The sequence below is a fragment of the Astyanax mexicanus genome, chromosome 1 (genome assembly GCF_023375975.1).
Source record: "Astyanax mexicanus isolate ESR-SI-001 chromosome 1, AstMex3_surface, whole genome shotgun sequence".
Taxonomy (NCBI): domain Eukaryota; kingdom Metazoa; phylum Chordata; class Actinopteri; order Characiformes; family Acestrorhamphidae; genus Astyanax; species Astyanax mexicanus.
The window spans coordinates 48,229,703-48,301,791 of record NC_064408.1 but is presented as its reverse complement, the minus strand read 5'-3'; positions in this window follow the sequence as shown (position 1 = coordinate 48,301,791).

Genomic DNA, 72,089 nt, shown 5'->3' with positions numbered 1-72,089 from the left:
TGTGCCTACATTAGGGACATGCTCTTTAAAGGAGTTTAAAATATGAAGTTCTTCTTTACTGTTTCTTATTCAGAGTGTGATGATTTGCAGCTGCTGCCACTGCTTCACTCACCCGTCTCCTCTGTCACCTAGCGGAACAGCAGCAGGAAGTGAGCAGCATCTGCTCCGGTGCCCCCGCAGGCCCCAGAGTTGCTCCAGGCTGTGAGTGATAATGATGAGGACTACTTGAGGGGGAACCAGGGTTCTAGTGGAACCAGGGCCACAGCTGGAAGGGCCAGCAGGGGGAATTGGAGGGCTTCGCTACGGTCGGTCCAGCGCAGGTGTTCGGGGGCATCAGGTCCAGCATGGTCTTGTGCATTCAGAGTGACATCGGTAACTTCACTGTCCTCTCATTACAGGAGATAATGGCTTTCTGAGTTGGCAGGTGAAAAACGTATGGCGGTAAATGACATTGGCAAAAACAGATCTGAGGGGAGTGGGAAGAAAAGTTGCACTGGAAATGTGAGAGACGTAATTTGAAGTGAAGATGATGTTCGAGAAATGTGAACAGGCAGGAAACTCGGACTCACTCTGGTAGTGTTTTATTTACTTATTTATTAGTTCATACATGAGCTAAAGAAGCACCAAAACACATTTGTGGAGTTATTTACATAAATAAATAAAGGAGCTAGGTCCTTGGTTCTATACGCTCTCAGCATAGCTACATACATACCTGTGCACTCAGCATAAGAGGCTCTTAAAGGGACGGTGTACACATTACTGAATACTGGCTGTTACATATTACCCCCAGGCCATTTAAATGATCATCCCCCCATTGTGAGCATGTGTGCAATACCAAACACTTCCAGCAAATTAGGTTCTAATTCACAAATCTTACAAACTTACAACCAAGTTGAGAAGCTTACAATTCAAAGTTAAAAAGTATATAAAAAAAAGTTTCTCTATCCAATCTGTCCTGTCATGCATTATTTATTCCAGCACCCACATTGTTTTTATCTCCTCTCAAAAATACAAGTATTAATAGTAATATTTTAACTGGCACCACTAATATAAATATAATTGCAAACTGTCCCTAATATGACGATTTTTAATGCCCTCCAAAGAGAGACATATTTTACTTTTTCATGAAAACACAATTTAAAATAAACAATATATGATAGATCCACTTTACCAGTAAATATAATATCAAGTTTTTTTTATATAAATTTCTCTATATTGCTGCAAAGGTGGAGACAAGTTGTACAAGTGTACAAACAACTGAAAGAGGTCAAAGTTAGCTTGTACATGTGCTGAGAAATCTTATTTCTTGAAGTGTTTTTATCAGATTTCTTAATTGGTATTCTATGTCTTATTTAGTACTAAGAAAGCATATTTTTTTTTACATGACCACTTGAAAAATCAGATAACTGCATGTAATAGCACTTGATGGTAGTGCCACACACCCAAGACCAAAGTAAATTTTTAATACAATAAGTTGTCATATTGATGATGTAAGCCATTTTCCTGACAGTGATGTCATCTGTTTAGGGTATTGTTCTTTGTCCCGGATGTGTTAAGATCTTAGAGAAGACAATAAAATATAGTGCAATTCAAAAGTTTTTTTTTTTTTTTTTTGTTAATTTATTTTTAAAGAATTGTAATTTATTGTCTAGAGTGAAGATTCTTGTTAAAGACATCAAAACAATTATGGGACACATATGGAATTATGTAGTAAATAAAAAAAAAGGTTTTGGGCTCCACAATCCCTAGACCTAAACCTGATTAACTGAGATGGTGATTTGAGGTGGTTTGGGATGAGTTCGAGCTTCACAGTGTGAAGAAAAAGCAGCAAATATTGTTCAGGACTTCCAAAACTCCTTCAAGAAGCTGAGAAAACAATTTCTACTGTTACGACTACGGAAGCAAATTTGTTGGGTGAACTATTTAATGCTTTAACATTTTTTTACATGTATATTTTATAGAAGTTATAGAAACAGTCTCTTCTAGTAGTAGAGTCTTTGGCGTAGGCCCCGTCATTGGCCCAGGACTTGATACATCTGGGCTCTGCAGATCCTGTCGTACATTGAAGACAGGGTGGAGCCAACACCCCGGGCAACCAAAGGGGACCAACCTGGAGGCGGTGGGGAAGGAGGAGTGTAAGAACGAATTGTTATTTAAAGGCAGGAGGGAACAGCTGATTGGATAGCTAATTAGGTGACCTTTCATTGGAGTCTTTAGTAGAACTTTCATTTAGTAGAGTCACTTTCATTCCAGGTGACTCTCCCTCATGAAGACACTGAGATTAAAATACCAAGAGTGTGCAGATCTGTCCTCAAAGATAAATGTGCTACGTTTTGTTTAACACTTTTTGTTTGCAAAATACTTCCACATGTGTTCCTGTATAGCTTCAATGCCATCAATAGAACATTTACAATGTAAAAAAAATAAATCTTAAAAGAAAAGAAACATTAAATGAGAAGATGTCTGTCCTAAGATGTCTATTGACACCTACTGCACAATACAATTTCTCAGAGACAATTATGTCTCATTCCTGCACACTTCTTCAGTTCCAAGAGAACTTCTGTTTTCAAGTTTCAGCTTTTACTTTTCAAGGTTGGACTCACCAGCACATTAGCTTTTGTTAACTGACGCTAGCTTTGGTTTAATGAAAAAAGAATCACAGAGCAGTTCTCGCAAGGGCTCCTTTAGTGTTTCTTCTAAGAAGCGTGATGATATGTACGGTATCTGCTGCCAGTGCACCAACACACCCTAGCTTTTCTCCATCACCTGGCATACAGCAGCTGGCACTGAAGCAGGAAAGAGACATTGAAAAGTGCAGATAAAAGAGGTTGAAAGGGATGCGCTAAGAAGACAATCACTCAAAAGAAAGTTTTGGTGAATGCCATCATTTGAACTGCAATTTCAAAGCATGTTTCAACATCATCTAAAGCTTGCTTGTCATCTTCTTAGTTTGAAACTTCTCTCTGACACAAAAAAAGAGTGTGCAGTATGTTTTGGAAGTCGGATGACCCTCCTGAGAAGACCGAGCTTCAAAGGCCTCAAGGTGACCTCTCTTGACCCCTGCGCAACCCATCTGATGATGATGTTATGGAAACTGCAGTGATTTACACAGTGTTGGAGACCCAGGTGATCATGTGTGTGTGTGTGTGTGTTCTTGGAGAATGAAAGTGATACCATCTTAGGTCTCTCAGTACTCTTTCAGATGCCTTTAGTTTGTTTTTGGACTTCAAACACAAGTTAATGGACATGTTCTCCAGAGACACTAGACTGGCATGTCCAAACTGGTCATTTTACATGGAAAACGTTTAAGAAACTGGGCTTAAAGCCAATGGCTAGAGCACTGATGGGGATGTTTACATGTCAAAGAGGCAAGAGGCCTCAGAATGTTAGAAAAACAAGGTTTTTAAAGAAAAATTCCAATGATTTTTGAAAGTACTGGATGGTTCATTGACTGAAATTGGGGAAAACACATTCATAACAACTGTATGAATGCAGACTTTTTTTGACTTTTTGATTTTAGATATCTTTACAGAGGTGGTGATCATAAACATGGTATGGATCCTTGTCAGCAATATAAATACCTTTTCAAGACAAATATATTATTTAATTTTTAGCATAAGAACAAGACATCTCATTACAGAACTATATGCATAGCAGAAATTGCCATGGAGATAATACACTTTCCATCGAAAGAAATAGTTGGAACCAGGAGGAATCAACCAACAGATATGTGTTGTCCTGCCAGACTCTTATGGAGTGACTCAGAATGGCACCAAGTTGGTGGAGATGACCAACAAGTCCATAATATTGTGCTAAAAAGGTTCTTCAAACAGTGGTCCTAGTATTTGTGAAAATACACTGCTGTGTATTGTCCACATACTGCTGCCATCTTGAGAACTTACCATAAAAAAAGCTGCAGGAACTATGTGAGTATAATCAAGCTGCATGGGATTGATTTTTGGAGGACACCATTAGGAACCTCTACAACTCTATGCTGGGCTGTCTTGCATGTTGCTTTACAGATGTGTTAGACATTACTTCTGTAGGTATGGCTCAATAAATATGGCCGAAAGTTTTTCATATCAGTCTAAAATTGGAATCATTTATTTTTTTTCTGTTCACCTTCTATCTACCATCCAAATAACATTACAATCCAACACTTAATTCTTGGTACAGCTATTTTTGCAACCGTTTACTTGACAATGAGTGTAAATAAATAAAAAAATATCAAGATATTTTGCTTTACCGTTACTTTTAGTTACTTACTGCAACTGGCTCAAATAATAATAATTTCCATGATTTACCTTTTAGAGGCTTTAAACTCTTCAGACTTTTTTGACTTCATACAGTACTAGTCAATAGTTTGGACACACCTTCAATTCAGTGTTTTTTTATTACTTGTGGTGGTTCTTCAAAGTAGCCACCTCTTGCTTAGTTGACAGCTTTGCACATCTTGGCATTTTCTAAGAGTTAATTACTTGAGTTCCCATATTATGTCAAGAATAACTTAACTAAGTTAAGAAAACAAAATACTTTGGGAAATGAAGGTCAGTCAATCTAAACAAGTTTGAGAACTTTGACAGTCTCCTTAAGTGCAGCTACAGAGAGCATCAAAAACATTATGATAAAACTGGCTCTCATCAGTAGTGCCCCAGGAAAGAAAGACCAAGAGTTTCCTCTGTTGCACAGGATAAGTTACCAGCTTCAGAAACTACAAGTTAACAGAACATCAGATAAGAGCACCTAAATACTTCAGAGTATTTTGGTTTGTTTAACACTTTTAAAATGTACTAAATGATTCCTTTTGAGTTTATTCATAGTCTGTATGACTTTAGTATTCATTTACAATTTAGGGGAAAAAAGAAAGCAAAACACTCAATGAGAAGATGTGTCCAAACTTTTGACTGGTACTGTACATTTAAAAACAATGGGACATTTCACAGTCAAACTACTCTGGAGGACTTTAATGGCATCTTATTTATTATTGTTAATTAAGGTTATCATGTAACCTTTCAGCAAAAAATTAATAACGTTGTTGAAGAAACTGCACCTTAAAAAAATCCATTGGCAAAAAAATTGACAAAATATATGCAAATTAGGACAAATATATGTATATTAAGCAAACAAATCTGCCAATGGGGTAAGCTAAATTTTCTTAGTAAGATTTCTTATAAAAAGCAATGACAAAGTCTCAAAATGAGTGAAGTAACACCTGAATCAAGCAAAAAACTCACTGTTTTTGGACACAAGAATCAGAATAACTTAATTTCTGCTTGATTGTGCTTATTTTGAGTTCAAATGACTTAAAATAAGGTACAAATTCTAAGTAAGAATGATTAATATAATTATCCCTAATCCATAATCTAACACTTACAATGCTTAGTAAGACAAAAAGTCTTATCAGAGAAGAAAATAAGATTTATTGCCTTACATTTAGAAAATTCCACATGCTAAAATTTAGTTTTTTTGCAGTGTGATTTTTTTTTAAGTATTTCACTTATCTTGATTAATAATTTGGATGAATAAGGCAGTAAATGCTTAATTAAAAATTTGCTATGAAGTAAAGTGGATTGGGGCTATATCCATGAATTAAGACAATTTGAACCAGCCTCTGCAGAGAGCGTCGTTGGAAAAGTCATGTTCTGCATTATGGTATCATATGAATAATTAATTTGCAAATAGAGGTGTGTTATGAGCAGGCAGACACTGGTATGAAAGCGCTTGATCCGATTGTAAACAATCAAATATTTATCGCAACATTCTGGTTTGGATTCATCAGAACAAGAGTATTTGAAGGACAGGAAGGGATGGCTGGGGGATGAAGGACGTCCTGCAGAAACGCACACTACTCATGAAAAATTGATTTGAAAAAAACAATATAAACATTTGGTCTATTAAAGAGAATTCCTGTGAAGTCAGCTGCAGGTATGGATTTTGAAGTAGCGAGTCCAAGGCCCCGAGGGATGGCACGAATGTAAAAGAAGAAACAGATGGAGAGAGGAGAAAGAAAAAAAGGGGAGAAGAAGAGATTGAGAGACTGAGTTGGCTCTTTAATACGTTGAACCAGATTTAAAAAAAAATACAAAAATAATGTAAAAAACTGTAACTCTGTAACTTTTAAAGCAATGAAATTAATTAAGGTACATAAATAAAGTCACCCTGCTGTTGTTCAGTGCACCACTGGCATTTTCACACATGATCACAAGAGCAACAGCCACTCGACATCAACCTGGTAATGAGCTCATGCATATTGATGAGCCATGCTCAGCGCTCAACTGTTTGATTGTTAAAATTGACTGAAAGTGTCTGACTTTCACTGGTACAATACTGCGGCAAATTAACTACTTCAATGTGCTTTGATAAGACAGGAAACATGGAACACACACATTTAGCTAAGCAGGCTGCGTGCTCTGAGTTGATGGCTGTAGTCAAAATAGACCAGTAGAATTATCACTCTTCAACTGGCTTAGCCAAGTAAGTAAAAAAAAAAAAAAAACTTTCAAATAAATAAAATGTAAAATACTTAAAATTAGATTCTATACTAATGAGCTAATACAATCCTTTTCAAGAAAAAAAAAAAAAAAAAAAAAAATATATATATATATATATATATATATATATATATATATATATATATATATATATATATACGTATATATATATATATATATATATATATATATATTTTTTTTTTTACCATTTACTCCCTGATTCACACATATAGCAATAATCATATTGCTAAGATTTAGAGGAGTAAGACCAAGTAAACACGTAAAAAAAATAAGGAACAGTATATTAAAATCAATCCTGACTGGCAATGAGGATAGTTAGTAAAACGCTTTTTTTACGAATGGGTGCACTTAACTGCACCTTAACTGGAGCAAAAATGTATTAAATATTTTATTTATTTATCTGAAAAAAAAAAAAAACAACTTTTTCTCACAGTCCACCCCAAAAGTCCCCCCAAAAACATTGAATAATGTTACAGTCTGGAACCGGTATGGTCAGTATTTTGGCTGGTCTATTTGTTCTTCAGACCAACAGAACTGAGAGATCTTTTCACAGTGGAAGATTGTACTGAAACATTGTGTGGATTTTTTTTTTTTTTTTATCTTTCAGATGAAAGCTTTAGTGCTCTTTATCTGATGAGGCAGTTTTGATGGTCCACCAGGTCTTTGCATGGTTGTTAGGGCTTTCACTCCTTTACTCTTTATCTTTGAATCTCTTTTAATGTTCAGTTTTGGAAAGTTCTCTGAAGACTGTGACGACTTGCATGCAATAGCTGTTTTGACTATGAAGGAAAATTATGTCATTTGTGAGGCTTTTATAAATACCAGTCAAAGGTGTGGTCTTTTTTGTATTTTTTTCAATGTATTTTCTACATTGTAGATTAATAATAAATACATGCCAACAACTAAGGGACACATATTGAATCATGTAGTGCACAAAAAGTGTTTGGGCTCCACATTAATCCCCTGACCTAAACCTGATCAGCTGAGATGATGAGGTGATTTGAGGTGGTTTGTATTGTTCAGCACCTCCAGGAACTCCTTCAAGACATTCAGAAAACTATTCCAGGTGATTCTCCCTCATGAAGTCACTGAGATTAAAATACCAAGAGTGTGCAGATCTGTCCTCAAAGAGAAATGTGCTACTTAGAAGTATCTATAGTATAAAACATATTCTGGTTTGTTTAATAAATAATTCTGCATATGTTTAATATAAAATGAATGAGATTTGTCCAAACTTTTGACTGGTACTGTATATGAATTACAATATGCCTTATATAGCTATATGAATAAAAAAAAACATATAAAATACATAGTCAATGGGCCATTTAAAACTTTGGTCCACACGTAGCCACATGTACCTCTTATAGCAAAAAAAAAAACAGCACTGACCAAACATCTTGACTTACCACGCAGTGTGTGTGTGTGTGTTTATAAAAGGGTATGCAGACGTGACTGTGAGCACACCGCGCAAAAGAATGTAAACAATGTCAAGTACTTCAAAGGCTCCGTCACTAATCTGCCCTGATGTGAAACTCATACCGTCTTTTCACATAGCAACTAATGTCTGGATTATATATTTAAACAATAAAGCCAAAAAGCAGTAAGTTAAACCAAATGCACCAACATTACTCCTTTTGGACTAATATCATCCAGGTGCTGCAATTAAAACATATTCTGCTTTTTTTTCCTTCACTTTTTCCTCAGCACTAATTTGTATCAGCGTTTTTGGCTCAACAAGTCCGGTGGCCGTGCCAAGATCATTAGGGCCTGAGAAGGGCACAGAAGACAATGCCGTGTTTTTCTTGGCCTGAAGACAACGTTGATCCGGGCTGATTTAACCAACTTAGGTTCAATAAGGCATTAACAAGGTTCAATACGTCCATCGTAGCACACAAAAGCCTGGAGAAATGTGCCTTTCTGATGATAAGAAAATGTTTGGCGCTGATTAGGTTCACAGGTTCTTTGTAAAACATGGAAACCTTAGTCAACCTGCACTCAACCTGCACAGATACTCTATAATAAAGTATTGCTTCCAGTTCCCAATTATTCCTCCCATGTTAAAATGACAATACTGGGACAGAACTCACTTGTTTTCTGCATTCTTGGAAAAATACAGGAAATGAAGTGGATTTTCTAGAATGAACATTATTGATAAGAAGTGAAGCCAATGTCTGCCATTGTTTGGAATCAGTGCTCAAAGGTTTGCAATCAGTGTTTATGATAAAATAATACCAATGTACTAACACTGTCCTGGTTAGACAAGATGAAAAACAAAATCACAGATTTTGAGGCTTAATTTGGACAGAAGAATCAAAATAACTTTTTGTTCTTATTTTGAGTTCAGATTACAACAAGAAAAACAATTAAATAAAATCTAAGCAAGATTGATTGAGATCAGTTTTTTCAGAAAATAAACAAATTAATCTTACATTTACAATGTTTAGTTAGACAGAAATTCTTATCCGAAAAAAAAAAATCTTTCCTTGAAATAAGATCTCATTTGCTAAGATTTTGTTGTTTGCAGTGTATTTAACCTTCTAAATATTCTAAATATTTCTAAATATTTCCTTGGTGTGCATTTTTTATTTTACTAAACTGGAATTACTAAATGTTTCTTTGTACAGAAAGCCTTTTTATCAAAAAAAAAAAAAAGTGCTCATAGGGAGACAGTAGTTTATTTTAACAATCAAAAAAATTATTCTTGCCATTTGGGAAAGGACGAAATTACTATAAAAAAAAGCTTTCTTCAGTACGTGAATAAACAAGTTTTTAGAATTGTCTACATGGCAAATACATTGGGAGCAAATTTGGGATTGTATCCCCAATATCAGTACAAATCAGTAATTTGCATTACCAAGTTATCAATAAAGCTTATGTCACCCCACTTACTGTATTTAAAATGAAGCATATATCATATATCAGAAATGTATTAAACAATGTTATTTGAAACTGAACCAGTTGCAAGACTGGAATTTTTTTATTTTTTTATTTTTGTGGTGTCAAATTTAAATAACAGGACTTTAGTTTAAAAAAAAAAAGTTTTATTTTCTATTGTCTATTGTCTACGTCTGTTTTTAAAGTAAGGATCAAGCCAGCTGCTTCTTTTAACAGGATTAAATTTGCAGAATATGAATCCATTGCTCAACAGCAATGATCAATACAACCAACTCTGGACTGATTAGAGACAGATATTTCAAACTCTCAACACTGGACTTATAAAAATGATGTGTTGTTGGTTAGCTCTGGGCATGTGGCTGTAATATGGAAATGTGCAGATAGGCTGTAAGATTGTGGAAGTATGGCTTTTGACCGTAAGTAGTTTGCTATATCTGTTTAATCTGTATATTTATGGAAATTGTATTTATAAATAATTTACAAATATATATATATATATATTTTTCCTTGTAGTCACTGGTTTAGTTTGTTAAGTGTGTTAAATAAATGAGCAATTGGTTTAGAATAGTAATATTTCTGGATTGATAAACTAGCAGAGCTAAAACTTCACTTTGGGCTTTTCAAACTAAATGTAATGGTAATTTATGCTTGCAATAATGCTAATGTATACACTCTAAGAAAAGTAAGTACAGATTTGTACCTAAAAGAGTACAAAGCTTGTCGCTGGGGTTGTACCTTATATTGAGGTACAAAAAAGTACCTTTCAGTAAAAGTTCTTTTTCGTACCCATGGTTTTTGTGCCAGTAAAGATTATAAAGATCATAAACATTATCATCAACTAAATATGGCTCAAAAACTTGATGATCCAAAATTGTCTGGCTTTCAAATAAAAAATGTGCAATTTAAATATATATTGTTTATTAGTACAGGGATACAGAATACTGAATATACCTTTTGGCAGGTTGAATGGTGCAAATTTGTACTTATTGCTTTTAGAAATGACTTTGTACTTCAGAGGAACAAATCTGACCCTGTAAAGACCAATATTGTACCTTTGAGGGTACAATTATTAAGAGTGTACCTTTGAGTACTCATATCGTACTTCTATTATGACCAAACTAATTGTGTTTTGATTTTTTTGATACAGTATTATAATAGCAGTTAGCAGTTTTCCAGCAGAAAAACACATTTCAAATATGTTGGTGGGTCTTCAGTTTAGCTCCTGAAGGTCTAACCAATGGAAACGCTTATACATTTGTATTTTCCCAAATTAAAAAGAGGAAAAGTGATTGTTATTGGACAGTTTCCAATTGTGAATCTCCAGATTTTATTACATTTATTAAATAAATATTAAAATATTTTTTAAATCTGTTTTATTTTCACTCCAATTTAAACATGAATAAGATAAATACTTTGAGAGTATTTAAATAACTTAAATAACGTTAAATAATGTTTTTTTTTTATTTTTTTTTTTATTTCCTGAAATCATTAGGGCAGTTCTGAAAGTCTAGGTGGTTGAAGATTTCCCACTGAGTAAATTCCATTTATATTTTTCTTTTTTTTTCTAGAACTTCTAAGTTAGAATGTGTACAGATTACACACACACACACACACACACACACACACACACACGCACAATGCAAGGAATAGCTACTCAATTAAAACATTGACAAGGCATGAAATTGGTGCATTAATTTTAGCTTTGATCACCATTAAAAAAAAAATAAATAAAACCTGAAATGAAACAGCTGCACATTTTAAATCAATATTGTCAATGATTCAGAAAACACTACTGATTATATGGGTTAGATTGGGTCCTGCTTCAAGGTTATACCGTGCACCGTGCAGAATAAATGTGCACTCGCCGTGACGTATTATAAATATTACATTTCTGTGTGTTAGTGTTAAATAGAGAGGCTTCCTCTTGATGCATCCTCCTCTCTATTTGAAGAGCATCTTTTCACTTCCAGTCCTCTCAGGGTCAGAGAGGTGCTCAAACAGGCCTTCAGAAACCCTTAGACAGGAAATGGGAAGCCCTTTGGGAGTTAATTAACCTATTGCCTAGCCTGTGATTTCAGCATGCACTGTTTGGATCTCAAATACAGTCAGTTTCAGCCGTGCAGAAACGCCAGTCTGACTCAGGCTTACCAATGCCTCGAAATAAACAGCAGTTAGCCACGGCGGAGCGGCCGGCCCAGGCCCAGTGTGCTTTGGCTGAGATTTATTTAGAGGCTGGAGTGTATGTTCCAGTTCACGTGTCACAGAGGTCATCCAAACCCAAGTGTCCTGTGCAATAAGCAGTGAGTGGTAGGGAAAAAAGGGTCAGTGACTCTGTGCTGAATGCACTGAAGTAGGTCGAGCCAAGTAATACAATGGTTGGGAGTAAAGTAAGCATATTTTATTTATGAGACGGTTTATAATAGAGGTATGTGCATTGAATGTAATGGGTAATGTTTGCAGCAATGGCAATTTGTTATGATGGAAGAAAAATGGAATCCTTCATGTAATCTCAGTATGAAACATAAGGGTTCACATATAAATATACTATATAAATATATATACAGATTTAGAACACCCCTATTTTTAGTTGTCCAGTAGCAGTGGTGCATGTTCCAGACAAGCTGCTTTTTAATTTTCTCATCTAAGCAATGATCTGTTCCAATACTGCTGTACTACAGATAAAAGGTTTTTTTTTTATTCATTTCCAAATCTCAGTTTATTTCCGTTGCTACTTACCAGCTGTAAGCTGTTAACCAATACATTGCTTGTTAAAAAGTATCCCCTATTTTTTTTTAACACTATATGATTTTTTGTTTATTATGTGTTTTTTTTTGTTTTTTTTACAAAATTAAAATTACAATTTCAGTTTCTGTTTCTGTTTACTAATCTAAACCCTGAACCTGAAGAGCAGGAAAAAAATAGTGTTATAAAATTTTTGACCAGAATTGTATACATATGGCTTTTTAAAAGCAAAAAAAAAAAAAAAAAAAAAAAAAACAATCAGTGTATGACATTTTATTTATAATGAAATATCTTTGTTTTTTTTACTTTAAACACAGACGGTCCTTTATAAAATATGCTCAAGTACCGGCTGAATTTCAATGAAGTCACAACATTAATGCAAAATATGAAAAATGAAGAAGGAAAAAAGAAAGGCAAACTTTACAGAAGAGAAGAGAGAGAGAGAGAGAGAGAGAGAGAGAGAGAGAGAGAAAAGATTTATATTAAATGTGTATGTCAATATGAATAAAAAGTAATCTACCTTCTCAACTTCTGAGCAGTTAAACCTTTTTAGACATTTCATTTAAATACTATATACAGATATTTATTGTATAATTTTTAGTGTACCTGTGCACTAAAAAAATGCAAAATGAAAAAAAAAATACAAACAATAGAAATAGTCAATGTGTTAGACTGACCATTTTCTATGAGCTGTTATTTCTAGTTCTCATACAGTACTGAGTTCATCAAATACTGACACCATATAAAAAACAGATGATTTAATTTATTCACTAATTAACATTTTTTTTTATTTGCATGACAGCAATACTTTGCATTTTTTAATTAAATGCATGCATTTATTTTTATATTTATACACCTTATGTCCACAATTTTATTATTGGTATGTATGTATTTCTATGTAGTTTTTGCAGGCATTTATGCACATTTTTGCACACATACACACACAGACCACAAGAGCACACACACACACACACACACACACACACACACACACACACACACACGCACATGCTCTGATTTGTAATGTCTGGCTCCTTAGTAAACTCACTCTGCTATTCCCATCAGTAAGTGAGTATCGTGTGCTTGTGGTGAAGTTAAGCAGCTGGCCTTCACAGATAAACAAATAATCCCTTCAAGTAAAACAATAGGAAACTGAGGTCATGTAACACAGGAGTGGATAAATAAACAGCTTTAGGAGCGTCTACCTGCTCCTGTCGGCTCGCTGAAGAATAGCTCTCAGATGATTCCAAGGGAGGCTTCCACCCACGCACCTTCCATCTCCTGGCTCTCGCTGCGCTTTCCAAAGCAGCCAGAGTTTGTGAAATGTAATTATTGGAGACATTGGTTTCATCTAATACAGAGCTTGCCATAATAGAAAGGAAATGGCAGGCACCACAGGATGAATAAATGGATATTGGAAAAATAATAATAGGAGGGGAAAAATCTGACTCCAATTATGACGCATGGGAATCCACAGAGATATTGCATTGCAGAATAATTATGTTCTCTCCATGCTTCTAATACAATATTCCGAATACCTGTTTTTTATTATTCATGCCACTTGTCGTTACAATTCCTCAAGCACAACTAATTCTAATTTAACCTCAACATGTATATCTCACTTTTCCTAAATTGACTACTATTACATAGAGTCAGACTGCATGCGATTTAAATTGGAGACATATGCGGTGACTAGGAACAAACATGGTTAATCGTTTTTATTTAAAGAGCTGTACTATATTATATCCATCTATATTTTTTGGTATAAAAAGTAATATGTACATGTTATTAAAAGAAAGAAACAATTTATTCTAGCCTACAATTCAAATAAAAGGATGCTTAGCTGTGAAACAGGAGGTTTTTCCTCTGTGCATGTTCCTCCACGTGCCTGTCTGTGTTCACTTGTAGCTCCGCCCCACTTCCGTTTTCCTCGACGTGCTCCTGTCGGTGTGTTTACCTCATTTCATTTGTAGCCCCGCCTCCTCTTTACCTGTCCTTAGGCGTTTTTCGTTTCCTGTTTTGGTCCGTGTGTATTTATAGTCTGTGTGTTTCTGTCCTCCTTGGTCGGTTCTTCTGTCAGGTTGAAGCACGGAAAAAAGCACGGACAGCGGACGCAAATACGAATAAGTTTATTACAAAGTAGAAAACCAATAACCAAACAGAAATAAAACTATATAAACAAAACATAGAAACAATGAATACAATGAGACAAGAAACTCAGGGAAACCTACAACCAAACAAACATAAAAACATACAGGAACCAACAAAGGAAAATGGAAACACACAGACTTTAAATACACACAAACCAAAACAGAAAACAGAAAACACCTGAGGACAGGTGATAAGGGGGCGGACCTACAAATGAACACAGACAGGGGCACGTGGAGGAACATCTACAGAGAGAAAAGGTAAGCAAACACAGAGAAACACGAGTACAGAAGGGAGATGACATTCATCAGTGGTCCTCTACCTGCAAGGGGCTGCAATATGTTCTCTAGGCTGTTAGCATTAAACATATGGCTTCAGAAAACCTGTAGGTCAAACGGACTGAACTTCATTGACAATTTCAAACTGTTTTTTGGGAAGAGAGAGTTTTTCAGGAGAGATGGACTGCACACCAACAAGAGGGGAGTCAAATTCCTGTCAGAGAACTTCATTTTTTCCCTGTGCAACTTCTCTGTTCCCACTGGTGAAGACACGTCAGCTTTAACACCCAAGGACACTGTCTGCACTACAGAGACACAACATCCTCTCCCCACAGAGACTGCGGAGTTATCGGATGGGAGCCATGTTCTGCTGTATCAGCTGCCGGAAACACCGCAACTGCATGAACACTCCACACCATCCTCCATCTCCACCTCATCATTATCATCCTCCATCTCCACCCCATCATCACCCCACCTGAACTTCCCAGCAACCATGGAGAAGCTGGTATCTGCAGGGACAAGGCTGACGCTTTCTCTGTCAGCGAGTCCTCAGGTACAGCGGAAAATCTGCCTCACGGACCCAGCAACCCCCATTCTCACCACCACTACACTCCCCAATCAAGGAGTTAGTAAACGGGACCAAAATGAAGCCCAGTGAACATGAACATGAGAAGGAATTAAACAAACTCCCCCCACAACCCAAAAAGAAGAGACAAGCTCCTAAACCACCGGACAGACAGCTCCGCTCTCGACTTCTTCACCAGCAGGAGCCCCTCCCACCTCCCTCCACCATAAGGGAAGAGGCCGCTACAAGTAATCCAGCAAACTGATATGTTTGAATGTTGAACTTGCGCAGTGTGGTAAAAAGATCATTAAAGTCCCTTTTTAACACCTCAGACTCCTCTTTCCTTGTATCATTCTTTCCAACATGAACAATGATCCGTTTCACTGTTCTGTATTCAGCCAGTAGTGCTGGAAGCTTCTCATTCAGTTCAGAAACGGTGATGTTTGGCTCACATCGAACGATAAGTTTCTGATTATTGTTCATGCCATGAACAGAGTCATCCCCCAAAACAAGGGTGTCTGCTGTGGCCCCAGCCTGGAGCCCTGTGGCTCTCCTGGGGTGTTTTGAATGGCTGAATCTTCTGGTTCTTTCTGTATCATACTGGCTGGTATTAGGAAAGTCATTAAGGTCTTGCAGTGGCTCAAATCTGTTTTGCAAACTAAGTGACTGGAACTGATTTCCTCTGGCTCTGTGCTCTGATCTCCGAGCAATAGCTTTAGCATTAGCATTAGCCAGATGTGCTATGTTAGCAGGAGTGGAGGATACTACAGAGCTGTATGTGGCATGCCGTTTGGGTTTAGCTCCAATGCGAACCCATTGCTGGTTTTGCCCATATCTTTCAGCTGTACTCACATTAGGAATGTCCACATGATCTGCTGGTTCAGTTCTGTTCATCTCCACTGCTCGCTGCTCCGTTGAAATCCCTGCCCGTTGTCCGCTGGTAGCACTCCCACACTCCGATGGTCCTCGAACAGCGCAGAAATGCCAGTCCTTAAACTCTGATAACAATGACCGGAAATTTCTTTCCAAAACAGTCATTCTTTGTAGAAGATTGTAGCAGTTCTGGCAGCACAGGTGCTCTGAACCCACACAAGGAGGCATCTTGTAGATTTCTTCTTTAGTACTCTACAGGAACTTTTTTGATTCCTGTGCCTATGGCTCTACTATAAAATGTCCAAAAGAAACTAGAAAGAAAATAAAATAAGAAACAAAATATGGCAGTGCTAGTGCTAATCTAAATAATGAGCTCAGACACTGTAGCTCGAAAATGTCTAAAAATAAAGAAAAGTATGAAAGATAGCAGAGATAGCAGAGCTAAGCAGAGAAGCGTCTGAACGGCACAGAAGCAGGAAACAGAGATATAACAGAGTCACCCACAGGCCATTTGTACCAAAAATAATTGCAATAAACAATAGCATTAAATATATTATATTACTAAATATATTACTATTTATTCATTATAATTTAAGAGTGAAAGCTTTATCAGGTGGAAAGCAGGAAAGAGATGTGGAGAGTGAACAACACACTGTTGTTGAGTTATTTATAAAACAATAAATAAACAAACAAAAGAACAAAAAAAAAACCTACAACACAGAGTACATAGGAATAGCAAAAACAACGGAACACATAACCTGACTGACGATAGGATGTACAACCACGGACCAGGAACACATGAACAGAGGGACTGTTTATACACACAGAAGGGGACAAGAAACAGGAAACACCTGGGAGCGGGTAACAAGTAGGCGGAGCTACAAACAAACAGGTTAGCAGACTGAAAACAGGGGCAGAGTTCCAGGATAAACACAGAGCACATGCAGAGGGGTAAATAAACATACATGAAGGCAGATAAGACACAGAGACAGACCAGAGAGACACTAAACAGGACATGATAATAATATAATAAGACAATTACAAACTTTTTATAGTACTTTTAACTTATAAGAGTATTCAGATATTGTATTTGGAATCTTAAAAAAAAAACAATACCCAGTACTCAAAAGCCTGGACACACCTCTTCTCATACAATGTTTTTTCTTTATTTGTATGATTTTTATTTACAACCCTATTGAAAATCTATTAAATGTAATCAAGAGAGAGATGGATGGTCAGCCATTAAAAAAAGCTGAACTGCTTGAATGTTGAATGTAGGAGCAGCATATGGTCTCCCAAAAGTAGTGTGAAAGACTGGTGGAAAGCATGCCAAAAGAAAAACATGAAAGCTGTCATTAAAAATCAGTTTTATTCCTCTAAATATTTATTTCTGAATTCTAAAATATTGATTCTAGATTTTTTTTTTCTATTTTTTCTATTTTATTTACTGTTATTTTAAAATGAATAAATGTAGGTATTATTTTCCTTATTATAGCAATCCCTGTATTTGTAAATGCTTGGCTACATTAAAAATGAGGGGTTGCCCTTAATGTACTTCCGATTTAAAATAAAGTTGGTTTGATTGATTGGTTGATTGATAAAACATTTGTTTTGTGGTTTCTAAATATCAATTTGTTTTCATTGCATTTTTTGAAGTCTGAAAGCCCTGCATCTTGTTTGGTAGTTTGACCATTTCTCTTTTTTTATCAAATAAATGCTCTAAATGGCAGCATTTTCATTTGGAATTTGGGAGAAATGTTATCAACATTTATGGGAAAAAAACATTTTCTTTGTACTAAAACACAACTGATCATTTTGAGCTATATAGTTATGTGTGTCTCTGTTTGTGCTTTGATAATCAAGCTGTAATTTTACACATTTCAACACAGCATTGAATGTGCTGCACTCTGAAGGTCACGAAGAGGTCACAGTATACCTACAAAATTACACCTTTAGTCCTGCTCAATGTGTAATATCTTCACAAGCTTCTTAACCTCGTTGAGAGAAATCGAACAACAATAAACCTGTTTGTCATGCAAGCTTAGGATTGGAGCATTCTGGATTATGAAATGGGAGAATGAAGGGCTTTAGCAGATCCTGAAGGAAAGGCTGCAGGTCTGCGCTTCCCGATTTCATCTCAATCATACGACTGCAGCCTCTGCTGCTGCAGCCTGCTTTCATTACACTGCTAGAGGCCTGTAAAACAGGAGTGTTTTTAGGATTTTAAGTTCAGCCAGCAGTGTCACTTCACATATGTGACCAGGCTGTATGGAACAGTAGCTTTAGTTGCAAGAGATTTACAGTGTAGATTCTACATAATGGCAGTATTCCTGCTGGTTTGACTACATTGGATCTGAAATAAAAATGAGGGCTAATGGAGAATGACTGCCTTAATTTGAGAGTAGTTACATAAAGCACATGGAAACAAACAAAATAGCGTTTATCTGAGGGCTTTGGTTTTGTGAACCACTGCCATATAGAAACTATAGCCTGGAACCACAGAAGTGAAAAGCAAAGTGCATAGTCCTTTCTAGTATATACATGTTTTTTTCCTGATTTTTTACAATGTAAATTTAATATTGAAGATATTAAAGCTATACAGGGACACATGTGGAACTGTTTAGTAAATAAAAAAAGTGTTAGTCAAGCCAGAATATATTTTATAGATTTTTTTGAGGACAGATCTGCATCTTGAAGGAGTTTCTGGAGGTGCTGAACAATTGTTGCTGATTTTTCTTCATGCAGTGAAGCTCCAGCTCATCTCAAATCACCTCAAATCACCATCTCAGTTGGGTTTAGATCAGGAGATCGAGGAGTACAATTACTTTTCTTTTTAGTTGTTACATAATTCTTTATATGTTCCTTAATAGTTTTCATCTCTTAAATATTAATGCAGAAATGTAGAAAATAAATTACATAAAAAATGAAGAAAATCACTGAACGAAAACGTGTGTCCAAACTAATATATACAGCTCTGGGAAAAAAAAAAAAATAAGAGACCACTTAAAAGTTTAAAGTTTCTTTGATTTTACCAAATTGAAAACCTCTGAAATATAATCAAGAGGAAGATGGATGATCACAAGCCATCTAACCAAGCTGAACTGCTTAAATTTTTGCACCAGGAGTGGTGCAAAAGTTTTCCAAAGTTATCCAGCAGTGTGTAAGACTAGTGGAGGAGAACATGCCAAGATGCACGGAAACTGTGTTTAAAAACCAGGGTTATTCCACCAAATAATGATTTCTGAACTCTTAAAACATTATGAATATATACATGTTTTCTTGGCATTATTTGAGGTCTGAAAGCTCAGCATTTCTCGTGCATTTCTCGTTTTCTGCAAATAAATGTTCTAAATGACAATATTTTTATTTGGAATTTGGGAGAAATGTTGGCTGTAGTTTATAGAATAAAAAAAATCATTTTACTTAAACATACCTATAAATATCTCTTAATTTTTTTCTAGAGCTTTATGTGATGGACTGGCATGATACACTGCTACTGGCTGTTCAGCAGCCTGATGCCCTGAGGGAAGAAACTGTCTTGAACTGTCTGTTTCTGAACCTATTCTATTACATTCAATGTTGGTTTATTTGCCTGAATTGTATACAACCCTTTCATATTTTATTTCATAAATGTTAGTATTTACATATTACCTGTATGACACTATGGTAACAATGATGGGAGAGTGAAGACTAGTACGTGCTTCCACATACTGAAGCCACATGAAGTCACATGACATGCCACCACATCTTTTCAAGCCACTGCTATTCCCTTGCAATTGGACAGAGCAATATGCTTGGCAGAGAACAATAAGTATGATCTGTTACAATAGTGATAAGGGGGAGAAGAAGGGCCATCCATTCCACTCTTGGCTACAGATGGAAGTGATCTCACCAGAGTTTAACCTGCAACCTGTAGCACAGCTGAATATCCTGAATATTGGTCCTATCGAGAGAAAGTTGTCATGAGACTGAAAGTATAGTTCTACTGTAAAAAACAAACAATAAAAAACATAATCTTAATGCAACATTAAAAATTAGTTGAGGGATTTTTACTCATTTTTAATGCAGGGCAATTTTTAATTGAAAACATATACTGTACAAAGGATTGTCTTTTTACCTTAAATAAGTACTTTAAACTGACCATTGATTAATTCACATCTGAGTTGCAGAGACACCATTTAAGGCCTTAAGCCTCAGCAGTCAAGGTTCCATTTTACTAACACCCATAGGGTCAGCACCATTTCACCATATGAGAATTGTATGAAGTCGCTAATGATGTCTTTCTTTTAATAGTGGCACTGTCACTGCGCCCTTGATGCATTTGCGTACAAGGCCACGCTTTCCAGAGTCACCCTCTAGCCCTTAAAGACATCAGTAAAATGGCCTCATACAGAACTAGTTGTGATTAAATTCCAACAACCTAATGATCTGTCACTGAACTTCCTATTCGATTAAAACTGCAGCATGTCCCATTAGAGCCAGAGCACTTGCAGCTGACAACTGCCTACAAATTGAATCAATTTTGTTCACAGCATAAGGCAATCAATGTTGAGCTGGGAAATAATGCGGCGGCATCTCCGCAATTGAATTGCAATAGTAAGTCAGCGCAGCTTTTACCAAGCTTGGACAGCAACCGCGGAGCCACATCGTATAGCAGATGGCGAATTTATCTGAGATTCGCGTTTTCTGTCTCTAAACGAGATGGATCATTCTGCGAAAGGTCAAATGCGGACGGTTTCTGGGCGTCTGGCTGAAGATAATAAAAGCAGGATAACATTTGATTGGTCTGCAGCACTAAATGTGTCCATTTGTGAACGTTGGTGAAACTCAAGGCTTTCTGAAATAGTTTAGAGAGTTTTTGAAACTGTTAGTTTACACCCCCTGAACCTTTTGGAGTGCAGCGCAATGTAAACTTTTCTCAGTAAACATCGCATGATGTCAGCTTCTACTTAGTCAGACGATCCGTGCTGCAATAACACTTTCTCGAAAAAAAGAAAGCGGAGCTGAGTGAGGCTTTAATGCAGGCCAGTTGCTTTGCGTGCTTGGACGTAGGTTATTGCTGAACAGCATCGCTCTGATCGCCTATTGTCTCCTCGCAATGCGAGTGTTCATTTTTTATAAGGCTAATGGACTCCAGGAGGAGGCAAACATCCATTGCTCCATTCAGGTTACTATTGCTCTCTCTCTTTCTCTCCCTCACGGGCTCTTGCTCTCTCCTGATTTATTTACAGCCATTGGTGAGCCCCAATAATGATGCAGTGCATTCTGTGAAGAAGCACGCATGCAGTCCTCTGGGTCCATCTGTAGAAAACTTTCCCTACACTCCAACAATGTGGAGATGGATTCAGAAAAAAAAAAAAAAAACTTTAAAACAATGAAATAGTCTTTACTTTTTTTTTTAACTCAAACTTATCTGTAAAGTTAAGAAATAAGAGAGATGTTATAAGTTGCCATATTTAAAAATGTATGTCTTACCTTCTTAGCTACTCTTAAGAACAAATCTGGCAACAGGAGCTATGTGTTTTACTAGTGGCGGCCCATGAAAGTTTCTATTCTAGCCCATCAAATAAATTCCAGACCAAAAGTGGTCATAATATTCTTTCTTAAAGACCCAACATGCCAATGGGGCTTTCATGGCAAGAATGACATCATCACATATTTACAAGTTAAGCCAATTGGAAATTTATAGAGACTGCAGGGAAATCACTAGCCTTTAGCATTTTGAAACTTTCACGTCAATGCTGGGTGCTGGGTGGCTGGGTAAAAAAAAAATAGACTGCTTGTTTGGCATCCATACAGATGTAGTAGCAGAAGACCTGACAGAATAGCTTCAACACATCATCATAACGTAAAAAAAAGCACGCTGATAGTGAAAGTAGACATGATGCAGGTTATTACATGTTGTATGTCCTGTTTGAAGATGTACCTTGCCAGTATGAGCATTAATCATTAGGTTAGCACTAAAAAAAGTGTAAAGGGTTATGGTGCCAGACCAGAAAAAAACGTAACCTTGACTTATAAATCAGATATCTTACACAAATTTATCTTTTACCAGAAATAAAAGCTTAAAAAAGTATGCTGTTTACATTACTGTGGCCACACCCCTAAATTATAAGCGGTTCATGGAATCAAATGAAGCATTATACAGGCAAATAGGTAACAATTAGAATATTATTGAGGAGTTAATTTATTTCAATAATCCAATCCAAAACCTATGTACTATATAGATTCACTGTACTACTCACATGATCGCCTGACACTGCACACAGCACTTCCAGAAAGAAAATCACCGGAATATTGATTTCACCTGTGACCATCAGTATATATACACTTCTGCACGCACACACACACACACATTGCTGAGTATTGTTTAGTTTATCCTGATTTACACCGCAATTTTTTTTTAAATATATGAAATATATAGAAAATATATGATTTTTGGCTTCCCATTGTTATTGCTTGTGTTTGAACCCTGGAGTGTTACCCATTTTATGGTATGTTTTCTCCCTATGGCTCCTGTTTTCCTGTGCCTGTTCCAGAACCCTGCATATTCTGACTACTCTTTCAATTTCTCCTTTTATAATAATGTCTGTTTTTTTGTATCTGGGCATGCCTGAGTACTGTCTGATCATGACACAGTGAAAGTCACAATCAGTGATGGTTTGATGAGCCATGTCATCTGCTGGTGCTGGCCTCCTGTGTTATATAAAGTCCATGTATAAAGCAGCATATATCAGGACAGTTTAGATTACTTTTTTTCCTCTGCTGACAAGGTTTATTGAGATGCAGATTTCATTTTTCAGTAAAACTTATAAGTACCAATTGATCTTATGTATTATTATTTTTGAAACACTTTAAATAAATTCATTGAGCTCCATTGGCTACCAGTTGATGCTCGCATCAAATTCAAAGCTCTTACAATCGCCTACAAGGTGGTGACAGAACAGGCTCCTTCCTACCTGCACTCACTCCTGAAGGCTTACGCTACCTCCCGGCCGCTGCGCTCCTCCAATGAACGTCGCCTCGCTTTGCCAAACATTCACACAAAGCAATCCAGACTGTTCTCATACAGAGTTCCCCAATGGTGGAACAAACTACCTTCCACTACCAGATCAGGAGAATCTCTCGCTATCTTCAAGAAACTCCTGAAGACAGAGCTCTTCAAAGAGCACTTACTCTCTTAACACCTCTAACACACTAACTACTTCTAACCTCATTTCCTTCTTCCTCTCCTTCACTCCTCTATCCTATTATTCCCCTTTGACCTCCTTTTATCCCTATCCAAAGATGTTTTACCTTTAAACTTATTTTACATTGTACTTGACTATTGTAAGTCGCTTTGGACAAAAGTGTCTGCCAAATATAATGTAATGTAATGTAAATTAAATTCTTGAAATAGAGCACTCTGTATGTAATGAATGTAACATATGAGTTTTACTTTCTGAATTGAACTGCTGACATAAATTAACTTTTCAATGATATTAAATTTTTTTTGAGATGCACCTGTATGTGTAAAAAAACGATGATACAATGTATGTAGATTAAAAGGTTAAGATCAATTGGGAAAACTTAATAACTGAAGGGAGGCTTGTATATGGTTGGACATTGAGGCATAGAGGTTCTATATCATCTCCTGGGGTACATTTGTCCCCCTCACAACATCTGTCAGCTGGGCAACATGTCTTTGAATGCGTTAAAGAGGTTACAGAGGCATGTCTAGCAATCACTGATTTCTCACCAAGAGGAACACTACCAAAAAGCTCTGTCTGAGAGCCTTTTATAGCACAGCATGGGAATCATGTTGCATGTACTGCCTCATATTTGTGTGAAACTGCATGCTGCATGTTTGTTTAAACAATCTGGATGTGTGGTTATTTTATTTGATTTTATTTAGTTAGTTTTAGAACTGTGTTTGACAGTGTTTGTGCTCTCCATACAATCAGGAAGCGCACTTAATGTACTTAATACAATAAAAAGCAAGAAAAAATTGCTTTTTTACTTTGTGCTTGCCCTTAAGGACACGCTGTACACATCCATTTCTGGACAAGCTGAGAGATAAAAAACATTACTGAAAGTCCAATGTGGTATGAAATAAAAGTTAAAGTTTTGTAAACTTTTTGTAGTTATTTGTTTGAGTTTTTCCCCATAAAGTTTCTTCCTTGGACAGCGTCCATGAATCCTCTGCCTGATTCATATTTTCCATAAGCTAGAGCTCAGTGGGTCACCACTCCTAGGTGTGACACCGCCAACTCCCAGCCAAAAAACACCCACACTCGACCCAGAATGTCGCAGGCCTTGTCCCTGACCACAGCGGGCCATGAAAGTGTGTGTGTGTGCCCAAAATAAACGGGAGAAACCTCAGCCAGGATAACAAGCCCATAAAAAGTGTACATTTACTGTATAAGCAGCCATGGTAGAAATGTCAGCACAGTTACAGTTAGATCATATGAAGAGAGTGTGTAACCTAAGTGCTGTGCTGTCAGTAAAAAAAAAAGAAAAGAAAAAAGAAGAAGAATTCCAGGACCTTAAACAACAAACACAGCATAAATTGGAACTCCGTCCTGCGTAGCTTTTTTGCACATCAAGCAATAAAAGCTTGCTTTTTCCTTCTGCCTTGATGTGTGAAAAAGGAGGAGCCCACAAAGGATGGCCATGTTTGTAGATTCCGCATGTAGCGTTTCTCTGCTTTTAGAGCTTGGGCTTCTGTCATGTTTTCTACCAGCAGCAAAACACGTAGAGCTTTTAATTTCACTCTAGCAACAGGAGCAGAAGCAGCTTCCCAAGCTCAGAATGCTAAAATTCTCTCTTTTTTCCTAGTCTCGTCAGGTTCTTCTTCTTCTTCTTCTTCTCTGTCGCTCTCTGTTCTTCAAAAGCTCCTTATTTCAAACCCAGGCTTCAATACTTTCTGAGACCCTATTGTTCTGTCTTCACTCCACTATCTGTCCATGCTGCTGTTTTGATAAGTGTCGCTCTCTTCCAGGAAGGGGAGGAGAGGGATGGGAAGGAGCTGTTGAAGATGGCCTTGGATGGTAAAGGCTTTGTAGTGAATCCCGGGCCTTTCCTTCTCATCAGGGATTTGGCCTGAATGAAGGCCCTGACCCTCCCTTTCCAAAGCCCCTCTCCACCTCCTTTAACCTTCTAGCTGAGCTTCAGTGACTCAGTGACCATCTACCGTCGCTGCTTTGGGCAGAGAAGCCGGTGATGGCTATCAACCTGCCCGGCTCTTTCAGGTGGTAGGGGGCTTGAACAGTTTGCAGCAGAGATGGAGAAAAAGCAATGAAGTCATCAAAGCCCAGCTGATGCAGCAGAGGAGGTGGGTCTCCAGTGCTGAATCTCAAAGCCACAGGTTCATGCATGAACAGTGTGCTGGGTTTTGTGCACAAGAGTGATTCGCAAAAAAAAAAAAAAAAAGAAAAAATGCATACACGTCGACTGTGGGGCACCTTACCTTCTTTTGAATGTTTCTGAGTGAGGCGTGATTTTCCCTATCAAGTTTTATATATATTTTTATTTCTGTTAAAACACACTAATTTTATTTTTATATTTAATTCCTTGTTGTTTTTTTTTACATGTTTTTAATTTTACTTCTCTTTGTTTTATCAGGCTTTCAGCTCAGTTTAAAACACTGCAGCTCCGCCCACTTTTATTCTGTAATAGCACTTTTGTATCATGTTTTATTCATGCTTTATTCTTATTTTATTTTTATTTTTAATTCCTTGTTGTTGTTTTTTTACATGTTTTTAATTTTACTTCTCTTTGTTTTAATCATGTTTGCATGCTTTATTCTTATTTTATTTTTTATTTCCATTTTTACTGTTATTCTTTTACATGTTTTTTTTGTTTTGACTTCTCTGTGTATTTTCTAATTTGTAAAGCACTTTGAATGACCGTTGTGTATGAAAGGTGCTATATAAATAAACTTGCCTTGCCTTGCCTACACCTGCAAATGTTTCTAAAAAACACTTAAGTTCAAGATTAACATTTGAGTTATTTGGCCTGATTTATTCACTATTTATCAACCTTTCTATTGTATTACATAAATTAGTACATACGTAGAGATCTAGCTTGGGAAATTACAGTAGATTTATCTTAAAAAAAATATTTACCGACGAGTCCGGCTTTTGATTTTGAAAACTGTAATCAATGCTAAGGTGAAGAGTTTTTTTTTAATGTGTAACATGACCAGAAAACCTGATGTCATGATGTGCAGTGCAATATCGCATGTTGTCAGTTTTTTTTTAGTCTTTATTACAGGCAATGGATTCCCAGTCTAAACGTTTGTGTCTATTCTGCTGTGTGTCGTGCCCGCATGTAAAGGGGAGTCGGATTTCGGCACAACACCAAGTCTTTTTTCCGCTGGTTTGTTTAAAGACTGCCTCAATTTCCTGTCAATATCTATAAGTGTTTATACACTGCAGATGAACCGGATCATGGTTTTGCCCCTTTCACTCCTCCTACTTTGGTTCAAATCAAACTGAAAAGTCTGAAAGTCCAGACCAAACAAGGCAAGTGTGAAAACACCTAAAGGTAGTATAATTTGCACTATTCCAACAGGACAATGCTCATCATCATACTGCTGCCAACTCAAGAGCTTACCTTTAAGACACAGGTCATTGAGCTTAAAACACTGAGTGAATTGCAAATCATATTCCTGTTTCATTGATAGCATCCCAGCTGGCATTTCAATGTTGAATAACTTTTTAAAAGTCAGAAGGTTGAGGACATTATGTTGATTCAACGTCAAAATTTCAACGTTAGCACAACTATTGAACATTAAATGTTGATTCAATGTTGTTTAAACGTTGAAACAACAACATACATTACTTTAGTTATATTTCAACCACATTTCAACATTGAAGGTCGGTCGTGTGCCAGCTGGGATTTGATATTAATTTCCACAATTAAAATATGTTACGTGGTTACACATAAATAAACTATGTTATATCAACACAGTTGATTTTAAAAGAGCAAACTTGAATATAAGCATTGTTAGTGCAACATATTCATTTGTGTGTAATCATATCAGGAAAATACAAATTAACACTGTAAGGTGATTTTTAAGAGCACTTTAGACCCTAAAAGAGTTTACTAATCAATTAATAGTTTCATATTCTAAAGGGATATTTAAGCTATTATTAGCTGCAGGCAAAAAAAAAAAAAAAACTACAGGTCAACCATTACATTTGACTGCAATCGCAATTTGTTTAGACATAATGAACAAACTTAGTACACCCAGTGTTCCAACCTATGAGCCACCCCAGTCTTCCATGTTTTTAAAAAAAAAGTTCAGTTAATTATTATTTATTTATTGTTTAGCTAGAAATGAGTTTCAATGCACTGTATACTACAAAACATAACAAATAACACAATCTCTAATAGCCGTGTTTATGATAAATAGAAATAAATAAAAAAAAACTGTGAATGTTATGATTGATTACAATCATTATTTATTTATTTATTTTTTTAGCCTTAGACATGGAAAGAAGTTTTTGTTGGTTCAACTTTATAATAAGTGTCCCTAACAACTATGTAACTACACATTTACAATACATATAACAGCAGTCCAGTAACAGTGTAACTACTGGTGCAGTATATATTGATACAAATATATTTGTTTTAGAGTTTATGTAATTATACATCAGTTTTGACTTGTGTTTAATATTGCATAATGTGTGTGTGTGATTTTCACATGTAATAGTTTGTGTAAAACAAGTTTTGAGTTAAACTTTATATTAAATTATTAGTCTAGATGGAAACAGGGGTCCACGAGCACATAGTGGATTTTTTTTCGCCACCTGTTTTTTCTTAGTCTTTGAAGTGTCTATTTTAAGGTTCTGACAGGTAACAGGATGAAATAATGTCCCATGACATTTATTTTTAACCCTTTAATGCTTCTATGCTAATTCCGAACCGGAAAAAAAAATATGAAGAAAATGGCATAGCTCCTTGAGTTAACAACCTATACAGACAAATGAGCACACTTTTACATACAATTCTGGGCCAAGGAATTTAACGGAATGGTTATTTTTAAGTTTTTTTTCACATTTTGACTTAATTTTGGGACAAAAATATAAAAAAAATAGCAAAAAATGTGAATTTGCCTGTATGTTTTCACATTACACTAAAATCATGTGCATTAAATAAAAACATCTTGGGTGATTTCTTAATCTTTGAAGTGTCTACTTTAAGATTATGACAGGATGAAATAATGTCCCATGACATTTATTTTTAACCCTTTACTACACCTATCCCAATTTCGAACCTGAAAAAAATATTAATTATTTGGCATAGCTCTTTAAGTTAACAACCTATACAGACAAATTAGCACACTTTTCTATACAATTCTGGGCCAAGGAATTTAAAGGAATGGTTATTTTAATTTTTTTTTACACATTTTGACTTAATTCTGGGACAAAGAGATAAAAAAGCAGAAAATGTTATGGTCGCCTGTATGTTTTTTACATTATACATTATATTCACATTATGAAAAGTCTACTTTTAGATCCTGACAGGTACCAGGATGAAAAATGTAATAAGCTGCAGAACTAATTGATGATAAAATCCAACAATGTACTAAAAACAAAGTATTAGTATAGTGTGGTACTAATAATTTTAATCCTCATTATCACCATTGAAGAGATCATCAAATCTATCTTTTAAATCTCTGTCCCTTCCTCCTGATCATCTGTCCCCTCTCCAATCAATTCTGTCTCTTCTGCTCTTGCAAAAATGTCAAGAGAAGGAGGGAAGATGGGGCAAACTGACCAGACCGGCTCCGACACCCCCTCTTCCATTGTCTTCTCCCAACCCATGCCCTGATCGTAAGGGTTTGGCCTTTCAGATTTTGGCTGATCTGTCCTTTTATAGCAGGAAACCCAGTAGTTTACACTGTCTACTTTAAAACTTGCATCCAGGGCTCTGTTAACACCCACCATCTTTTGCAGCATCTTGGTTCTCATAGCATCAATGGAGGTCAGTTGGCCAATGGACATACATAACGTCATCTCCTGTTGGAGCTCATTGCTGTCCTGCCACAATGTACCAAGCTGCAGCTTCTTCAAGGGAGCTACTTTGCCTTCGCTCTTAAAAGAACACTGGTGAAGCATAGTATCCCAGAAGCGTGCTCCAGTATTTAGATCCCGGAGCTTCAGCTAGCTCAGACACATTCACTAGCTCACTATGCAAGCCAGTTCCATGGTCAAGAAACATGGTAAGGTTGACACTGCTGACATGGTAAAGGTGGTTCAGTAATATGTCGGTGTTCCGGGTCCTCATCACACTGGACTTGTTGTGATGGGCAGTGCTGCACCGCGGGCTGCCAGCAGGGGGACTGGTAGAAATGGTAGAGTGGGATCCCAAATCTCCAACTCCCAGAATCCCCGGCGGTGATTAGTGTCAACCAGCTGCACATGTGCACTACCCTATTTAAACCTCAGTCAAACCAGACCTCACTGTTGCACCTTCACAGAGGGGTGACCGGTACTAGAGGGTATAAGAAAAGAAAAGAAAAGAGAATAAAATAAAAGGTGATCTCAAAAAAGGAAAGTGATCACAGCAAGCATCACAAAAAGAAAATAAAGGAAAAAAGAAAAGGTGATCTCAAAAGAAAGCCACACAAAAAAAGAAAAGAAAAAAAAGGTGGTCTCAAAATAAGGAAAGAGATCTGAAAAGAAAGCCACACAGAAAGAAAATAAAATAAAAGAAAAGAAAATATCTTGAAAGAGAGCATAAAGAGAGGACTGAGCGGTGCTCAGCCAGTTCTAAGTTTGGTTGTGTTTTAGTTTGGTTTATTTGAAGTTTAACGCTGTCTTTTGTTGGTACAAGCCATTTTGTGGCATTTCCTTTGTTCTGTTTCCCGCCTTTTTTTCCACACCTCTTGTTGGGCATTTTTTCCCACTCATTCTCCAGTCTCCTTGGAGAAACATTCACCTAAGCACAACACATTTAAAATTATTATCCCAATCCGTAACTAGAACTAAATAATACAAAATAGAACTATATCCTTATAAGTATATAAATATATATAAATATATATATCCATTATATATTCATATCTGCTCTGCACTTGGATCCCACACCTACCCCAACCGTAACACTTGTACCCCCACTTTACAGCTTGGTGGAGCACACGGGTCAACACGGACAACACTGGTGTCTGTCTCCTCCTGGTTTGACTGCAGCGCGTGGATCTCTGAACCCTGAACCCTTAACAAAATGTAAAAAATTTTACACATACCTGTATATTGAAGACGCTACAATTCTAGCGTTCCATTCAAATGTTTTTATAGCATTTGGATATGTGATGACAGCTAATGTCAGAACCTTAAAATAGACACTTCAAAGATTAAGAAAAAATAGGTGGCGAAAAAAAATCCACTATGTGCTCGTGGACCCCTGTTTCCATCTAGACTATATTATATTAAATTAAATATTAAATTATTATTAAATTAAATCCATCAGCTCTTGTGAGAATTTCATTACGAGAAGATGTGGAACATATTCTACTATGTCTACCTGAAACTTATACACATGTGTATTTACATAACCTGTACAACTGTAATAAATCTATAACAATATACACTTTACTAGTAGTTACACTGTTATTACATTATTTTTAATGTGTAATTACACAGTTATTAGACACACATATTATGAAGTGAGACTGCTTTTTAATATTTTTCCACATTGAAAAAGTGACAAATAAAATGAAGGCATATTCAGCTATTTATATGTAACTATATTAAAAAGTTATAAATTTGACTATGTTAACACCTGTGTACAAAAAAAGTCAGATGTTTTTGAGTCATGCTATTGTCTCTCAGGTGCATCTGATCATGTTTCAAAAGAAAAAAAAATGGATGCACCATCAAACTAAGCTCAAACTAAATTCTGTTTGCAAGGGAAGGTTCAGATAATTGTATATAAACACTGCATTTATGGACGGTGACAAGCTAATATATGTAATAGTTTATATGCCAGTGATATCACATATTACTTTTAAGAATGATGAGGTGATGTGCGTGTTGAAAATTTAAGCATGTAGTTTTTATGTTTCTGGCTGGTGAGGTGTGAACTTCAATTATTCATTAGCAACATTAGTCTTGCAGCTCCAGAGCTCTAAATAAGTAGTTTAGCAATGCTAAAATATTTATTACACGCTAAATATTTAGTGGGTAGTAAATATGTTAATAAATAATAAGTGGTATTAAATAGATGGACTGAAAATTACAGTTAAATTGAAAACAGTGAAGTTCAAAATTACAGATAGATAGATAGATAGATAGATAGATAGATAGATAGATAGATAGATAGATAGATAGATTTAACTTTGTGTTAAACAAAAAAATAAATAAGTTATTGTAAACCATTTAAAACCTAGACGTTTCTTTAGATTTGACAGGTAGTTTAAGTGCTTTTTTCTTCCATTGTTACCATCCACTACTTCATTTTCCTTTTTTCGTGGTCAGGTGGAGGCATATTTACAAAATAAAGTTCTGGAACTTTGTTAGAACCATTAATGTTGACCTAATATCAGCAAAGAAACAAAAAAAAAATCCTTTCCTTCTTATTGCAACTGTTGCATCATTACTGCTTGCGTCAGGAGCGCTCTTCATCAAGGTCGACCGGCCATCCCGACAAACTTATTCAGAACGAGGGCGGACTGAGAATGAAACAGCAAGCTTAAGAACCATGAAAGGAATCCCGCCGTGTGATAAACCACATCAAATCCCCATCACTGATTTGGCCTGACCCCAGCCTTGATGTCTTTATGCTTTATTGCTGCTCTCTGCCATCTGCGGCCAATGTTCCAGCAACAGCAGATATGCATGAAACGGTCAGAGTTCAGAGGGTTGGAGGGTTATGACAAATGATTTAAACTGGCTCCAAGTCTTCATTACAGATGAATGACAAAGACAGGCGTGAGAGTTTAGTCCACTGATGCAACGTGCATAGTGGTGAGAAAGATAAAGGTAAAGCAGTAGTATGGCAGAAAATTGGTAAAGACAACCTAAAATCACTGTGTCATCACTTTCTAATAAAATGCTTCAAGCTGGTCTTGTCAATGTTATTTCCACAATTTTTTGTGCACAAAACACTTATCTCCAAAACAGCAACTTTACAGGAGAGAGAAAAAAACCCTGCAAACTTTTAATGGAAGTCAGTGTAAAAAGATTTTATTTCAGGTCATTTTGAAGAGTTTCTATTGGTCCGTTCATCAAGAAACTTTGGCACAGTGTAAGGGACAGTTTGTCTGTTCAAATTATTTAGTAAACTAAAAATCAACATTAATGGAGATAAGTATTTTTCATTGGACAGCGACGATATACAGATTCACAAATTCCGAACAGTATAGAGAGAAAGAAGTAGTTCCAAAACAGACAAGCAACATATAATAAGACAAGACAACAGACAGGGGGTGTTATTGTATTATTAAGTATTGAGCAGGTATGTTGAAAGAAGTAAGAGAGTATTTACATAAACCAACATAAGTGGAGGGATCAGCTCTGGATAAAAAAAAAAAAAAATGGGGACCAGTTGCTGTAGTGATTAACATTTTATTTAATGGCAAACAAAAAAAAAGTCTTTCTAAATTTGAGTGTTCAGTTAGCAGATTGTACCAGTGCTTTATTTATAATTTAGGTATTTTTTCTAGTTGAGTAGAATAATTTTTTAGCCATTGTTTTAGAAATGAAGATGAACGTTTGTAGATATTTTGAGGTTGATAAAGATGAAACGTCACCAGGCTATTTTTTTTTCTTGCTAGAGCAGCTTCTAGATGACAATTTAACCAATGGTCCTTCACTTTAACTCCTAAAGTCTCTAAGTGACACATACTGATCATCAACACTAGACAGTATGTGAATAAATGTGTGATCATGTGACCTTATTTACAGAATGTATGAGTTAATTTATGGGTTACTGCTGGAGATGAAAATAGCTCATTTTAGAAGTGGATTTTAGCTCTGTTCCAAACATTGTAGCAAGTCAGATGTTTATTTTTAAACATTTTACATTTCATATAACTAGTTTAAACATGATTTTTAGAACTTAATTTAAAAATACAATTAATTAAAATGTTGTACCATGTATATTGCATGGGTCTTAAATATTACAGTTATGTTCCCTCTTTATTACAATAAGAAATTATTTTTTATCAATACTCAGAATTGGACCTGACATATGTGAGGTCCAATTCTGAGTATTGACTTATTAACATACAACATATAAACATATGACATTAAACAGCATTTAACAACAGTAAACAAATAAAATAGTATTTTTCCTCTAAAGTGAAACCAATAAAACATATATGTTTATAAAAAAAACAATGCTTTAAACTATATTTTATTGAATTATATACACTTGCTAGCAAATGCTTGTTATAAAGCTGTGTGTAAAGTTACTGGAGGTGTGCGGACCTTTACCTTTCATACATTAATATTTACAGAAAAACTGTGGTATTTTAAAAAAGTAATTTTATTGCTCTTTGTGTAATAATAATTGCTGTTGGCTAATATTATTAGCCTATTAGCTGTTTTAGCTAATCTATCTAGTTAAACAAACTAATTTGGATGGCACTGATTTTTGATACATACATACAGTATCAGAAATCACATAATCAATCCAAAGCTTTTAAAATGACCTTTCTGCCAAAAACTTCTGATGAGCTGATTGGATCCGCCTGAGAGTAAAAGTATGAAGATAGGATAAAATGGAAGAAATAAAAATCAGAACACATTTGAACATAAATCTCTCTAAAAATCTAAAATTTACGTACAAAACATAAGAGAATAATAGCAGGCACATTTGTTTAGTTTAATTTTACTTTAATTTGAAATAAAGGTGTTCTAAAAATAAATTAATCAAAAGTACTTTGAGTTCCTAAAACTTTTCCATCTTCTAAACCATTTGAGACTACTTAAAATCATTGAACACGTCTGATTGGTGGAATATAAGCGCTCATTTGCAACATTAGACTCATTCAAAATAAGCTCTAATATAAAACCCAACCAGCAAATCTTGGACACCACACATGTCTTGGCTGGCTGGCTACAAGTGAGGTAAATGGAAATACTGATTTCCGAACTATTTCTTCTTTAATCGTCTTCACTGGATGGGTGGAAACAGTGGGCGCAGTGGCAGGAGGTGGGGGGGGTGGAGTTTTTACAGGAAGACATCATTCTTTGGCAGCTGTAAAGAAGCCTCTGTTGAGTGATACGGGGGTGACTTCACTTGATCCGAGTCATCTCTGTCTGTCATTCAGCGTGAAAAAGAGAATGAGAACGAGAGCGAGAGAGAGAGAGAGAAAGTGTGGGTGAGGAGTGAGAAGAGAATGAATGAGGGATGAGATTAGATGTGCACGTACTTGTGAGAGACCTCCAGACGAGGCCAGTAAAACAGTGTTCCTTTTGTCTTTGGTGAAGTGACATGTTTATGGTCGAGGCTTTGCGGATGTGAGGGCCATCATAGCACATCCATCACAGAGAGAGAGAGAGAGAGAGAAAGAGAGAGAGAGAGGGAGATAGCAAGAGGAGGAAGATCAAGTTTCTTAGATCCCAGGCCAGGTCCTCCCTCTTCCATCTCACTCCCACTAAATCTTAAAAGAAACAGTACTGTACTTACAGTAAAAGTAAAAAAAAAAAAATCCCAGAGTTTTCCAATACAGTACTGTGGACAGTTTGTTCTTTCAGTTTAAAAGATAATTTTATATGTGTGTATTTGTGTGCGATAGTTTATAGCTGTGTATGCTGTATCACTAGAATGAATAACCTTTGTACTGTTGCTGTGTATGCTGTATAGCTGGACGCAGTGATGTTTTTACCTGAGTATGCAGGTGAATCATTTTATAGCTGTATTCATTTGCTAGTTTGGATTATGCCATCAGTGTGTGATTGTTTAGGAGGAGACTGAAGAATTGAAATAACCTTGTGGGCTGAAGTTAATGCTCAGCTTCTGCTTGTAGACATCGTCAGCAAACTGTTTGCAGGCTTTCTTGTGCATCAGCCTCAGAAGAGGCTACCTTCTAGGACAGTGTCATGTACAGAGACAGAGTTGATGCAGTGTATGGCGCATGGTCTAAAGATTGTAGGCTGACCTCCGAATTCTTCAAGCTCTGCAGCAATGCTGGCAGCACTCATTCATCTGGGATCTCCTGTTCTGAGTGGAACCAGTCTTGGAAAACTTGCTGTATGACCTTGGCCATCGTGCTGTATCTAGGTTTAGGGTGTTTGCAAACTTCTTATAGCCTATTCCATCTTTTTGGAGAGCAACAGTTCTGTTTTCCTGCTGTGTTGAATATCTAGTTGTCAGTATGATGTTCCCCAAATGGCAAATTTAACAGGCATTTACTCATTTAAAACCTTGTAACACTAAAGAGTCACGTGAGAATGCCGTGCTGTTATCACAAATATTAGCACGGTAAGAACACTTCTCAACCAATCAGATTGTGAGGTCGGAACTAACTGTTGTATAAAAAAAATGTATTTATAAATACAGCATACATAGCTATAAAAGCCATCAGATCTAGCTATTCAGCATATACAGCTGTGCATTTAATTGCTTCTAGCTAAATAACATAAGGCAGCATACTGAGTAATAAACATCATTCTAGTTTAATCAACTAGTTTCAGCGTTATTTCACGGTCCTAACATTTACCAACCCCCTTAACCCCGAATTTTAATTTCAAGGTAATATTTGTGGTGTTAGCCTGCCGTCATAACATCACGGCTGTGATGATCTTCTCCCTATTGTCTTCTATTGCTTAAATTAATGCCCTGCAATTAACTAGGCCACCTAATGGTCATCCCTATATACCTTCCAGGAAAAACTCCTGTGTTCAGATGAAAACCGTAACTACTGTATATATAAAATCCTTCATGCGTTTCCCAGCGTACATCTGTGCCCTGCTTTCCTCTGCTTTTGAAATTCACACACTGTAATCTCCATGCATTCAGGCACCTGCATCACAGCCCGCTAGCTGATTGTGGAGCTTTAATGGCAGGTGCGTAACTGAACACAGGACCTATCACTGATTTTCTTACTACCTTGGCATTTGCTAAATGCTTAAATCCTCACTTCCCCCGTTATCCGGCGCCGCTTCCTGAGTGGCATGTCCCGCGGCCTCAAATTGATGCTATCATTACCAAATTGCGTGACCTCTCATTGAAGTATTGAAATGTCATGGAGATTGGCTGCGACTGGGCGAGGCCTGAGGGAGAATAGAGGGCGAGTTCGGGCCGCTATCTCTCTCCCTCTTCGCAGCGTGCCACGCTTTCGCCTCGGCCCCTTTCTCCGCCTGGAAAGGTCAAGCATGAAACGCTCCCAGTCTGATTATTCAGCACACAGAGCACCCTGATCCCATCTGTACACAAAGCTCTCTCTCTCTCTCTCTCTCTCTTTCTCTTTCACATACACACACTCTCTCTCTCTCTTTCTCTCTCTCTCTCTCTCTCTCTGTCTCTCCATCTCTTGCTTTATTCTCTTGGTCCTACGTCCAGCTCCTGGCCACTCTTCTTCCAGCTCAGGTTCTGTTTGTGTCACGTAGGGAACAAAAGGACGGACTCTTTTGGAGAGCTTAGACGTTGGTTAATGCTTCATGTGGAATATCTGTAACGGTTTCATGCTTCAAGGCATTCTCCCCGCAGACGTTCATTGATGTTGGATTAGGATGCTTTTAGCCAGCAATGTGAGAATTTGTCATATTTTAATGAACAAAATTGTGCCTTTTAATAAAAAAGCTAAAACTACTGTTTTTTCCCAGCAGCGTTTTTTCACAACACCATTATTGTGGGTTTACCTGACTAATAAAGTAATTCAGCAATGCTTTTTCCAATAATTGTTTGCCATGTCCCATGGATCGCTGCATTGACCCATGGGATATGTATTTAGTTTCTCCTCCATTAAATGTGGATCTCTGCCAGAGTGACTTGCATTGATTTCAGTAACGCGTTACTTAGTAACGCTTTGCTCTAATCTGACCATTTTTTTTCAGAAACGAGAGAACTAATGCGTTACTATTTCCAATCAGGATAAAGGAATACAGTTGTTGCTTTATTTCTGGAACTTACAATGTTTGTCGTCAGCCGCAACCATGCCAAAATAACAACAGGCGAGCTAACAGGCTAAAACTAGCACTCGGGCTGAAAACTCACACACACAGTTTTGGCAAAACTGTTATGTTAAGGCGGCAATGGTGTGTGAGTGTGTGTGAGTGTGTGAGTGTGTGTGTGTGTGTGTGTGTGTGTGTGTGTGTGTGTGTGTGTGTGTGTGTGTGTGTGTGTGTGTGTGTGGAGGGGGTGTTGTTGTCGGCAGCTGCTGAAAGCAACTAATAAAGTAACCTGAGAGTAGCTTAGTTACTTTTAAAATCAAGCAATTCATAAAGTAACTTTTTAAAGGAATAATCAGTAATCAGATTCCAGTTTCAAAATCACTTGTCACGTGTCTGTTCACACTGTTGACAGTTTTAACCAGATGCCACTAATCATGATCATTTTCACCCACTGCACTGTCCACTGTGGGTGATAACACTTCCCATAACATATCACTAGTATATACATGGGTCACTATGGTTTGAGGGATGGTCAGTGTTGGGCACGTTACTTTGAAAAAGTAATTAGTTATAGTTACTTGTTACTTCTCCAAAAAAGTAACTGAGTAACTAACGGAGTTACTCCACTATAAAAGTAATTAGTTACCAGTAAAAGTAACTATCGCGTTACTTTTTATTATTCGCCCGTCAAAAAAAGGAAATCAATTATGCATTTACTATTATTATTAGAAAAATAACAAAAAATAACAAACGAAAATAAACCCAAAATGTTGACAAAAATATAATCTAACGAATTTCAAAAAAATAAAACGAAATTCTCCACACAACCAAAGAAAATTACTAAAACTTGTAATACTGAAAAAAGCGGAAAAACGCGTCTGGGGATGAAATTTAACAAACCAAGCCACACTCAAAAGAAATATGTATATATAAAACAAAATAATGGACAAAAACAACAATTTAATGCCCGTTAAAATGGTATTAATATAACAGCTTCACCAAAAGAGAATAGAGCTTAGATCGTGCCCAAAAAATCCGACCCAGCCGGAGCCCGTGCACATTCTGCCCAAGCCCGAACCATAAACTGTCATTATGAGCCTGACCCGATCCGCCCCATAAACTGTCTGTTTTCGGGCTGATTGAATGAGCGAAATATAATCAGAATTATGTTAATTAACACTGTAACATAGAAGCATAGAACTATTATTTAATTTAAATGATTTTTAAGAACAGCTAAACACAGTGCTGCAAGTCAAACGCGGAGGCGTTCACGTGCGCCCAGAGCTACGTGATTACAGTTTTCATTTTTATTATAGTTTAATTTTATTTTGTTTTTATTTTTTCTGTTCATTTTAGGGTGGGCTTGCTAGCGCGAGCGCTTTACACAAGAACTAGGTGCCGCGCGCTCGGCACAACAACTCCCGCTGTACAACTCCGCTGTACAACAGCGCTTATAAATAAATTAAACACAAAAATGAGGGTATTCTATCAGTAATTTCAGTTCGTTTTAGTTAGTTTTATAAACACAAAATATCGTTCGAGATAGTTATGTTTTTCCTTTTAATTACCGTTTTTATTAGATTCAGTTAACACAAATGTTTTTCACTTTCAGTTTTCGCTATTTCGTTCGCTTTAGTGAACAATAATAATTGGTTACTTAGCAACATTGTGATTATCACACCAGAGCTTTATATAAAATAAAAATAGGAGCCTGATTTCGGGTCGGTCCTCAGGTCAGGTGGGATTCGGGCAGAGAATCTAAGCTCTAAAATAGAAAGCAGCAGCACCACAAAAACCGGAGCAGCTAAAAAGAGCTTAACGTCCTTAATTCGGAACTTGGGTTGTCCACGGCAATCACTGAATTGATTAGAGCACGCAAATCGTCACAATTGTGCCTCACTTCACCACGCCAAACCACAGGCACAGCGGCCAGAAGCTCAAGTTCACCGGACAGAGGAGGGGTTAACCAGGGCAAAGCGAAAAAAAAAAAAAAGTTCATAGAGCTGCTAAAGTAACGTGCAGTAACGGGGTGTCTGAAATGGTAACGGCGTTATAGTTACAGTCATAGTAATTAGTTAGATTACTCGTTACTGAAAAAAAGTAACGGCGTTAGTAACTTACTCCCAACACTGGGGATGGTAAATGCCCACTTAACTTTAGAAATGGAATTTCCATCCATCTGTCATTCACTAGGCATTGATTGAATTGTGATAATTCAGGTAACATTTTACAATGAATCTACATACTGGTATCCAATGACTTTTAGCACGCTAGTGTATATTGTTTTAACAGATTTTAAATTGTAACAAACATAGGGTAAATTGTAAATGTCAATAAAAAAGGCTGAAAAATAATGCAAAACATAACACAATGAAATGACACAATGAATTCAATACAGCCCAATATTAAACCACACAGGTTGTCAGATCTATACATAGATAAAAAAAAAAGATTTGTCAAGGTGACAAATGTGTTATAGTATTTCGTCGCTATCCAGTGAAAAACAGGTAACCTCCAATTTTGTTGATTTTAAGAGACAAACTGTCCCTTACACTGTACCATTTTTTTTTATGAACATACCAATCGAAATACTTTAAAATGGCTCGAAATAAATTATTTTTCTTTGACTTCCATTGAGAGTTTAGAAGTTTTTTTCTCTCTCCTGTAAAGTTGCTATTTTGGAGATTCTTAGATTTCATTGGATAGCAACGATTTATATTATATACTGCACTGAATGCAATTTAATTAATTAAAACGTTCTTTGTAGTAATTCCCATTATTCAGAGTTTGTGCCTAATCTTTTTAAAGTAAATGTCTCCAAAATATAAATACAGTATATTAAACAATTAGTTTTCTTCTTTGGCTGGACGTCAGTCTGTTTCTGTTTTGATGTATTGTTTTTATGAAGACAAATCTTTCAGCATCCTGGAAGCATTTTTCTACCTGCGCAGGTTTTCAGCTGCAGTGATCTGGAAGAATCCACCATCTGAACTCCAGAGTAAAAGGCATGTAAAATAAGAAACAGGAGCTTCTAAATGACTGTATTGTTTGTTATTTAATAATTGATCAATCCATCAGAGTTAGAGTGCAATTTGAGCATGCCTGCCATGAGCCTGCTGGCTTTTGTTTGCTGAACGGATTAAATGTGCCAACCTGAATAATCTAAAGTGCTAAAGCCAGCCGACACAAACACACGCAAGCCATTGTCAAGCCAGAAATAGGAAGCTCACAACTGTGTTTCAGCCTAAGGGACTCCTGTACTAGCGAATAGTGGTTGATATTATCTATAAGAAGTTTAGGATGCTTTTTGGCTGTGTAGTTATTAAAATCATGTACTTACTATATTACTTGCACAATAGTTACGTTAATTAATTGCACATTTACTTCCTGGAAAGATATACATCTACAATTTAGACATGGTATTTTTGTTTTTTGTGAAAAAGTGATATTTTCACAATTTGCCTTTTTTTTTGTTTAGCAAATTTTACAGTATTTATCCACTTAATATATTTGTAACATTAGTAGATTATTGCTAAAGACATGAAAATAATCAAGGAACAGATGGAATTATGTATTACTACAAAAAAGTGTTTGTCCTCCACAATCTCCTGACCTAAACCTGATTAACTGAGATGGTGATTTGAGGTGATGTGGGATGAGCTGGAGATTCACAGCGTCAAAGAAAAACAGCAGCTATTGTTCAGCACCTCCAGAAACTCCTTCAAAACGCTAAAAAATCTATTCCAGGTGACTCTCCCTCCTGAAGACACTGAGATTAAATTACCAAGATAGTGCAGATCTGTGCTCAAAGATAAATGTATGTAAAGTATAAAACATATTCTAGTTTGTTTAATCCATTTTGTTTACAGAATAATTATGCAAGTTTCCCTGTATAGCTTTAATGTCTGTAATATTAAATTTACAATGTAAAAAAATCATAAAAGGAAAAAAATTACGTTAAATGAGAAGAGGTGTATCCAAACTTTTGACTGGTACTGTATGTCGTCAGAGGTGCCTCAACCATACATTAGAGGCCCTCTAATTTCACTCATAGCTCTGTGGTGATGCTCGTTTGTGTGTGTATTGAGTATCTGTTAGTTGATGTGAAGCCAGAAGTGTCAAGTAATGAAGTAGAAATATTTAATTATCTTAATTAAGTAGAAATCGTGGGTATCTATACTTTAGTGAAGTAATTATTTTTTTTATGATTTTTTCATTTCTACTCCTTACTTTTTTAAACAGTTATCTGTACTTTCTACTCCTTACATTAACTAAAATAAAAATTAAATTCAGACCCACTATTGGTTTGTGGGGGGTTAGTGCACTATAAGCCCCTGTAGTGAGGCCTAGGCTTCTGTTTATAGGGTCATTTTTTTCTTACATTACTTTTACTTTTATACTTTAAGTACTTTTAAAAGTAGTACTTTTACACTTTACTTAAGTAAAAACTTTGAGTTAATCCTTCAACTTCTACAAAAGTATTTTAAACCCCAGTATCTATACTTCTACTTGAATAATGAATGTGAATACTTTTGACACCCTTGTGTAAAGCAACTGACCTTCAACATTTTCCTCATTCGTGTTTTTCTGTCCAGTGATGTTGAGTTAAGCTGGAGTTCACTGTGTGACTTTTGCCCTGATTTAAGCCCTGATTCTCAGGCTGTGCTAGCTGGCTCGAGTCTGCTGATTTATCAGCAGTACGAGTTGACAGTCGACAGAGAGAATCAAGTATTGTGTGATGGGCACACTCTTTTTGGACTTTTGGCCTCCTGATCACAGTTTAGAGCAGTCAGAGCATATAAAACATGTTTGAGTTTTTCAACTGAGTGCAATCTGGTCAGAAGCCAATGGAAGCCAAGCATGAAAACTAAACACGAGAAGCAGTTTTTATTGTTCAAGCAACTTTTTCCTCTTCCAATGTACAATACTGAAGTCTGCTTCTTATTATGCAGCTTCTTAATTTAATTGTACGTTCCACCTTAAATAATGGATCAGCTACACTATGTCCCAAATTACAGCACTTTTTTATTTAACCCTTAGAACCCGACGGACGGATTTTACGTCCGAAATCGCACCTTGGGTTCTCAGCTTAATTACTCAGGAATGCCTTAACGCATCAGCATAAACCATATACAGTTAGAAATGGCGGAACTTACTCTTTCTAAAAATGCATCCCAGTGCAGTAAAGCATCTGCAAGAAATACATTACGAAAAATCATATCTCTCGGCTCTCAAATGATGTCACAATTGCCATTGATTATCAAGAAAAATAACTCCGCCTGATGCTGTTCATGTATTTTGTCAAAGTAATAAGCCCTGTAATGTACTATCATCCATATTCAAATGCTTTCCACTCCTATGCACTGTAGTCTAACCATTTTTGAAAAGATATCTTAGATGTGAATATATTTGAAGTCTATATATTCAAGTTAAAAAAATAACTAAAAAACAAATCTAACAATACTGCTTTGTTTTACACTTCAAATATTTTATTCTATAAACTACGGACAACATTTCTCCCAAATTCTCCCAAATAAAATATTGTCATTTAGAGAATGTATTTGCATAAAACGAGAAATGGCTGAAATAACAAAAAAGATACAGAGCTTTCGGACCTCAAATAATGCAAAGAAAACAAGTTTATACACATGAATCAATATTTGGTGAAATAACCCTGGTTTCAATTTTAACAGTTTTCATGCATCTTAGCATGTTCTCCTCCACCAGTCTTACACACTGCTTTTGGATAACTTAATTCCACTCCTGGTGCAAAAATTCAAGCAGTTCAACTTGGTTTTGATGGTTGTGACCATCCATCTTCCTCTTGATTATATTCTAGAGGTTTTCAGTTTGGTAAATTCAAAGAAACTCATCATTTGGTAATAAAAGTGGTCTTTTTTTTTCCAGAGCTGTACTATCTGTAAATGCCTCCATAGCATAATTAAAATCTCAGAAAGCCCTAAAGCTACTAGAGTGTGTGAAGCTAAAGGTCACTCAGGGAAAACTCCACTTGTTCCAGCACAGTTGTGCTGTGTGGGAGGAAATGGCCATGTCCAACTACTGGAGTTGACAAGCGGGAAAGAACAAAAGCTGGAACTGCAGCAGAACACGTTTAAGAATGACGGCTGAGCAGAAGCAGGCGTGTACCAGCGAGGGCTGAACGGCGGTCGACCCGCGAGAGGAAGCAGAGCGTCAACAGATGTGTGCTGCAGGGAGAGACTTGAGTGGCAGCAGATGTGGACGAGTAAAAGTGGAAGAAGTGAATGTGTATAAACACAGGCCGTACAGGTTGAGCGCTGAATGGCAGCAGGCTGGTAAAAACCCTAAGGCAGCCGACACTGTGTAAAGGTGAAAGGTGAGCGAGGATTGAATGGCAGCGGAAAGCTACATGGCAGCTAGCTTGTATTACGGAAAGCATACTTGTACAAATGAAGGCATTATAGGAAAGTGAAAGGTTGAATGGCAACAGATGGAGGTGAGCAAATGCTAGACGGCAGCATATGTTCTTTAGATGAGGTAGTGAGTGCTAAAACGCTTTTGTCAGCTTCATACTCCTGACTGACAGTAAACATAAAGAGCTAAATATTCAAAAGGGTGTGAGCTTTATTATTTAACACTTAAATGCATATTTCAAATGCCAAAAAAATCATTATTTTAAATTTAAACAAAAAAATGTTACTGTTTATCTTAAACGTATCTGCAGGTGCGTGACCTGAGGGGTAGAAAAGTTTGCCTTTAATTGTGACATGAAACTTACAGGGGTAAAGGGTTAAACAAATCCAGGACTAATTTCCATTAAAGATGGTGAATAGTGCATAAAATGCACAAATTTCTGGATGTGTATGTTGTGGAAAGCAAATACATATTATGGCAAGAACCTCTCAAATAAGTAAAGACAAAAAAATATGTAAAAAATGATGGCCAGTAGATCCAAAACAATTCAAGAACTTTCTTTTTTTTTTAAAGTATCCTTAAGTGCAGTTGCAAAGACCATCAAAAACATTATGATGAAACTGGCCCTCATTAGGACTGCACCAGGAAAGCAAGATCAAAAGTTTTCTCTGTTGCACAAATGTAATTAATTAGAGTTACCAGCCTTAGTAACCACAAGTTTACAGCATCACAGATAAGAGTCACCTAAATGCTTTTCACAGTATTTAGTTTGGTGTGTTTAACCATTTTTTAATTCAGTGCATGATTCCTTATGTGTTCCTCCATAGCCTGGATGACCTCAGTATTAATTTACAATGAAGACAGAGAAGAAATAAGGAAAAAACTGAATCAGAAATAGAATAGCAGTAGATTTATAAAAGGTTACATAACAGTGGTATGTGTTTGATATGATGCAATATGACACCAGTTGTTATTAAGACAGTAATTGAAGAAAAATAAAACTGCAATGTAAAAAGAAACACTATTTTGGCAGCAGAAAAAATGTAAATAATGAAAGCAAAATGGCATTAAAAGTAGAAGAATGGCAGCAGAAATAGTGAACATACTGTAGACCTTAAGTTCTATAATCTGAAAAGATTAGTGGTGAGGAAAACAAGTAAAAGCCGAATGACATTGGAACTTAAAAGCAAGCAGAAAAAAGTCTGGAAGCAGTTTACTAAACAAACAGTGAGATGCTGCACCATTTAGGGACATAGAATAAAAAAAAAGAAAAAAGATGAATGAACGTGAACAGTGAATGAACTAAAATTGCCAGTAGATGTTCTGAAAAAAGGAAAAAAAAAACAGTAAGAGTAAAATAGCAGCAGATGTTATGAGTAAACATCGCTGAAAGGCAGCAGAAACACAATGTACCCAAATGTGTTTGAACATTCCATTTAGTAAATGCATTCAGCTATGTTAACTTACACCCACTACTAACACAGATGTGGAATTTCACACACACAGCTTGTCTTCTCTCTGTAATAAAATATTTCCGATAAAGAAATCCAAAGCAAGGTTGGGGGGTACGCTCCTTAATCGGAAATTGCAAGGTAGTGAGGGAGTATCCACCAGTTGAAATTGCTGTATTGAAAACTAGCATGTTTTCTAGCTTGCTTGCTAGTTAGTTACTAAATAACTTAGTGACTGTAGAAAAATACCTTGCAGTTGGTCTAACTCAGACTGTGTATAGCTGGACAGAGCATCATCTCTCAAAAGTAAAGCCACCACAGGTCGGGCGCCCCCTGCTGTTCGGTTGCAGAAAGCTGTGTAACCCCACCCATCCCCATAGGTTTCAATGGCAAAACAGACATCTTTCAATCACGTTTTTTTTTTTCTAATATGCTGTAATTCTACCTCCATTATTTAAATGCAACAGCTAGTGTAACCTCTGCTTATATTGTCAATTTTTTATATCCCCACAGAATTCATTTTTTAAAACGTTATTCAGCTCTATTTACAAAGGTGTGGTTATTGTAAAAGGGCTAGGTTATACCTACCCGGAGTTTTATTTTTTATTTATTCAAATGAGCAGGCTGTCTCTCCACAGTCTTTCTCCCTCCTCTGGTCTCTACTGCACAGACTCAGGTTTCAGGATCGCCAACATGGCAGAAGATTTTGGCTTCATTTTCATTGAATGAATGGAAACAGTGGCACGGCGTCCATCTTTTTACAGTCTCTGGTCTAACTACAGTCCTCCTCACAGGCTTCACTGAACTATCTGTCCAGGCAAAAAACGTTAGCACAGGATCCTTCTTTAACTTTCACATTCCAACCAGTGTTTTAAAGAAACACTCTTTTGTAAAGTGTTCAAAACATACTTTTGTGTCCATGTTAATCTGTAATAGAATTAATGTTAACACGACCGTTAAATGCAAATTACAGTCCAGCTAAGCATGTCAGTGTACACTCTTGTAAGATCAGGTAGGATATTAACTAGCTACCTAGCTAGCTATGCAGGCTACTCTTAAGAGCTAAGGCTTCACTAAAGTTACCCCTCCATTCATTTTTGACATAAAACCTAGAAAATAACCAGTTCAGGGCTGATTAATCATAGCCAGAGAAGCAGGTTTAGCTAGATTGCTGTCTCTCTGCTAACATCCACTGGCTAGAAATATTAATATGGCTGGCCTTAGCTAGCTAGCACAGTAACTAACATATATCTTAAATTGAAATGGCGATCTCTACTAATTTTGTGAATCCATTCACGGTGAAGGCGATGGTGACGTAGGTGAATAAAGCGTAACTAATGTCAGGCATATGCTAAAGGGGTCTAACCCCCAACAGCATTGAGCATTGGAGCAGTAACAATGGTGGTGTATATTATACATTATATACATCATACATTATATGAGTGGCGCCTGAGTGGTAGTATTCTTGGCTACACTGAAAAAAATTGGTTTTGAACAGTTTAAGTTTAAAGATTAGACACTGTTCTGTCTTTGTGGTGGAATGGTTTAATTTTTTTCACCTTCTATTTAGGTGAAGATAGTCAAAAATTGTACAATATCTATTTTCTTTATTTTTTAACAAATGCTGTTTTTGTAGTAAAAGTGGCATTATGGATAAGGGAACATTATGCATCCTTTCAAATAGGCTTTTGAAGTAAATATGAAACAACAGATTGGTGTAAGTACAATTTATTCTGTTCCATTGAAAGATAAAATTGGTGCTTCTAGGACAGACTATTCATTTTGTGTCAGCCCGGAGCATTATCTCCACTTTTCTTTTTACATTACCAATAGCTCTAGCCACATGCAGTATCCATACAGTCTCTACACAGAGCAGCATGTCATTATATATATATATATATATATATATATATATATATATATATATATATATATATATTAATTATGAAATATGTAGTGGTCATTATTAGAATACCTTTACCTCTTGTAACTATTTTTAAGTAGTCTACAGAGAAATTTAAATGTTTCAACCATTTTTATTTTCTATTTCTGTATACAGTTTAAGCCAATCACATTTTTTGTATCAAATGCCAATTTTTGCTTTGATTTGCGATTTTTCTTTGCTGTCATGCATGCAAGCATCCACCCTGCTGTCCAGTGTGCCATTATAGGGTGGATGTATGCATGACATGAAAGAAAAAAAAAAGAAAAAACTGGCATTTGCTGAAAACATTGGCACACTTTCTCATACAATGTTTTTCTTTTTTTTATGTTTCCTATGTTTTAAATTAATCTCATCCAAAGTCATCAAGCCTATGAAGAAACATATAAGAAACCAGGTAGTAAATTTAAAAAGTGTTAAACAAACCAAAATACTTAATGCTTTTATGCGGGGTGCTGTTAAAGGAAAACATCAGTGTAAAATTGATTTTGGGTGTAGTAAAACATGATAAAGAGTACTAACCTTTGTTGAATAGCCCACCACCGTTCTCCTGTAGCTTTCCTAGGTCGAGTAATTTTGTGCTTTTTGCCCAGCACTCTTTACAACTGTTACTTTGGGGCATATTTTGCCCTGATAAGTCACTTTTTACACCGTTATCCAGACTCAAAGTAGTTCCACACCTCATTGGTAGAATCCAGATAGCTAGGGGCGCCAAGTGGTCCAGCGGTCTAAAGCGCTGCCACTAGAGATCGCAGGTTCGAACCCCAGCTCATGCAGCTCAGCACCCTCCAGGTGGGTAGATGTTAGTAGGTGCTCTCTCCCCACATCTGTCAGCAGCACAGGGCATCTGTGAGCTGATGAGTCGCTGTGCTTTCCTCCAAGCACGCTGGCTGCTCGGCAATGCTGCATCAGCAGCAGCTCGAAGAGAAGCGGTGGCTGACTTCACATGTATCGCAGGAGGCATGTGTTAGTCTTCCCCCTCCTGATGTGATGGGGCATTACTAGTGATAGGGGGAGTCCTAATGAGTGGGTTGGGTAATTGGCTGTGTAAATTGAGGAGAAAATGGGAAAAAATTGAAATAAAATGATTAAAAAAGAGAATCCAGATAGCCCTGACATTTAAAACGAGGCATAAATAACTTTTAAATTGCACAAGAAGCTTATAAAAAAAAAACACTGTTTACAACCCGTAGGGTAGCCTTATCTTAAAGTAAAGTCATGATCTGTACAGTGACGGTGGCGCCGGGAGATTGGGTCACGCTATGGGTTGAAAACAGTAGGTTTTCAATAAGCTTTTTTTGTGCACTACACAACACAACTAATGCTCTCAAACACATTAAGAGGCAAGTATATCAAGTAATTAACTCTTGATAAGTTCAACACAGCTGTTAACTGAAAGCCTGAATTCCAGGTGACTCTACCTCATAAATCTGACTGAAAAAATCCAGCCAAGATGTGCAAAACTGTCATCTAAGCAAGAGGTGCTACTTTAAAGAATCTAAAATATAAAACATTCTGGTTTGTTTAACACTTCTTTTTTTTCCTTATAGATTGCATAGCTTAAGTATTAATCTACAATGCAGAACTTTTGACTGGTACTGTATGTTGCAGACAGAGATGGTACGTGCAGTATACTGCTATTGACCCCTAAGCATTATTTAAACATTCATAAATTTGCAAACGCAGAAGTTAACATACAACTCTCTAAGTTTCGCACTCATTAAATGGAAAAAAGAGAAAAGAAAGAGAAAAAGAGATTTCGTATGCATTTTTTTTATAGAAACTCTACCCGTCTCCTGTTCTCACCCACACACATCTATACCCTCACACACAGGTCTTTGTTGTGTTGCAGGGAGTGAGTCATGATACCTGTCACACTCTATTAGGCTCTGGTTCATTTCTGGGTGACACAGGCCTGCGTGTTGTGGAGGACCAGGCGGATCCTGGACGAGCCACAGGCACGGCATCTTTTCCCCCTCCCACAACATCACACACAGGGCCATTACTGTATGGAGCAGCACGGACTCCGCCACCTCACCACACTGTTTATTACATCTCCAAACAAACAGACCTCCCTCAGCGTGCACCTGATTAACACACCACACAACATCCAGCATCTGCTGCAGGAACGGGACACGCTCAGGCCCGGAGGAGCCGTGACACTTTCTGATCCCAGAATCGCACCACAGAATAATGACTGCACTAGACTGAAAATGCATCTCAGCCTGTTTTCATTGAATGTGTCTAGGGTACATGTATGTCTGCGTTTAATCTGGACATTTAATTCTTATACTCAAAAAGCATAAAACACCAAGTTGAATGAGTGTCTCCTGTGTTTAGCTGTTCTGTATACATATTGCCTGTGTTTGATGCATTTTTTTACAACATCTCTGCTTTTTGTGTTTATATCTTAGAACAGAGTTTCTGCTGTACTTTTCAGACTGGTGTCTTTGCCTATGCGGGCCTGGTACTTTTGTTCTGTTTTGACCAGTGTTGGGCACGTTACTTTGAAAAAGTAATTAGTTATAGTTACTAGTTACTTCTCCAAAAAAGTAACTAACTGAGTTATTCCACTATAAAAGTAACTAGTTACCAGTAAAAGTAACTATTGCGTTACTATTGCATTAACAGCAGCCCCCTCGGCCTCCACCTTTTAGAGGAGTTTTATAAGGTTGTCAACCTTTTCTAACTTATTGCCCACCTGTTTACAACTTGAAGGTGTCAAGGCCCCCTATTATTATTAATAATAATAATAATAATAATAATAATAATAATAATAATAATAATAATAATAAAAATAAAAAAAAAGAGTATTAAAAACTCTTGCTACCACAACTTTACCCTGAAACGGTGATTTAGGCTTTCCAAATATAGTACATGAACTTCCTACTGGAAACATGCTCTAATATTGTGTTTTTCTTTTGTATTTTTCCCTTAAAATATACACATAAGAGTAGCACGGTTTGACAGGGTAGCACAACTCGACAGAACACCTGATGACTGGGCTTGCCATGTGGGCGTGTCCATGTGGGCGTATCTGTCATGTTTTTATTTATTTAAATGAAGCAACAGGTGTAGTCAATCATAAGTGAAATGGTAACGGCGTTATAGTTACAGTCAGAGTAATTAGTTAGTTTACTCGTTACTGAAAAAAGTAACGCCGTTACTCTCATCACTGGTTTTTACTTGTACTTTAGAGTAACTACAGCTATGGAACACAGTGCATAGCTTACAACCCTCGAACTTCAGGATAAAATGACATGCACAAGGTTTGGCACATAGATCTGACTCCTTGCTTGTGTAAGTACTGTGTAAAAGTCAGACATCAACTTCCGTTTACTTATATTTAAATCAAAGCAGCTATCAAATAAAATATCCAAACTTTTCAGAAGATCTGTCTGAGGAGATTAGATAGAAAGTCAAGTCTACAGAAGTTCAAAACTGATTCAATGATTCAGAGAATTTTAGATCCTAACAAGCCTGCAGGACTGCAGTTCCTAAAGCTTTTAAATAAGAGCATCAAACTCCACTCTCTCATTAGATTAGAGTTTCTGTCCATTTTTCCTACTATGAGAAGATGACTCAACACTGTAGGTATAAGAAGATTTCTAATATAAGCAAACAGATCAAAACACAAAGAAAAACAGTTGAACAAGGTGAACAAAGACACAGTTTGTCCACTGATGTCCTCAGAAGAATGAAGACCACACCTCAACATTATTGACAGTGTTTGGTATTACTTTGCAGCTTTCTGCAGAAACACTGAGGGTCCTATCGTACACTCTGCTCAAGGCACACGGCAATGCTTTTTGCTATCTTACATACCCATCAACAGACAATGTTCAATTCCACACAGCTAGATCAATTAAGGTGTGGATGAAGAACCACCAGATCAAGACAATGTCATTACCAGCCCAAGTCCAGACTTGAACCCCATTGAAAACCTATGGAATATAATCAAGAGGAAGAACAGCTTGAACGTTTGAGCCAGGAGTGGCATAAGTCACCCAAAAGCAGGGTGTAAGACTGATGGAGAGCATGCTGAGACACGCAAAAGCTCAATGTGATTTAAAATCTGGGTTATTCTAACAATGAATGATTCTTAATTCTTTCTTAGATAAAACTTTAGTATTGTTGTTTCTAAAGGAATATGAAGTTGTTGTTTTTTTTTGCATTATTTGTGGTTTGAAAGCACTGTATGTTTTTTGGTAATTTGATTATTTCACATTTTCTGCAAATAAATGCTTTAAATGACTATATTTTTATTTGGATTTTGGGAGAAATGTTGTCAGTAGTTTATAGAACAAAACCACAATGCTAATTTTACTCAAACTCATACCTATAAATAGCAATTATTTTAAAACGGTCTAATATTTTTCCAGAGCTATATATATTAAAGGCAAAAGGTTCTCCAGTATGTGTGTCATGGTAATCTGTGACCAGTAATATTGTGCATAAGTTGAGCAAAACTTAAATGTTCATTGTGCTTGTTGTTCAAGGTTCTTTTTGACTGGTACCATACCTACCTGGTATTGTTAATGGAAGAACAGTGGACCTGTTTCAAAAAGGTCTTTTTCTTGACCTCTGAAATTTTTAACACATCACTGGTTTCTGGCTTTTTATTTTATTGGATAAGATTGTTTTGGATTAAATTATCAAACAGTTATGTTAAGGGCATAATAAAATGTGGGAGTGTAATGTCTTCTTACTTGCACACTGATTGTTTTTTTTTTTTTTTGGGATTTGTTCAGTTTCCAATGTCGATGGGATCCATCATTATTAGAGCATACCATTAGAGTGACCAATTCTATGGTTTTTAAAAAAAACTAAGTCTGATTCAGCTTTTTTAGGCCTAGGGCTGTTCTCAGGAAGGTATTTAAGAGAATTCTTGGAAAGATGATGGTGAATGAGTTCCATTGACTGTAGAGTTTTAAACAAGGTTTTTAGTGCAGTGCAGACCTGCTTCCACTTAATCTTAATTAGGTCTTCATTGTTTACATCTCATAATCTGCCTGTGATAATGTAGTACACCATTCAGGCATGTAATGGTGATTGACGGCACTGTGTACACTCTACTTCTCTGAAAGCACCTTTCTGTAACGATGTGAAAACGTCACAGATGCTGCACTGATCTGGCCTCGATTAGCCATATCTAATCTTTAGTTTTTATAGTGTAGGAGAGCCAGACTGCAAAAGCGCCCATTACCTTTATGACAAACATGAACAAGGAGAAGCTGCCAAGTTTTTGGCACTGTCATGGTTTAAGGCTGTGGTTTGATGAATCGATTTTCAATGGAATGAAAATGACCATAAACCTCCAGCGTAATGGTTTTACCTCATCGGTGGTGAGTCATTATAGAGTCCCAACTCACTGACCTTTGCCCTGTGAGAATGAGTATGTAGTAAGAGCAGTGTATGAGTTCAGTTTGGTGGTTTGGTGGACCCAACGTTATCCACCGCTTGTAAAACGACCCATTAAACTCGACCCTGTAGCTCCAGTCCACAGCAGAGGCTACAGTAATAAATGCCACAGCTGCAACATCACAGCTGATCGCCCCTTCCCTTCTCCAGCTTTTACAGTGGAGACAGCCCACTGGATTCCATCAAAGCAGCGGTCACTCCTGCCCCCAGGAAAACCTGCTGAGCAACAAAGAGACTGACCTCACCGTGTCAGTTCTGAGGGAAGGGGCTGCGGAGGAGAAGCCGGATACTGCACGCTGCTCATCTGAGTCTGAGGACATTCTGTATTCCTTTAAATTCTAAAAAGTAATGTTTTATATTGTTTTTTTAATATTCTTATTAAGTTTATAGAGAAAAACTTAACCCTCTCTGTTCACAATGTGCTGTAGTGTAGCTAACTCTGCACTCCAACAGAAAAAAGAAGAAAGAAGATGGGAGAGAATGAAGGAAGGTGAGACAAAAAGGGGTAAGTGAGGTAGTTAGGTAAAGAAAGAAAGAAAGAAAGAAAGAAAGAAAGAAAGAGAGAATGAGAGAGAGAGAGATGAAAACAGAGAATTAAAGTAAGTGATAGAGAAAAGAATGAGTGAAAAAAGAAAAAAACGACAGAAAGAAAAAAAAGACAAAAAAAGATAACCAAAAAGAGTGACTTAAAGAAAGAAAGAATGTGTAAGACTATGGTCCCTATTTTAGTGATCTTTTAGTGCACTGGTCAACTGCAAAATGCACAGATGCATTTAGGGTGTGCTAGTGTGTCTTTAGGTTATCGTGAGGGCACAAAAATACAGCTTTTTTACGACTGTTTTGGGCGTAACGTGAAATAAACCAATCAGTGTCTCACTTGCCTTTCCCTTTAAGATGCAGGTGAGCTCTGACTTTGGCACGTTCGTATCTTCACAGCGCTGCGCTTTGTATGACCTAGCAGAGGATACTGACTTGTGTGTTCACACTGTAAAGGTACGCCGCAGCTTATTTAAGGGAACAGCAATGTAATTTTATTGTTTATTCTGTTTATTGTTGAGTTAAATATTGGGTTTGCGGTTCTGCAGTGCGTCTGTGTGAGTGTGTTTAATGAGCGGGGGCAACACATGCTGGGCACGCCTAGGAAGGGACTGTTGACTGTTGTCTAGGTTCATTTCAGTCAGTGGCGCACCTGTGTTTTCTGTCGCCAAAATAACAACATGGCAGAAATTTACCTGAACAAAACTCCAGACCTCCCATCAGAGTAGATATATTCATAAACTCCAATGCTATTTTAACAGCTTGGAGCACAAGGCGTGAAAATTTACTATTGAGGGGGTAAAAAAGCAGGGTGTACAATAGTAAAAGTGAAAGAGTGAAGTAATTAAAAAGAAAGAAACAAACAAAGAGAAAGAAATATGACACAAATAAATAGAAAGGGAGACAATTTGGGAGAAAAAGAGAAAGAAAGAATAAGTAGGAGAGTGACAAAGTAAAAAGGAAGTACAAGGGGAAAGAAATGAGGAAGAATGAAAAACTGGAAAGAAAATAGAAAAATATAGATATTTTTGTAAAGATATAGGAGACAGAAATAAACGATGAGTCAGAGAGACAGAGAGCAAGAAAGCAGAAACAAAATATCTATAAATATTTTTGTCGTATATTTAATTGTTGAATGATCATATTAAATGATATTTTGTTGCATTTCTTGTTGTATGCATTACTTTCATAGAATTCCATGTTTTTTATCATAGATAGATAGATAGATAGATAGATAGATAGATAGATAGATAGATAGATAGATAGATAGATAGATATGCACATAGAGATAGCATGATTAGCATTTACTGTATATCTTTGGTAATATAAGACTTTTGCTGTCATGCCGATAAAGTATTCTGACTTGATTTGGTTTGATTTGAAAGAGAGAGACTCTTCTATCTCTCGGCTCTTTTGAAGTGAAACGATGTCTGGAGCAGAGCCGAGACTCTGGGGTTTTTCATCACTACTCTATACAGCACTACAGTTTCTTTAAGGACGCGGCATGTCAAGATGTTAGAAGTGATACCAGCCTCTGACTCGCAATAAAAACTGATTCACAGGCTTTTCTTCCGCTGTTTCTACAGGTGATGGAAAGGCGCCAAGCCATGATGTAATTCTGCCATTTTCATAACCTCGACCTGAAGCGCACAAAGACGGCCGACTAGGGATGCGCAGACAGGAGGATAGAGAAGACCTTGTCTTTTTCTCCTCTGTCTGTCGTTCTTTTCCCCCTGCCTGCTCTGATGGAGTTTTATTGATTGGCGCTGCAGAAAACCACACTGCATTTGGAGAGGATTTTCTGTCATCGCTCAGATAAAGAAGGGAAGAAAAAGAGGAGACAAAAAAAAATCATAATCCTAACAGCAGGCTCTCTGGCAGCGGAGAACATATCCGACTTAAAGCCACAGGAGCGCCGACCCGGTTAGTTCCACCGGGAATGTCAAAGTGGTGCCGAATGCGAGCTGTACTGATCAGACATGGCTGAGCTCAAGTGCAGCCAGCAAAGGCTCGGAGACCCTACTGTAGGGAGGAGAGGAGGAGGGTGTTTCTTACCAACATAAATACAAAACTGAAGCTAAAAACAAATAAGAACATGGAGAACACACTTACATTAGTTGGGAATTTTATTGCAAGACTAAGGATTTATATGTTTAATGCTAAGTATGCTGTGGATGCCTAGCCTAGTCATTTAAAATGATTCTGTAATGTTGTTGCTAATAAAGGCTTTATTATAATTTCAGGAATTATTGTTGAGCTACAAGATTGAGATGGCATTGCTATACTAAGAATTTGAGCTTAAAATCAACCAATAAAATGCAATGTTTGCCTACTTTAGAGCTTAGATTGTCTGCCTGAACCCGACCTGACCCGAGGCCCGACCCACAACCGAGATTTCCCACCACATTCCTCGGGCCGGGCTACAGAAAATGTAAGGCATCTGTTTTTTAATTATATTTTTAATTTTAAATAAAGCTCAGGTGTGATAATCACAATGTTGCTAAGTAACCAATTATTATTGTTGACGAAAACGAACCAAATGACGAAAACTGAACGTGAAAAAACGAATTTATTTTTAAGCGCTGTTTTCACTCCCTCAGTGTTGTGCCAATTCTGTCCACGAAGCGGGAGTCGGATTCAGCATGGAGTCGGATTCGGCACAACAGCGGCAGCACGGCAGCACAGCGACACCTCGCGGTCTGCGGTGTTAGTTGTAAGCGCTCGCGCTAGCCGCAAAATACGACAGAAACATGAGCACGAGGAGATAAAGGAGAAATAGGAGATACAGTGTGTGAGAACCTTTACCTGTGAGTAGCTCATACACCAGAACACGCAAATCTCTTTGTCTCTCTCTCTCTCTCTCTCTCTCCCTCTCTCTCTCTCTCTGTCTCTCGTTCTCTCTCTCGCACGTGAACTCCTCCGCGTTTGACTTGCAGCACTGTGTTTAGCTGTTCTTAAAAATCATTTTAATTAAATAATAGTTCTATGCTTCTATGTTACAGTGTTAATTAACATAATTCTGATCATATTTCGCTCATTCAAACAGCCCGAAAACAGACAGTTTATGGGGCGGATCGGCTCGGGCTCATAATGAGAGTTTATGGTTCGGGTTGGGTCGGGCTCGGGCAGAACGTGCACGGGCTCGGGCTGGGTCAGGTCAGATTTTTTGGGCCCAATCTAAGCTCTACTATATTTGGAGAGTTGCTCTGTGCAGAAACTTTTTAAAGGATTTTTTATATATATTTTTTAAAACACACTGTACCCCACTGGGGGTTAATGGCTCAGGTGGAAGCAAATACTTGGGCCCCACAAAATGGAACCATTGACCCCTCATTGATAATATATTTTAATAAAATGCAAAATAAAACTTGCCTATTTTTGTCACACACAAATCTTTATATCTTTAAAGTATTTAATGATAATAAAATTATTTTTTCTCACACAGATGAACTTCTTGTCCATAAGCAGCCAAAATGTTATTGAGTTACATGTATCCATTTATCCAATTACCCAAAAGTAAAAGAAAGAAAATACATAAATACAGCTTCAATAATTATCCATTTATTCTAAATGGTAGAACATTACCAAAAAAAAACATAATGTCTCCAAATGCAACCTTCCAAATAAAAAATACAGGATAAAAAGCACAATATAGTTTTTAAAATAGAAAATTACTTTCACCACAAGCTCATATGGGAATTTTAGGCAATTGTTAGCTAAGAAAATAAGATTCTCATTGCTGAGTTAAAAGTTTAAAATGTGCTATTCTTCGATTTAGGTCCTTCTTTACACACATTAAACTGCATACTGCACTCTAATAAAGTCACAATTAATGCCAGTTCATTATTAAACTTCCAGTGCATTTATACTGGTAATTATTGAAGAATCACATTTTTGGTTCATGTTCTGGATTATTACAAATAAAGATACATCAAAATGTTTGTACAGTACAGAAACATAAATATATGTTTCTTGACTAAAAACAAAGTTAGAAAAGTTAGCTAGCTAAAGTTACTAACTTGTGAATCAGTTTAATAAACTCATTTAAAACCATCCATTTTAATTAACTGCAGTTATCTCTGAAACTGTCTATGTAGGCAGGGGCAGCGAGGCAGCTCCCCAGATATTGAGATATATCCTCTGTTTACAGCCTCCGCTCTGACCTTGCTCTGAATGACCGTGTACCTGAGCGTGAGGTGGGTAGTTTAGCTCAGCGATGAGGCACGCGGAAGCTTCCTAATAGCCACGCGCTGCTAAGATGTCTGTCACAGCTGATCTGAGCTGAGGGGCCACTCTTCTCTGGCTGGACAATTACTGTCAAATTCCAATCTAGTCCGTAATGGAAAATAATTAAGAGGACGAAAATGAGTTTTCTAACAAAATGGCCTCGCCGCTCGAGCACAATCGCGTCTGGCAGATTGAGGCACAGGAGCTGCTTTAATACAGTAGAAGTGCTAGTTCACCATCTCCGAGGTGCATTCAGCAAACAAACTTTTACGCTTAAAACTGTGATAACTAGAGCAGGTTCAAGTCCTACAGCCAATCAGGTGAAACACTTTAAGAATCCCATATATGATTAAATGTACCTTATATGACCCATATGACCTAACACACCAAATCTCTCATGAATAATCTCCCATGATACCAAATAAACTGCCCACAAAACACCAAGCAACTGTTCTATATGACGTATCACACAGTTCATATAATACCAAACGACTAACCCCTACAACCAAACATCCCCACAATAACCAAAGAATGGTCAATTGTCAAACACACTGCCCCAGTAACATCAAATGACCAAACACACTGTCTTTTAAATACCAAACATCTGTACTGTAGGAGCAAACATAATATGAAACAACTGTCCCATATGTCCAAACACACAGCACAATTGCTTATATAAAATGGTCTGTTATACCAAATGACTGTTCAATTTCACTGTGCCCGTAAGACCTTAATATTGTCCCAAACACTGGTTCAAAAATCTGTTCTCAAAATGCTTAAAACACTGACACTGTCCCCAATATACCTAAAATATTGTCGCCATCATTCCTAAAACACTGTCCCCATAATACCTATCATATTACCCCATAATACCTAAAACAAGGTCCTGAAAACTTTTTATGGGGACTCCTTAACCCCTATCATATGCCCCATAATGCCCCATAAGTAATATAATCTCTCCCCAGAATAACTAAAACACTGTCCTTATAAAAAGTAACACACTGTCCCTTCTTAAATACTGTCCCCATATCTAAAACAAAATATCCCCATAATACCTAAAACACTGTCCTTTAACTTATAAAATACTGTCCCAAAAAAAAGCTATCATATTGGCCCATAATATCTAACACAGTGTCCACAAAACACCCATCACATAAGGACATAATCCCTTTACATCCTTCCCATAATACCTAAAAACACTGTCCTTTAATCAATAACAACTGTCCCCATTACACCTATCATATAGCCTCATAATACATAAAACAATGTCCTTTATTAAACACACTATACCACTGTACAAATACTACCTCCTTAACCCCTATCATATGCTCTATAATACATAACACAGTGTCCACAATCACCCATCATACAAGGCTATAATTGGCTATAACACTGTCCTCATACATGTCTTAAAACATTGTCCTTATAGTAAGTAACACACTGTCCCTTAACTGTCCCTTAAATCCATGACACTTATCATATTACTTCATAATACCTAAAAACTGTCCTTATAATAAGTAAAACACTGTCCTTTAATGTATAAAATACTGTCTTCATAAAACCTATCCTATTAGCCCAATAATACCTAACACAGTGTCCACAAAACACCCATCATTATAGGGCCATAATTCCTATGTGCTGTCCCCACAATACCTAAAAACACTGCATTTATAATAAGTAACGCTGTCACGTCTGCTAAAATTGCTAAAAGTGCTCCTGTTTCTCCCACACCGAGCTCTGCCTGTGTTTTTCACTCTCCAAACTACACTACCCAGAACCCAGTACTGATTATCCACATTTCTTTCAAAAAGTGCTACTCTTTTTTTTTTTATTAGTTTTTTAATAAAATGTAAAAAAAAATGAATTTCACTCAAGATATGAGTAGAAAATTTGTTTAGTCTCAAATTTACAAATGAAGCAATGTTTATTAGCCCTTGGCCAAACATACTGTATGTAATATAAATGGTAGTGGGTTTGTGTTTATAGAAAATGAGCCAATGCCAATGAAAAAAAAAATATATATATTTTTTTAGTATCATTTGATGAAAAATGAAAACGGGTCCCACAGACCTGAACACCAAACAAGGGTTAATAAAACCAGTTAATTTGATCCGTGAGTGTCTGAGTCCTGTCCAGCCATGACAAACTTCTACGATACTGTCCCCACAACACTAATTACAGTATAGTGGCCCATAATACCTAAAAGATCCTTTAAAAAATCCTTTAAACTCTTAAGCTCCAAGCCTATTTTGACCAATTTCCGCCTGAAATTACATACTCACATTTGAAGGCTTATCACTCTAATATTAAATAATTCAGAGTCAATTCTATGAATTAATATCACTTAGAAGCCTTTACACAATTCATTTAAGACACTTTAATTATTTAATTGAACATGTAATGGCCAGAATATGGGTAAAACCAGGAAATTTTTTAGGCGCTTTTCAGATTTTCTATTTTATTTTTTTATTTTCAGACATATAAAATGAACTATTTATATGGATGAAGGGTTTTGGCAGCTCTACATTTTGCTATAGAGTGTTTACAATCATCATATAAAATTATAAACTGCTGCCATTAACCGATTAGATAATATTGTGATTTGAAGCAGTAATGGTATTTTCTTTCTCCAAAGAACTGAAACTTTATAATAATAAAAACTACCACTTTAATAACTCATTTTGCAGTAATAAGGCTGTTTTTGTGTGGTCTACTCCTATACAAACAGAAAACCGCAGTGTCTCTTTAACAGAGCAATTCCTGCAGAGTGAGCAGTCTCTGAGATACAGTCTCTGTGCCCAAGCAGCCCCCGCCCCTCCTTCTAGCTGGCCGCAATCGACCCCTGATTGGCTGTCAGACCTCATTTCCACACAGTCACGTGCAGTAGAGTCTGTTGTGTAAGTAGAGACCGCACACGTGCCGCTGCGTCGAATGAAACGGTTTTAATAAGCAGTTAAAGTTTCTATAATTTTTTTTCTGCCTGAAATTATTTCAAGCTCTGAGTGGATATAAATGGGGATTATAGGAGACTGGATTGGCGGATTCTCTTACGTGTGGACTCGTTTTGAAGGTAAGAGCGTGGGGGATGCGCTGGTGGGGGTTGGGGGGGGGGGTGTGCGGTGTGTCCTGAGGTAACCCCAGGACGAAACCCGAGCAGATTTTAACTGTAAACACGCGCTCCGACGCGCTCTTTCAGCTCTAATTCAAAAACCTTACATCCTACTGTAAACGGAGCACAGTTCCGGAATCCGGAGAGACAGACGGTTCGAATGGTGTAAAATGACCGCATCCGACCAAATATGGACGTACGAAAAACGGAAATATGAAAGATATGAATCATAACTTAATGGCATATTTCGCCATAAATGTTTATTTTCTGGAAGGAGATACTGCTAAATAGGCTAGATAACTGACAAGCAGAGGTTCTAAGCTTTAAAATGGTATATTGGGTGTCTATATTAAGCCTATAATTGTTCATAACTATTCATAAACACAGCCAGATATGATTTTTCATAAATTTCTGGCCCGCCGGTGGGCCAGGGCGTATAAGTAACATGCTTTCCCATAACGTCTAAAATACTGTCCCTAAAACACTTATTATATTGGCCCATAATACCTAAAACAGAATCCCCATAATACCTAAAGAAAAAATGCCCCATCATTTTTTTAATTCTGTCCCTTTAATGGCAAAAACAAATGTATTATATGACCTATGCAGTTCCCTTTGTGGCCTGACTCAATAACCCACAGTTTCCACCACACTGCCCTTTAATATCTAACATAGTATCTCATATGACACCATGCAGTAATTCCACACTAAACACACATTAACTAATAACACATTAACATTATTATTGTTTTGGAATAAGAATAACCATATATAAGAAAGATAACCATATATAACACACTTGTGTGAATTTGGCCTCTGCCTTTAACCCATCCGTTGTCAGCCTCCATGTTTTTTTGTTTCCCTTCCTTTGTTTGTTTCCAAAGCCATGTGCTTAGAGTCTCCACCCATGTCTTTAGTGTTCCCACCTGTTTCAATGTGTAGCTCCGCCCCCTCATCAGTGATCCCAGGTGTCTTCCATTTCCCTTGTGTTTATTTAAGCCCCTGTGTTTGAGCTTGAGTGTGTGGTTGTCTGGTCTTGTGTGTGTTTGACACCGTCAGGTTGCAGTTTCTTTGTTTTCAGTTTTGTAGTTTATTCTATGTCAATTTCAGTAGTCCTGTCTCTTAATGTATGTTGCTTTGAGTTTAGTTTTTGTTTGCCTGCATTTTTATTACCTGCGCTTACGTCCGCCTCGTGTCCTCCCTGCTGCTGCATACCTGACATCCGTGCAGTAAATACACATTACACTCAAAAACACACAGTGAATTCTTATTTATGTACTGTATATTTTATATATGTATGTAAAATAGCATAAATGAATAATTACATGTTTTCATTATAAATATTTGATAAACTCAACATGTTGGTGTGGGGAGATTAAGTAAGGGCTTTAAAACACTGAGAGCCACTGTCCCATATTTCTCGCTGCTCCATGAAACCTGAATCCACTCTCTGCTCTGGTCTGTTTTCGACAGTTTTATCACATTAGCCATCACTAAAAGAATAATGGCACGGGCTTATCTATCATGGCAGAACTCGCGCAAACCTGGCAGATTTATCCATCTTACGCTGATGGATACACATTCCGTTTCACATAAGGCTGAAATATTTGCATGTGATGAATATATTGGTGAAATATTTGCTGGGTTTTATTAGTGAAAAGTGTGGAAGGAAACGCCGCCACGTTCCACCGGTTCCAAGCTGTGGTGTTCATATGGCTTCAGGGATACTGCAAAGAAGCAAGTGACTACTTCATAATGGGGCATTATGCATAGCCCAGGCGTGGCATAAATCACTGCGACTGCGGTTATTCGGCAGCAGCGCTGGAGATCAGTGTTAATGTGATGTGACAGTCTTATCTTGTTAAGAAGCAAACTGATTAAACAAAAAGAGTTTTTATCAAGAGCTCGCACTCTTGCTCTGCCATCTTATTCCACCAGCCGACCTGCTAGGTGAAAATGTTATTGTTGGGTGTGTGTGTGTGTCTGGGTGTATCTGAAGGTGTGAGTTTGTGTGTGTGTGTGTGTGTGTGTGTGTTTGTGTGTGTGTGCCTGTAGGAAACAATGCATAGCCTTGGGTTTCAAAGTGCTGCACACAACAATGGTAATTTGTGTCTGATTTAGGTCGGTGTGTTCTGTTTACTGCCTATAATTGTTATAATGCTCTGCTTGTGTTTACATTTAAATGACAGATACGGTTTATTGCAAGCAGTGTAATATAACCAGGAGCACAATTTGAACCCTTTGAATCCTAGGCTCTTTTGGTTTAAAATGTAAAAGGAAGCAGATCTATTATATTTTCCTGGAACTGGCCATGTTTTGGTCAAAACTTTACCAAGCGCCTGTTTTTAAACTTATTATTTAATGTATAGACTTTAAATATATTCATACCTAAGATATATTTTCAAAAAGGGTGAGACTAGAGTGTTTATGAGTTAAAAGCATTAGAATATTGAATGATAGTTCATTACATGGCTTATTATTACTTTGACCAAATACATCATCAGAGCATCAAGTGGACTAATTTTTCTTGATAATCACACCTCTAGGAAACATGTAGATTACTAAAATCCTGACACTCAGAGCAGCCTATGCCTTTCAGTATTTTGATCAGGACACACAAAGAACTATATATAAAAATGTAAACTTTTTAGTCTAAATAAATAAAAATGTTTAGTGCAAAATAACTACTTAGTAAAATGTGCAAGTAAAAGTAGTGAGTAGCTTTAGTTTGAGTAAAGCAAGTAGTTTCACACTTTTTCTGTGGACACTTTTGAGTCATTTACTGATATTATTTGGTTTGAAACATCATATAAATGTGTTTGAAGCACTAAAGGTAAATAATATTGGTTGGGGAAGGAGATCTCACTTTTTTAGGTGTATTTCTCAGTGGGTTTCTTGTAGATGCTTTACCGCACTGGGATGTCATCGCTATTTTTAGAAAGAGTAAGTGTGTGAAAGGATTCCTGAGTAATTAAGATGAGAACACAAGGTGAGATTGTGGAGTCCATAGGGTTCTTAGGGTTAAGGGCGGTGCATTATGCAGAAACATGACCTGGGTTGGATACAGAACAAAACTAAATTTTGCTCCCTTTTTTTGCAATACACATTTTATTAAAAGACTGCCATTTTTATAGTCAGTTTATTTTACTAAATGGAACTTGCATATACCAGTTTATTACTGAAATTCCAGAACATGGTCAAAATTCATAGGATACCCTTTTGTTTCAGAAATTAAATATGTTTTAGGATGGCAGACATGTTGCCCACACAAGCCCTACAGTGTGTTACCACAAGGTGTGAAAATATGCTAATTGCTATTATACACCTCATGAACAGTATATTTATATATTATATTAATAGGAAGTCTGAGAGGTCATCAGATCTGCCAAAACTGCATCAGCACCATGCCACAGTGGAATTCAATATAAGGTTTTTAAGAACTGATTCTTTAGAAGATCTAGAGAGTAGTGCAGAGTAGTACAACACAGTACTCTTCATTCTCTTCTTTTGCTGTTTTTTTTTTACATTTTGAAGCTATAGAGAGAGAGATAATCAGCATTACTCTCTTTTTTAAACTTCAAAAGTCATAATAAAAGTCCTGAGCTCATATTTTGCTCCATTAAATGTATCAGTGTCATATATCTGTACACCTCACAAAGGCAGGGTCAATATTCATAGCTTATAGTGTATGAGGTAGAGCTAAACATGTTTGTGTATATAGGCTTATGAGCCAATCAAAACTGTTCCAAAGATCATACGTATGGTTTATAACCATACAGTGGCTTGCAAAATATCCACACCCCTTTAACTTTTTTCACATTTTGTTACTTTACAACCACAAACTTAAATGTATTTTATAGATTTTTTAAGTGGTAAACCAACGCAAAGTAGCACATAATTGTGAAGTGAAATGAAAATGATACATTGTTTTCAAATTTTGTATAAAATAAAAATCTGAAAAGTGCAATGTGAACCTCCTAAATAAAATCCAGTGCAGACAATTGTCTCCAGAATTCAATGAATAAGTTAATAGACTTATTCATAGATATTCAGCTGTGTGTAATTTAGTCTCAGTATAAATACAGCTGTTCTGTGAAGTTAGTTTGTTAGAGAACATTAGTGAACAAACAGCATTATAAAGACCAATGAACTCACCAGAGAGGTCAGAGATAAAGTTGTGGAGAAGTTTAAAGCAGGGTTAGATTATAAAAAAACACATATCCCAAGCTTTAAGCATCCCAATGAGCACTGTACAATCCATCACCCAAAAATAGAAAAAGTATTCTACAACTGTAAACCTACCAAGACATAGATGTCCACCCAAACTGACAGATTGAGCAAGAACAGGTTGAGCACTCAGAGAATCAGCCAAGAGGCCCATAGTCACTCTGAAGGAGCTGCAGAAATCCACAGCTCAGGTGGAATAATCTGTCGACAAGACAACTATAAGTCATGCTTTTTACAAATCTGGCCCTTATAGAAGAGTGTCAAGAAGAAATCCACTGTTAAAAAAATAACTAAGAAGTGTCGTTTGTACAGCAAACATGTGGTAAATTGTTCGGTGCTCAGATGAGACCAAAGTTAATTTTAAAGTTGATCAAATGTTTTGGTCTAAATACAAAGTGCTTCGTGTGGCTGACAAGTAACATCCTGAACATCCTTTCTTCAGACAGGGACAGGGAAGTTTGTCAGAGTTGATGGGGAGATGTATGGAGCTAAATACAGAGTAATCCTGAAAGAAAACCTGTTCAAGGCAATAACAGACTTGAGACTGGGAAGGATTCACCTTCCAGCAAGACAATGACCCTAAACATACAGCCAGAGCTACAGAGGAATGATTTAGATCAAAGTATTATATGTTAAAATGGCACAATCAAAGTCCAGACCTAAATACCTGAGCTCTCCGGATGCACTGACCTTGTGACCGATTGCACAGGATTTCATATCCTCAGTTTTCTGAACAGAGCATGTTGCGTGATAATAATACCTCTTTAAAGTTACATCTCGGAGCTGTTACATTTCTGTAAAAAGGGTGCAAAAATCTGAAAAACAGTTAAGAGGATGCAGCACCACGGCTTAATGCTTCAATCAAACCTCCCTGTTCATTTCTGGGACAAAAGCGAGTTTTATCTGGCCTGCAACCGCATTTGCTTGCTTAGGCATTTTAGAGGTTTTTTTTTTTGTATTTAAATTGCATCTTTTGAGGCTCCTCAGGGGAAGGGCTAAAATAAAAATGAGTTCTTTGCATGCCTGGCACTGGAATTTACAGCGGCTTTTGCCTGAAAATCCACTCAATAACAATTCGTTCAGTTGTCAGCGTGCTTCACACACCGCCCGGCATACTTTTCTCTCTTCGGGCCGCTGTCTCACGCCACTTGTATTATTTTGGTTGTCTTACATGAGCAATTAGAGAATATGATAGCGTTTAGACGTGTCCCCTCCCTCAGACCCTGAGAGACCATAAGATGTTTAATTCATGAGCCCAACTTACAGCAATCACTGCGGGAATGCCAGCTACAGAACTGTGTCTATTCATAACAACGGGTGTCCTCCTGCATATATGTGCCAGACCAATATATCTGCAAGCTGAAAAAGGGCATAGATTTCAGGAAGAGTTTTATGTCACATAGTTTGAAGAGCATCTCAGTTTTACAGATCATCATTTCATTTGCAATTCCAAAGAGAATGTCCCAGAGGTAGAGTTCCCAGAGAGTTGAATGATCTGTCAATGCAGTTGTCAAAATATTACAAGACAAAGAAGAAAAAAAAAACAGAATTAATTTATTCTTTCTTATTCTATACACTGTGAAATATTTTATAGTGGTATAAATACACTACCTTAAAGGCATGTGCCTTCATTTATGGAGATAAGGCTAAACACTTCTGACAATTAGAGGGAAAACAGACTATGTCTGAGCTTGAAGGGTAATTTCACTGGAAACTCACTCTACCTTATCCAAGGAAGATAAGCCGACACTTCTGGTTTATATGCAGTCATCTTGATAGATTGGAAAGGGGTTCCTAAGATCTGCAAAACAAATGATAAGGGTCAGGCCTTTTCCTGTTTAGCAGTCTGCTTTACATTAAGCAGCTTTGCCTCGTGACGTAAATATGTGATAAATAATTGCATATTGTTGATGTAAATTTTTTTAATGTATGTTCAGTCTGAGGGGATATTTGTACTCTCCATAATTTGTTTATTTTTATAATGGCATTTTCACACAGTCTAAAAGGTGGATAGTTCTCTGATGGGCCATTGTAGCATTCAGGACAGGGTAGCTTATTACTATATAATTAAATAGCAGCCTTGATCTTACTAAGCATTATCAGGTGAGTCATTGGCATTTATCTGACTCCTCATTATGATATTATTAAATATTAGAGCAGCACTAGGTAGGATTTCCTTGATTTTTGAGCTTTTTAAAGAAGTACAATCACAGCTTGAAATTCACTGCAGCGCTCCTTTGAGGTGTAATAGGAGGAATCACAGTGCTCACGTGTCTGTGCTGGAGCTCCTCTGAGCTCAAACCAGACTCTGTAAGTTTTCCGAGGCGGCCACGACCAACGCTCGCGAGAACTGCGACCTGCTTTCCGACCTTTAGTTCTAACAGTTCTACAAGGACTACTGGTTCATTCTTCACAAACTAACATACAGACACTCTGGCAGAAGCTGGAAAGAGACCGAATATGTCTGTGAAAGCCAGAAAAACTGAGAGAAAGAGAAACTGATCTGCCTGAAACATTTATTACACTCTGTAACTGTAGGGGGAGCCCACGAGCACAAAATCTCAATCCTACCTAGTGGAGCTTTAACTAGAGTAAAATAAGCAGAGCATAATTAGAATAAATATATTGTAAAATATTTGATAATAAGGTGACAAAGGTTTGAGTATTGTCTTTTGCTCAAATTGTGACAATTTTACAAAGTTTCTGTCACCTGACTCTTTAAACCTGGCCTAAACAATTTGTTAAATGTCAGAGAAGTGAAATATCTATCTTTTTATATTTAATTTTATTGTAGTTATTGAAGTATTATACATGTAGTTGTCATGTTTCTCTTTAGTTTCTTAAAAATAAATATTGCTCTTAAATTCACTTTGCATGAATATGTATATTTAAATGGGTTTTGAGAGCTATTTGAGGGTTTGTATTCTATAAAAGTGGACTTAATGACCATGAGAAAATATGGTCCCGAGCTGAGACCAGTTGAGAACCCCAGCTTTAGAAAAACAAATATCTCCAATACAGCATCTTATACAGAGTGTCAGGGTTGACCCAGGCAGAGAGACGAGGAGGCGGACGTATACAGAGTTAGGGCGAAATTTATTAAATAAATATAAATAAACAAGTAAACAAGAAACAAAGAAAACCAAGAAACAGAGGCGAGCTAAAACTAACAAACAAACAAGAGGTACTAAAGATAAACAAACGGGGAGACTATAAAACTAGGCAGAATAAACTAAAACAGGGCAAGGGAATAAACTAGGGAAAACACAGGGAACTAGTAAATAACAGAATAAACAGGAAGATAAATATATACTACAAACAAATAGGGAGGCTGACAAAAACAAACGAGGAGAACAATAAGGAACTAAACTAAACTAATAACCAAAGCTAGACAGGGCAAGGATAATTACAAGGATTAAACTAAGATAGACACGGAGAGAAACACGGAGAGAAACACGGAGAGAAACACGGAGAGAAACACGGAGAGAAACACTGAGAGAAACACTGAGAGAAACACTGAGAGAAACACTGAGAGAAACACTGAGAGAAACACTGAGAGAAAATCTGGGAACACGGGAAGACAAACGACAGGAGACAGTGCAAAGACCGACAGAGGACAAGTGACAGAGGAAGTCTATTTAACTAAACAGGAAACACACTGGGAGTGGAAACACCTGGGGAAGGGGTGGAGCTACAAATGAGACATGAGGTAATGGAAAATCACAGGCAGAACACAGGGGCACGGGTCACGTGGGACAACACAGGCACGAGGACAGACAGGAAACAGGGCCAGGCGTGACACAGAGAGATAAATCCTTCGTAATCTTCAATGGAAGTCAATGCAAAAAGAGTTTTTTTCGTTTTTTTTTTTTTTTTTTTTTTTTTTTGGCTTTTTGAAGAATTTCTATTGGTCTATTATCAAGAATTTTTGACAGTGTCAAGGACAGTTTGAGTGTTCAAATTATGTAGTAAACTAAACATTGTCAAAAATGGAGATTCTTTTTCTTTTTTATTAGACAGCGAAGAAATTAATTTGCAAGTAGAGACAGTAATTCTATATAGAAACATGAACACCCAAAGAACCATTTGTATGCTTAAAAGTTTCTTAAAGACCTCCTCACATATCTCAAATGAATTTAATCATGTGCTTTTTAACAATGCGTGAAATACTGGATAATAATTTAATTAAATAAAGAAAGAAAACTACTAATCATCTTGAGGTTTACATAGGAACTTACAAGTTCCTTCCATGGACTGTACAGACAGGTACTCCAAACAAAATGCATGATAAAATCTTTTTTCTTTTTTTTAATGAATTCAGATAAAAACAAATGAATGTGCAGGTATTCCAATACATCTGTTTATGTAGTGTATGTCTCTAAGCACACCAACAAGATAAGGCTTGCTCAGACTGTTTTCCTTGTGATAATGCAGACAGTGACAGAGTGAGTAAACCTACTTTAGATATCTATTGGAGCACTTGGGGGCCATTACCAGTGTGTGTCCACATTCTTTGAGAGCATGGCTCTGGGCAATTAAACAACTCTATTGATTTGATTTACAACAGGAACCGGCACATTAATCTCTATTTGTCCCGCTCATCATTACGCCATCGCATTAGAACACAGCCCTATAACAAGAGGTCAGCAAACGGTCTTTGGCCACGCGTTTTTTCCCAGATCAAAAATAAACAGCGGAATATTAAAAGCTGCAATCAATTACAATGAAAACTGTCATTTGGCTGACATTCAAACGGATCCATACACTTGCTTCCATCAGCAAAGTGGAGGAAAATAAATATAACTCAAAATATATCACTCCTGCAGTCTTCTCCGACCGAGCCATAATAATAAATTGCCGTGCCCACCGGCGTGTTTAACAGGCCAAGAATGAAGTGTTGCACGCCGAAGGCATTTGTAATAGAGAGCTGATTGTGTACATATAGCATAACTCACTGCCTGGGCGCACATTCTGAGGAGATTTGAGTGAAATTTGAGTGAATGCTGATCAATCACATATTATCACTGGGCTGTTCTTCCTCCGTATCTCTCCACAAGACTGACAATCCAGTCATCCAAGTAATCAGAGTCCATTAAGTCATGTTCTGGACATTTCGTCTGGCTGCAGTGAGGAAAGGAAGGGAAGGAAAGTTATAAAAATGACATACAGTCTCTCTGAGACCCATCAGAGGCAAGGGGAGCGTAACAGATTCAACCCCCAGCCAAAAAAAAAGAAAAAAAGAAAAAAAAAAGGCAGCTCAAAAGCTTTCTTTGGTAAATGAAGACAGGAAGTCAGCGAGAATAATTTCCTTAATCTATACTGTACCTTTCTGTGCCACAAGGCACTTTGTCCGCATGAAAACTAATGAGCTTTATTACGAGGGAAATTTTCCCCCAGTAGGCTGGACCAGTGTTAGCGGGACTCGGCTCCAGATGGAGGGCTAATTTCCATTCGGCTTAAAAAACGCCCCTACAGAGCCATGCTAATGATCTGAACCAATGATGAGATCGTATCCCTGCCAAAAAAATAAAAAAATAAGTAGAACAAAACTGAGACCAATGATAACTTATCCACTCATGCCTCATTCAAATATAGCGATGTAATTACTAATGGCAGATCACGCTCAAAGTTCATTGCTCTTCGCTAACGGTGAGCATTAGACTGCCCACGTAAATGCTGATGTAAGAAGCATAAAGAAGGAAATACAGTCATTGATTTCTCCGTGGCTTTTCACAAGAAACCAACTGCGAAACGAGATCAGAAAGTCTAGAAACTTCCACTGAAGCACGAAAAAAGAGTGAAAGACGTCCACGGCGATATAAATGGGAGCCTTCTGACTAGATATCAAGTGAAAGACACGTAATGTCTCTTTCACATTCTTCGCAACCTAGACAGCTCTCTGCTAGGTTAACCCGCACCTCTGCCATTACAGTCGTCTGCTGCACTCAACGCCGAGAGAAAGGAGCGAGAGCCGCTGCTGTTTCAACTCACTCAAACGTATTAGCCCTACTGTCAGACTCGTCTGCCAACCCCATTTAACATGGCACTCAAGAAAACATTCCTATAGTGCTCACAAAAGCAGCAGCACAACCTGTTTTGTTTTTTTTTTTCTGAAAAAGACCATGACTTTGTGTAGCTGGTTTGAAGTACTTTGTCATCTCTTTGACTCCAGGGCTTAGGCAAAGTGTACAAGTGGGGGCTGGCTGGAGGAGGGGGGGAGGTTAACATTCCCCGGCTACCTCTGCACTCTAGACGTAAATAGTGTAACGGCAGGAGAATGGTGGATAATGCAGTCTCCAAAACAGTTAAGCAGCAAAGAATGCTCGTCTTTATATGAGACAAATCCACACCATATGTGTTTATGTTCAGGAGAAAGGCTAGCCTGCTCTGCTCCAGAAGGCAATGATCAACCGGGTAAATCAGGCTTTACAGGATGGCGAGCAAAGAAAAAAAAAAAATCTTTGAAAGTCTTGTAAGGAAAAGTAGGAACCAAGCTTCCCCTTTCTTCAAGGAGGGCTGTGGAAGTGACCGCACTTTAGTGCCAAGATAGTGACAAGAATTTGGAGTTCCAACATCTGTCGTTCCTAGAGGGGGTGGAAGGAGAATAATCCATGAGATTTGCAGATTTGTTTTAATGATAATTTTTTGTTTGATGGCCAACACCAGTCATGGAGGGTACAGTTGTTGTTGTGGAATTGTGCTATTGATCTACAGCTACCCCATGCCAGCTGGTGCCAACCTTGGCCTTGCCTTGTCTTTATTCGAATAGTGACTGGCCCACCAAACAGGATAATCAGGATGATTTTTTAGGCCAATTTCCTCTTCCCAAAAATCTTCCTACTTGATCCTAGAAGTTTGTGGTGTCTATAATCCAGTCTTGACTCCTTCATCCTGATCATGAATCATAAACATGAAAGAATTTATATCTTATAATTCGGTGTGGAGCCAATGCTCTGGTGGGAAACTGAACTCTAATCTCTTCTCATTCAATGTGTTTTCTTTCTTTTTATGTTGTTTTTGTTTTACATTGCAAACTGAATATTGAAGACATTAAAGTTGCGCAGGAACACATTTAGTTTTGAGGACAGATTTGCACACTCTTGATATTTAATCTCAGTGTCTTCATGAGGGAGAATCACCTGAAATAGTTTTCTCAGCGTCTTGAAGGAGTTCCTGGAGAGTTCCTGGAGTTGCTGAACAAAAGTTGCTACTTTGCTTTCAAAATACATATAGCTATAATTATGTATTTTACTTAAGAATGCAACATATGAAGCTATGTATGTGTGCATTTACCTTAAGCTTGTGTTGTGGACTTTTTTTTAGCTCTGGTTTCAGCTTTTTTTTTTTTTTTTTCTGAGCATAAAGCACTTTAACATGCCAATGGTTTCCATGTTATCCACCGTGTTTGTTTACATGCACTTTGCAAGAAACTCAAGCAAGGTTTTAAATAATTTAGCCATTAGCTGGTTATGGATAATCTTACAATGTGTGGTGTTTATTTAGAGCAGATGATGTAGTTTGGGGAATTTGATGATGAGCAAATAATATGAACAGTTTAGTTTGTTCATTAGTTGGAGCAGAAATCTTTAAATAGAAACCACAATATATATATATATATATATATATATATATATATATATATATATATATGTATATATATATATATATATATATATATATATATGCAGGGCAAATGTACTCCAGGATTAGCACGGGGAG